At 34.4% G+C, this 72,089-nt stretch overlaps 1 protein-coding gene and 4 non-coding genes across 5 annotated transcripts; 1 reads left to right on the forward strand and 4 right to left on the reverse strand.

Annotated features, from left to right (window-relative positions):
* Window positions 1-2,527: 2,527 nt before the first annotated feature.
* Window positions 2,528-2,614, reverse strand: TRNASTOP-UCA (transfer RNA opal suppressor (anticodon UCA)). Its single transcript has one exon. It is a non-coding gene; the product is annotated as a tRNA-Sec (tRNA).
* A 14,207-nt stretch (window positions 2,615-16,821) lies between these two features.
* TRNASTOP-UCA (transfer RNA opal suppressor (anticodon UCA)) lies at window positions 16,822-16,908 on the reverse strand. Its single transcript has one exon. It is a non-coding gene; the product is annotated as a tRNA-Sec (tRNA).
* A 13,876-nt stretch (window positions 16,909-30,784) lies between these two features.
* TRNASTOP-UCA (transfer RNA opal suppressor (anticodon UCA)) lies at window positions 30,785-30,871 on the reverse strand. Its single transcript has one exon. It is a non-coding gene; the product is annotated as a tRNA-Sec (tRNA).
* Window positions 30,872-44,183: 13,312 nt separating this feature from the next.
* On the reverse strand, window positions 44,184-44,270 carry TRNASTOP-UCA (transfer RNA opal suppressor (anticodon UCA)). Its single transcript has one exon. It is a non-coding gene; the product is annotated as a tRNA-Sec (tRNA).
* A 523-nt stretch (window positions 44,271-44,793) lies between these two features.
* LOC143227535 (uncharacterized) lies at window positions 44,794-66,491 on the forward strand. Its single transcript, XM_076458973.1, has 6 exons — window positions 44,794-45,166; window positions 45,325-45,918; window positions 46,300-46,556; window positions 54,847-55,089; window positions 60,848-62,351; window positions 65,876-66,491. The coding sequence occupies exons 1-5, from the start codon at window positions 44,794-44,796 to the stop codon at window positions 61,982-61,984; spliced, it is 2,604 nt and encodes an 867-aa protein (XP_076315088.1). The 3' UTR covers window positions 61,985-62,351; window positions 65,876-66,491.
* The last annotated feature ends 5,598 nt before the right edge of the window (window positions 66,492-72,089 follow it).

Consider the following 72,089-nt stretch of genomic DNA (forward strand, 5'->3'; position numbering starts at 1 on the left):
TACACTTATCTGTAGACCAAAGTACGCATTAAATTTTACAAATTTCTGATTGTGGTTCTAATTCTTGCGAAAGTTATAATTATTAGGGATATGGCTATTACTGAAAGTTTATGGAGGTTGCGTCCATTTCATGGACATATAAAAACTGAACAAATAAACGAGTAAAATAAAAGAAAATTTTTAAATGAAAGCAGGGATCGTTTGTTATTCCTAGAATTGCTATAAGTATCAAAAACAAAATAAATACTAAAATAAAGATATACAAACAAGTGATACCAGTTGGATATGTTTTAAAACGATTCGTACATGTAAACGAAGCAGTTTAAATTTTCCAGTGAAACTAAGGATTGAATATTATTTAAAAATTTCTCCAACCAGCATCGCTTTGTTTGTGTACCTTTTATTGTTAAATTTATTTTGTTTTGGGCCTGACATGGCCAGGTGGTTAGGGCTCTGGACTCGTAATCTGAGTGTCGCGGGTTCCAATCCCCGTCACATTAAACATGTTCGCTGTTTCAGCCGTGGAATAGTTGTAATGTGGAGTCAATCCCACTATTCATTGATAAAAGGGTAGCTCAAAAGTTGAGCTTACATTGCTTAGTTAGGGACGGTTAGCACTGATAGCCTTCATGTAGCTTTGCGTGAAATTCAAACAAAAACAAATATTCTCTTTTAAATATTTCTATGTATAAACACCGATCTCTACTTTCCGTTAAACTTTTATTTCTCTTTCCTATTTTTATACCTGCTCATCAGGAAGTTTGGTCACATTCCTTGACTAACCAGGTCCGTGCGCAGAATGTTTTAAAGAGGAGTTCCAATTTGTGAGATCAAAAGCCAACACATACTGTACAAGTATGGTCTAGTACTTCCTTGCTTAAAATATTTTGTTCTAAATACGTGCTAAGATATTCAGTTTGAAAGCCATTTTACAAGAACAATTTCATGGCTCTTTACATAAATTCTTCAAGCATCCCGTGGAAACTCAATAAATCATTATCCTGTTTAAATACCACATGTGGAGCTAGAATTACCTTAAAATAAATATATACGTTTTATTATAGTAAAATACTGTATTATCTACATGCAGAGTAGTTATTAATTGTTAAATTACATTATTAATTGAAATACCTCTGTACAGCAATAGTATATTAGCTGTTTCAGTCATTGGTTACCGTGTACGTACATGTACACACTATTGAAATTACATATCAGCATGTTTCCTTCTCTTGGTACGGGGGCGTTGTAATGTTTCGATAAATTCCACTATTCGTCGGTAAAAGTGCAGCCCAAGAGTTTACGGTGGGTGATGATGACTAGCTGCCTTCCCTCTAGTCTTACTCTGCTAAATTAGGGACGGTAAGCGCAGATAGCTCTCGAGTAGCTTACGTGAAATTCAACAAACAAACAAATTATTCTCATAGGGTTCGTTTCCATGTTTATATGCAGTTTGAATGTTGATTGCAGTGTCGTAATGATTATGGATTAAAGTTAGAATATAAAATCTTTCTTGTCTTCTGTCCATCTAGAACCAGGTTTTGACATATGACTTTGTTTTCATTTGTTAAGTTTTACAACTTGCTTTAATGTGCCTTCCAAGGTAGAGACGTCAAGAATAGAAATGGCCCAGACATATCTCTGAACCTTTGAAAGAGTCTGTATACATCTTAAGCGAATATTCATAAGACAAATAGCAGATACTAAACATTCACATTCAAATGAACTTAGTGGCAGTGTTGGAAAGAGTTTCAGTAAGCGAAAAATATTTGGTACATTGAAGTACGTTTAAACAATCAACCAGAATGTGAAGCCTATCCTAGAAAGGTATAGAAAGTAATTTTGTCTTCCAACGATGAAGTGTTTCATCAAATATCTTCCCTTGATGACGAGAAAACCACTCGAAATAAAAATGTATCTTAGTACGACTCTCCTTATCAGTAAAAGTCTTCCCTGTAAAAATTTATAGCTTGTCTAATATCAGAGATAGAAAACTCTTTTGCGAGATTAGATGATGTAAGCTTCTGAATTCATGGTTTTCGTGTACATCAAATCTAAAGGAAAAATTACCCGTCAAGAAAAGGAATGGTTACTGTTTTCTTAAAGTAATGCTCCACGAAAGTATATTCTGCATTAACACATTGGGCTTTTCGGTAACTGTCTTGTAGCATGCTAACATTAATGTTAAATTTGTTTGCGACATTACTGTTGTACTTTAAGATACGATGTGAAGGTATTTAACCGCAATCAGTACCTTATAACACTCTTATCTTAAGGAAATCACCCTATTCTAAATATGTGCGTGGCACCGCTCTATTCACGAACTACATAAACGGTTATCTCGGTATTATTGATACTTTTACCATAATCCGTTCAACGCCCCATGTTTAGAGGTTGGATGATGAAACAGACATATTTAAGGCATAAATGTAATTCTATTGCAATTAATAATTGCTCTATGAGAAAAACAAAACAATAATATTCAGTAGACAACAACGTTCTATTTAAAGGGTCAGTACATAATAACACTCGCCCAGAAGGTAGAATTGAACTACTCTGACGTTAATCAGCTACGGGTTTGAAGCCCGCACTCCGGACCACCGAAGATCATCTGGGCGGTAATATGGTATTCCTTGGTTCTATATATAATGATAAATTGGAAGTTTTTATTTGTTTGGTGTGAAAGTCAAAACAGTTTAATTATTTCAACCTTTTAAAACTGAAATCAGTGAGTTAAGTAAATAAGTAAGTAAAGTAATTTTTCTTGAATTCTTATTAAAATAGTTTAGGTTAGTATTAACGAAATAAAATGTTATATGTCTTTTAAAGCAAACAATGAAATCTTTACTATAAACATTTTATTTTATTCGTAGTTAGAGATGTTCACGACGTCTAGTAGTAAGTTTCTCAACCATGACGCTTTCTTGTTCGAGAGTTTTCCTTGTTTGTCGTCGAATTTATACATGATGACGTGTAGTGAAGTATCTTATAAATGTTTGGAAGAATGACCACTGTAGTTTAACGGTATATTTTTTATTGTAATGTAGCACAAAAAATTTTATGGTAAAAGAGAAAGATATTTCGCACTTAATAAAAAAATATACTTGATTTGCCAATGACCAGTATTCGCTATTCAAGATTGCGGATGATGATACTCACAACCATGCCCATGACACGCTCGTGCTGACTAGAAGTGTTCCAGCGTCATGCGGAGGAAGTGCGAGGCGTATCATCTCTAATATTAATGCTACGCCAGAAAGTGATGGTTTGAGTAACCAAGTTCAACCTTCCGTTGAGGTTAGTACAGCTGACATTCTACAACAGGCTTTTCAAGAAGCGTCTGAAGAACTTGAACAAATTACTGTAACATATGAAAATGTGCAAAATGTTGTTGGTATTGCAGACGTTCATAGTCAATTCTCAAAAAATGATGAACTCGCTGTTACTGTTGGAGACTCTTCCAACATTCATATTAATCGTGTTAATTCACAAAATGTTGAAAATGGTCTTAGTATATCCAACGTGACTAATAATGTTGGGCCAGTCAACAGACAAGATGTTAACAGTAACAACAGTATTGTTAATGACAAAAAGGAAACGAGTCCTAATTTAGAAGTAACAGCACTGCCGCTTGGAAGTGAAATTCAAAATGTGAATTCTGTGTGTTCAGATCTTGTTAACCAAATAGCAGCAGTTGATGGGACAATGGAGTAAGACTGATCAACAGCGGTGATTTTCTAAGTAAAAGCAATCATAATGTTCAGCCTTATGTTCTACAGACTTTCATTGTAACAATTTCTGATGTGACCGATGGACTTACTGATAATATTTCTTTTGTAGCACCTGGCTTGTCAGGAAGTTCTTCCTTGGTCAGCCAGCTTTTTGACGGTGTGTCTGTTATTGCACAGGTGTTATCAGAAAATCCACCTACAGAATCCCTGTGTGATGTGTCATTTACAACAGTGCCTGCAAGTTCAATTTTTACTACTTGTAGTGCCAGCAGTAGACATATCAGTACAATATCAAGAACAACTAGTTTACCACTACCAGTCTCAACATCTGAGGTTTTCTCTGTTGTATCTCAGAGTTTGTCAGGAAATTCACAGACTATATCAGTAGTTCCACGTAGTTTGGCACAACCTTTAAGTCTTTCTGTGACACAAGCAACGTTGCCAGTTGAAGGTTTAAAGTACATTCAGAGATTTTCTGCTTCTGGAGGCTTGCAGAATGTGTTTCCAAGTGTCGAAAAACTAGTTATTTGTGGAAAATAAAATTAATTATTTTATATCGATTATTTCATAACTGTTTCTTATATTCTCTTCAAAACAAGAAACGCAAAAGGGATATTTTTTGTTATTTTAAAGAGAAATATATGTAATAAGGTTACAAGCTCAGAGTATGTGATGTTACACGTGTTAAGGCACTGATTGTCAGACCAAAATGACAATAAAAGTTGTGCACTTTGAAAACGGAGGAAAACATTGGATTTTCGCCAAAACGCATGCGTGTCCAATAAATTGGTTTGAGAGATCTGCATGTTCTGAAAGTGCAACATGTGCAAAATTTCTATAAAAGTGTTCTCGGTTTCCATAGCTCAGTGTTAAGCCACCGACACGCAATACAGTTACGCCAAGACTGACTGAAGCACAACGCAACAACGCCATTGGTCGCTTGGAAGCAGGCGAATCTCGATCAGATGTTGCCAGAGCTGTGAATGTCTACCCAAGCACCATGACAAGGCTATGGAATCGTCACCAACAAGATGGATCAACTTGTGACCGTCCACGATCTGGCAGACCTCGTGTGACCACGTCTGCAGAAAATCGCAACATCCGGTTACGTCACCTTTTGGATAGGACCACCACTGCGGCGTCTACTGCCTCAACCATACCAGGGCTGCGTAGGATTTTCGATCAGACCGTACGCAACCGTCTACGAGATTCTTAGGCCCCATGTGCAACCCATCATGGTGAACGTCTACGACGTTTTTCAACATGACTACGCCCGTCCTCACACAGCCCGACTCACCACTGTCTTCTTGAGACACCACAACATCAACGTTTTTCCCTGGCCCTCCAGATAACCAGATTTAAACCCCATCGAACATCTTTGGGACGAGTTGGACCGACGTCTGCGACGTCGACAACCTCAACCGCAGACTCTAACTCAGCTTGCAGCTGCTTTGCAGGCTGAGTGGACAGCCATTCCACAGGACGTGATTCGTCATCTCATTGCTTCCATGGGCAGGAGATGCCAAGCAGTAATTGATGCTCACGGGGGGCATACTCGTTATTGACGTTAAATGACGTTAAACTTCACCTAGTGAGCGTGGACTTCGCCTTTGCAGACTTTGGATGTTCAGCAGTGAATGTGCAAAGTTTCACACATGTCATACAGAACTACCCGGAATAAACTTGTTAACAATTTGTGTCACATTTTGCCTTTTCCGTTTCTTTTTTTGAAGAGTATATATTTCTACATTTCTTGATGAATCAGTACTAGACTTAATATAGTGAAGAAAACGTGATGAAGAAGGTAAGGTTTGGTTGAGGATTAGACCGCCTGTTTCTTTCTATACATGAGCGCCTTAATAATTGTTTCTTTAATCCTTATCGGTTACGACGTTTCTTGATCACTCAACACCAAACTAGACAGTGGGAATCATAATAACACGAAGAAGGTTATCAAGGACAATGGTATAATTTCGTTAATAACTACTGTACCTCATCTGTCAAGTTGACTTAAGGACATAAGAAAGACCATAAGGTGGGATAAACCCTATCGAATTTCATACTGAAAGAAGTAGTAAAAAACAATATGTCTTTCTTTCTGTTATTCTTACCTTTATGAATTTTTGTTGAACATTTAATCATTATTATGTTAAAAATGGAAGCAAAATTTCTCATGGTTTTTTGGAAACGAGATTTTTTATCTCCAGTCCAATGGACGGTACCCAGATAGTATTAAGTAAAGATATTTTATTAGAACAGGATTAAAACTTAATAGAAATATGTATTACTCTAAGTAAATAGAGAAAAATTATATAGTGTCAGATATCAAAATCTGTGTGTGTTTACTTCGGTTATATCAGTGTTTGAATACTTTTATCATAATCCAATTAACATCTCACGAGATACTTAACTCGTTGAATGTTTGCTTGGAAAAACAAAATAGTGGTACATCCTGTATAAACGTAATGGTAAAATAATTTATAAATATCCGAAGAAAAAGTTTTCAGTTATCATTTAAAGAGAAAGAATCAACTCTCAATGTTATGTACGTAAGTCGTCTCTAATGTAGAAATGAACTACTCTGATGTTAATTAGCTCCGTGTTTGTAGCCCGCACTCTAGACCACCAAAGATCATCTAGGGAAATGTAAAATTATATTTTTGGTTTATATGTCTAGGTGAATCTCTTGTATATTTATACGTTTGGTGTCATTACTGAGACGGCTTAAGAACGTTAATATTTTCAAATAAAATCAGGAAACTAAATATGCGGACGAAGTTTGCGGTGGGCGGTGATGACTAGCTGCTTTATTCTAGTCTTACACTGTCAAATAGTTACCTGTTAGCTGGTTTGTTATTTTTTACACAAGAACAATTGTCAAGTTTGACACAAAGCTGTACAAGTTTTGTATTAAGTTATCGTGATATTTGTAGACTGGTTTGTAACATTAAACCGTTGCTCTGATCTCTTTATAATGAGTGGAATTTTTAGCTCCCAACAGTGGTAAACGTTTCACTGTTGAGAGTTGGAAATTCCACTCATCAATAAGAGATCAGGGCACTGGGTTAATGTTACGAAACAGTCTACAAATTTCATGATAACTTATTACAAAATCTTGTACAGTTTAATGTCAAACTTGACAATTGTTCTTGTGTTAAAAAAAAACAGCTAACAGGAAATTATTAGAAAAGACACTCAGTGATAGTTATAATGTTCATGTTTAAACACTGTTAAGCATCCAGTTTTTGTTTATTTTACTTAAAATAACAAAGGTAATAAGTCTTTTACCTCTAAATGCTTTCAAGTATACAAGCACAGTTACGACAGAAAGTGTTCGTACCCCTGCGAGTAGTTTTTTCCTCCAAACTTAAAAAGTATGATGATTAGGCTAATAGACGTATAGTATATTATAAATATTATACTAACACACATCTACATAAACATAAATTTTTATCTAAATTGAACGAAAATAAACTGTTTATAAACAAATAACCAAACATAGGAGGGGCAGAAAGTGTTCGTGCATCTACTTTAATGGTCAGTTATGAAGCCTTTCAGGTGAATTACTTGGCGCAATCTCTCCTCATAGACCTCCATGATTGTTTAACAGTACTCGACTGGTATTTTCTTTCATTCTTCTTTACAGAAGGCCTCCAACTCTTGCAAGGTTTTCGGACGACGCTGATGAACCCTGGTCTTCAACTCATGCCAAACGTTTTCAATTGGGTTGAGATCGGATATCTGCGATGGCCACTCCAAAACGCTTATATGGTTCCTCTGCAACCAGGATTGCACATATTTCGATGTGTGCTTTGGGTCATTGTCGTGCTGGAAAATCCAACGACGCCCAAGCCGCATGTTCCGAGCATCATACTTGATATAAGTGCCTAATATATCAACGTACTCTTCTTTTTCATGATTCCGTTGACGCGGTGAAGGCTGCTTACATCAAAAGAGCTGAAGGAACCCCATAGCATGATCTAGCCACCTCCGTGTTTAACTGTAGGGACGGTGTTCTTTGGATGATTTCGTTCCCCCTTCTTACGGAAAATATAGCGAACATCATTGTGGCCGAAAAGCTCGATTTTAGTCTCGTCTGACCAAAGAATACTCTTCCAATAGGTAAAGAGTTTATCTACATGCTTTCTTGCATACCTCAATCGTGCTTCTAAATGAACAGGTTTTAAATATGGAGTTCTACAAGGATGGCATGCTTTGATAACAGAAGAGGGTAACATATTCGTAACTGTAGAGGTGCTTACTTCAACCCCAGTTTCCCTTACCAGTTTCTATATGTCATTACGTGTTAAACAAAGGTTCCTGCTAACTTCTCTGAGAACCTTCCTCTTGGCTCTCTCTGGAATTTTGGTGGGGCGTCTGGAACGAGAGAGGTTAGCAGTTGATCCTGTAAGCTTAAACTTGGCAATTATGCTTTGAACAGTAGATTTCGGCACATTAAGTTGTGTAGCAATACCGAAAAGAGACACACGAGACTTGTATTTTACAATAATTCGGTTTTTTTTAAATCACTGAACAGTTGTTTCCTATTCGTTATGATGACCAAGCAGATAATGACGGAGACGGCGCTAAATTGCCGAAAGTACATGTTTTGCTGGCTAAATTCCAATACTTATGAACCCAGTGTCTAGTTCTGGAGTGGTATAATGTAGTTTATTCGCCAAACTAAACAAAATTTTTACAGGAATATCAGTTTTTTCACACGTTCTGAAATGTACGAACACTTTCTACTGCTCCTATTTTTGGTTATTTGTTTATACACAGTTTATTTGTCGTTTAATTTACATAAAAAATTATGTAGATGTATAATATTTATTATACATGATACGTCTATCAGCCTAATCGTGATGCTTTTTAAGTTGTGAGCAAAAAACTACTCGGGACGCAAACACTTTCTGTCGTAACTATATGTATACACATACTGTTATTATTCCATTTATAGTAAGAAATATACTTTGTAAAAACAGCTACTTTCTGGTAAACTATAGGAAATAAATTATGGTTTTATGTTACAACTGTGCATATGTTCTTTTTTGTGTGTGATAAAACGGAATCAGTTTTTATCTTGATACACATTATAGTATACGTGTTCATAGTATGTGGATTATAAACTTTGTTTCTGTAATATAAGTGAAAAACAAATTAGACATACATTCCTAGTCTGTTTGGGGCGACAATAACAGAAAGTTATGAGGTATTCTTCCTTCTAACACTTTTTTACACACTCAAAACGTGAAGTATATTTATACATACATAAACATGTATGTTTTTATCAAATTACGAAAACAGATATTTCGTTACAGTACTTTGTTCGTAAGAATATCCCAGGATACAAATATTAATATTCTTGTTGTCAGCTAGATTTCTAATGCTGTAATTTGTTTCTTCGTTGCTAACTAGAGAAAGTTGTGAATCGTAATGATAACGTTACGATCAGAAGACTTAATAATAAAAGCTTGAAGCTATTAAAAGATGACGTCCATACATCCTACAAACAGACATATTTATAGGCTTAAGCACATCGTGGTACAAAGAAACTGAACTCAGAAATCAACTTATATAGAACAAAAACATCAAAATTCTCCTAAATACCAGAAACTTATTACAATCAATCTATATCACAAACCGAAGACCTTCAATATTTATTCAACCATTACATAATCCGCGATCGGACATCAACAATGAACCCTTTCTGATTAACGGCTTCAAAGCCTCAACGTGTTTTCGACATAATAAGAACTCTTAAACTTAATCATAAAGTGTTATATTTTAGACAACTTCATTTAAGCTACTTTGTTTTACTTATAATCTTTTTATTATTTTACTCAGTTGTATGCCGTCAAATAGGTCTTTAAATGTACAGATGTAACTAAAATAATACTTCATAGGTCCCTCACACAAATGTTCGACTTCCTTGTTTTTCTATTCGCAAACTGTCACGTACCAATTTTCATTGTATTAATTTGCACTCTGTTCTCACTTTGATTTCAAACGTCACACCTCATAACATGCCTTATAAATAATCTATGAGCGAGGTGAAAAGAAATATTTCATTCCTGAACATCCTTGGTATTATTATAATATCCAAGTACCCACCACGATTGAAACAGAAAGAGAAATTCTTAAGTAGATAGAGTTGTTTCTAGCCTAGAGAGCGAATCAGTCAACGTGTGTTTAATGAATTATTTGGATCGCTGTTAGCTATTGACGAAACTGAATTACTTCCTATATTATCTTATTTTTCCTTCTGACGTTAGTACTGTAGTTATCGTGGCTGTAAATGTGACCAACAACTTTTAAAGAAAGGAATAAACTAATTTCTTATCATTACGTGGACCAGACACTGAATTCGTGATAACGAGGAATTTACTTTAAAGACGGCTTGTACGGGTATTAAAATATTAATTAAAATAGAGCACAAAACTGTTTGCTCTTTTTCTTAACCCTAAGATAACCTAGAAAGGTCGAAACGTTATTCCGTACTCTATTTTAATTGAAATTTTAATACCCATACCAGCCGTTTTCAGATTACACAAAGTGAATTATTGTCACAAGATAATTTAAAATAATTAACCAAAAAGACTGATGCTACAACATTATTTTGAGTCTAATGTCTTTCATTTCACCTGTCTACACAGAGAGTATAATATTTATAAATATTGTTATGTTTCATTATCTGTGTAACAGATGAAAAACATGAGTCTCCACGTTTCGGCATGAACCCAGTCAGAAAAAAGAAACCTTTGAAATTGTCCTATTCTATAACAACATGAACAGTTGAAAATTATATCATTGTGAATTTGATATATATCATAAAATTCATTATCTTTGGTAATATAAAGTGGGGTCAGTTTATTTGTTTCTGAATTTCGCGCAAAGCTACACGAGGGTTATCTCCGCTAGCCGTCTTTAATTTAGCAGCGTAAGACTAGAGGGAAGGCAGCTAGTCATCACCACCCACCGCCAACTCTTTGGCCACTTTTTTACCAATGAATAGTGGGATTGACCGTCACATTGTAACGCCCCCACGGCTGAAAGGGCGAGCATGGTTGATGCGATGAGGATTCGAACCCGCGACCCTCAGATTATGAGTCAAACGCCTTAACCCACTTGGCCATGCCGGCTCGACAGGGTCAGCCATCTTGCAATGTAGGCTACTTTATTCAAATATTTTTTTCTGCATCGATCAATCTGTAAGGCTTTAGAAAGAAAACATTTAGACATAAAAAGTAAAAATATGCATAAGTTCAAATTATAACCAAGAACAGTTTACAAGAGATGACCAAATATACACAAAAATTTTCGTTTTCGTGAAATACTAGAAAAAGTATAAACATCATCCAAACATATATTGCTACTACAGAGTAATTAATGTTTAAAAAACGTGTTTATAAAATATTTATTTAGATTTTATTATGAGAAGAACAATCAATCAGCACTTACCGTCACATGGAGAACATTCAGCTGGTTCACAGTGAAAACGTTATTTGTGAACTTACTAATCCGTACAACGTTGAGAATGACGTTTAACTAGGGAAGAAATAAGTTAATTTGTTATCGTTTCGTGTACTGTATTTTGTCTTCTTTTCACTTAATAATTTAAAATAACCAAGTGAACCAAAGTACAATATTACAAAAATATATTACATGTTGTTACAAAGACTGGGACAAATACACTGCTGGCCAAAATCTTAAGGCCAATGAAGGCCAAATTGATCTCCTTCCATGGAACAATGGAGCTTCAGGTTATACAGGGCGTCAATCAGCAGCCGGCTACATGGAAATGTTGGAGAGAGCATCCTTATTAACTGAAGGCCCTCGCTTGTGTGGAAATGACTGGATCTTTCAGCTGAACAACGCTCCAATCCACAATGCTTGCAGGATAGAGGACTTTTGCATGGCGAATAACGTGATTCTTTTGGACCATCCAGCGTGTTTGCCCGAACTGAATCCCATTGAAAATATTTAGGGGTGGATGGTAAGGGAAGTGTATAGAAATGGACGTCAATTCCAAACAGTGCATGATCTTCGTGAAGCCATCTTCACAACTTGGAATAACATTCCAGCCAACCTTCTGCAAACGCTTATATCGACCATGCCAAAACGAATGTTTGAAGTTATTCACAATGATGGCCGTGCAACTCACTACTGAGACCTCTTGAGGGGGATTTCCTACTCGGTTCAGGACTTCCTTTTCATGTGGTCTTAAACTTTGACCAGCTAGTATTTAGGCTAATTTCATAGTGTTCACATTTTACCTATTAAATGCTAAAAAGTTTTTTATTTTATTTTCCCTTTTCTTATTTTCATCTTTCGAAGCTCTACTCAAATAAGTGGTTGAGTCTAACAACGCAAAATGCATATTTTTTCTTTATGTTCATTGGCCTTAAGATTTTGACCAGAAGTGTATGTAATGATATAACATAAACGTTACTTTTATATAAAGAAAGACTGTTTCATGTGGCAAAACGAAAACCTAAACAGAAAAATAATATAAAGTTAAGCAAGCTAAGAAAGTCGTGTTTAAGTAATAATTTCAAAGAAATTTAGTGAAATAAAAGAGAGAGGCTATCCATTTAGAGACTGCAGTACTTAATAGTAATGATAGACTAGGATTCCAAGTGTTTTACCCTGCCGAAATCAAAGAAAATGGTCACCCATTATATTTATTCCTTGGCCAACGTTCTTTTGACGAATTAAACTACACAAACAAGTAAGAGCAAAAAAAAAAATTAAAAAAGTAGGTGAAAACAAATGTGAAACGTTTATCTCACTAACTAAAGAAGAAAATATAAAGCAAAGTGTGTGTGTATCCGGTAAAATATACACAGTGTTGTAGACTGGCGTGGTAAACTATGGTTGTTCTATCACATTTCACTTTATAATACATTCTGCTTACCGCTTCCTATATTGTGAAAGGTCCTTTCCAAGTATTTCATGCACGAATAAAACAACACAAAAAACAACCTGTCGGACTCATGAGCGATAAAAAGACCATTCAAAGTATTTGTTACGATACGTTATGCGCATGTACGTTAATATTGTAAAGAGGTCGATAACAATTACAATTCAAAATTTTCTAAAACAACAGTTTTTCGACTACAACCTGATCACGTCAGCGGGGCTAGCGTCTCGCCGGCTCAGTCAATCGATAAAAGATTTCTCCAGCTTACTTGACTGGTCTGTGTGCATCTGCTTTTGACAATCCGATAAAAAAGTCAGTTATTATATATATATGCAGATTTAAAATAAATGGTAAACATATCATACACGTATTAAATATCTTTTGAACCCAACGGATAGCTCTACTTATCGATGAATAGATTTAGATTTGAATTTCTGGCAGAGCAACACAAGGGCTTTTTTCTGCACTACTTGTCCCTAATTTAGTAGTGAAAAACTAGAGATAAGGAGCTAGTCATCATCACCCACTACCAACAAATAGTGAGTAGGATTGACTGTCACATTATAATACCTCATGAATTAAAGGGTGAGTAAGTTTAGTGGGACGGGTATTCCAATTCCCGAACCTCAAATTGTGAGTGAAGCACCCTAATGTCCTCAGAGAACAGACACATGATAGATTCTAAAGTATATAGTTTATACATGTATAACATAAAATTAAGCAACCATGATTATTAATAAATTATGAATTTTAAAACAACGTAAATATCCTACTACAATAAGTAATCAAACAAGAATTAAAACCGCAATCACAAATCTATAAACTTTTGTCAGATATAAAAGACTGTTTGGTGTAGATAGTATTATTTTTTTGTTTTTGTAACTCATTTTTATTGAGGCTATCGAATGCTGTGTTAATAATCCGTTGATGTTGAGGATATGGAGATTTGTAGAAGATATAAGTAATAAACATGTATATAACAACGATCAAACGAGCCAAAATAGAGAGAAAAATTAAAGTCACGCGAAATAAAAGATCGGTCAGAGAAAAGTTAAATCTAAAGTTAACGATTTTGGGAATAAAAGGGTTAATATCTTAGAACAAGACTAATAATTTTGAATGATATAAGAAGAAGAAATTGTCTCGCAAAAGGGTGTTCTAAAGTAATTGAACAAAAGGGTGTTCTAAAGTAATTGAACAAAAGGGTGTTCTAAAGTAATTGAACAAAAGGGTGTTCTAAAGTAATTGAACAAAAGGGTGTTCTAAAGTAATTGAACTCACCTGAGTGGATGATTATTAGAAGTAAAAATTATGAAATATAGTTCGGCTTGTCAACTCAATTTTAAAGTAATTGAATTGTCATAACTGGACTTTTGACAAGACAAAGTGTTTAAGATACAACTATGATATCTATAGCGTAAAGAATCTTTGTATAATATACACGTTTACGTTGTTTCAAATACATATATTATTTTAATTGTCGATTTTATTGCCGTCAATTCAGAGACACCAACTGCAGAAGAATCCTCAGCCTAACACACCTATATATTTACATTACTATATATACTACAAAAAACAGTTAACGACAAATTTATTCCCAATTTGCCATGTCTATACACTTATCTGTAGACCAAAGTAAGCATTAAATTTTATAAATTTCTGATTGTGGTTCTAATTCTTGCGAAAGTTATAATTATTAGGGATATGGCTATTACTGAAAGTTTATGGAGGTTGCGTCCATTTCATGGACATATAAAAACTGAACAAATAAACGAGTAAAATAAAAGAAAATTTTTAAATGAAAGCAGGGATCGTTTGTTATTCCTAGAATTGCTATAAGTATCAAAAACAAAATAAATACTAAAATAAAAATATACAAACAAGTGATACCAGTTGGATATGTTTTAAAACGATTCGTACATGTAAACGAAGCAGTTTAAATTTTCCAACGAAATTAAGGATTGAATATTATTTAAAAATTTCTCCAACCAGCATCGCTTTGTTTGTGTACCTTTTATTGTTAAATTTATTTTGTTTTGGGCCTGACATGGCCAGGTGGTTAGGGCTCTGGACTCGTAATCTGAGTGTCGCGGGTTCCAATCCCCGTCACATTAAACATGTTCGCTGTTTCAGCCGTGGAATAGTTGTAATGTGGAGTCAATCCCACTATTCATTGATAAAAGGGTAGCTCAAAAGTTGAGCTTACATTGCTTAGTTAGGGACGGTTAGCACTGATAGCCTTCATGTAGCTTTGCGTGAAATTCAAACAAAACAAATATTCTCTCTTTAAATATTTCTATGTATAAACACCGATCTCTACTTTCCGTTAAACTTTTATTTCTCTTTCCTATTTTTATACCTGCTCATCAGGAAGTTTGGTCACATTCCTTGACTAACCAGGTCCGTGCGCAGAATGTTTTAAAGAGGAGTTCCAATTTGTGAGATCAAAAGCCAACACATACTGTACAAGTAAAGTCTAGAACTTGCTTGCTTAAAATATTTTGTTCTAAATACGTGCTAAGATATTCAGTTTGAAAGCCATTTTACAAGAACAATTTCATGGCTCTTTACATAAATTCTTCAAGCATCCCGTGGAAAGTCAATAAATCATTATCCTGTTTAAATACCACATGGGAGCTAGAATTACCTTAAAATAAATATATACGTTTTATTATAGTAAAATACTGTATTATCTACATGCAGAGTAGTTATTAATTGTTAAATTACATTATTAATTTAAATACCTCTGTACAGCAATAGTATATTAGCTGTTTCAGTCATTGGTTACCGTGTACGTATATGTACACACTATTGAAATTACATATCAGCATGCTTCCTTCTCTTGGTACGGCCCAGCATGCTCGCCCTTTCAGTCGGGGAAGAGGCGTTGTAATGTTTCGATAAATTCCACTATTCGTCGGTAAAAGTGTAGCCCAAGAGTTTACGGTGGGTGATGATGACTAGCTGCCTTCCCTCTAGTCTTACTCTGCTAAATTAGGGACGGTAAGCGCAGATAGCCCTCGAGTAGCTTACGTGAAATTCAACAAACAAACAAATCATTCTCTTAGGGTTCGTTTCCATGTTTATATGCAGTTTGAATGTTGATTGCAGTGTCGTAATGATTATGGATTAAAGTTAGAATATAAAATCTTTCTTGTCTTCTGTCCATCTAGAACCAGGTTTTGACATGTGACTTTGTTTTCATTTGTTAAGTTTTACAACTTGCTTTAATGTGCCTTCCAAGGCAGAGACGTCAACAATAGAAATGGCCCACATATATCTCTGAACCTTTGAAAGAGTCTGTATACATCTTAAGCGAATATTCATAAGACGAATAGCAGATACTAAACATTCACATTCAAATGAACTTAGTGGCACTGTTGGAAAGAGTTTCAGTAAGCGAAAAATATTTGGTACATTGAAGTACGTTTAAAAAATCAACCAGAATGTGAAGCCTATCCTAGAAAGGTATAGAAAGTAATTTTGTCTTCCAACGATGAAGTGTTTCATCAAAAATCTTCCCTTGATGACGAGAAACCCACTCGAAATAAAAATGTATCTTAGTACGAGTCTCCTTATCAGTAAAAAGCTTCCCTGTAAAAAATTATAGCTTGTCTAATATCAGAGATAGAAACCTCTTTTGCGAGATTAGATGATGTAAGCTTCTGAATTGATGGTTTTCGTGTACATCAAATCTGAAGGAAAGGTTACCCGTCAAGAAAAGGAATGGTTACTGTTTTCTTAAAGTAATGCTCCACGAAAGTATATTCTGCATTGACACATTGGGCTTTTCGGTAACTGTCTTGCAGCATGCTAACATTAATGTTAAAATTGTTTGCGGCATTACTGTTGTGCTTTAAGATACGATGTGAAGTTATTTGACCGCAATCAGTACCTTATAACACTCCTACCTTAAGGAAATCACCCTATTCTAAATATGTGCGTGGTACCGCTCTATTCACGAACTACATAAACGGTTATCTCGGTATTATTGATACTTTTACCATAATCCGTTCAACGTCCCATGTTTAGAGGTTGGATGATGAAATACACATATTTAAGGCATAAATGTAATTCTATTGCAATTAATAATTGCTCTATGAGAAAAAACAACAACAATATTCAGTAGACAACAACGTTCTATTTAAAGGGTCAGTACATAATAACACTCGCCCAGAAGGTAGAATTGAACTACTCTGACGTTAATCAGCTACGGGTTTGAAGCCCGCACTCCGGACCACCGAAGATCATCTGGGCGGTAATATGGTATTCCTTGGTTCTATATATAATGATAAATTGGAAGTTTTTTATGTGTTTGGTGTGAAAGTCAAAACAGTTTAATTATTTCCACCTTTTAAAACTAAAATCAGTGAATTAAGTAAATAAGTAAGTAAAGTAATTTTTCTTGAATTCTTATTAAAATAGTTTAGGTTAGTATTAACGAAATAAAATGTTATATGTCTTTTAAAGCAAACAATGAAATCTGTACTATAAACATTTTATTTTATTCGTAGTTAGAGATGTTCACGACGTCTAGTAGTAAGTTTCTCAACCATGACGCTTTCTTGTTCGAGAGTTTTCCTTGTTTGTCGTCGAATTTATACATGATGACGTGTAGTGAAGTATCTTATAAATGTTTGGAAGAATGACCACTGTAGTTTAACGGTATATTTTTTATTGTAATGTAGCACAAAAAATTTTATGGTAAAAGAGAAAGATATTTCGCACTTAATAAAAAAATATACTTGATTTGCCAATGACCAGTATTCGCTATTCAAGATGGCGGATGATGATACTCACAACCATGCCCATGACACGCTCGTGCTGACTAGAAGTGTTCCAGCGTCATGCGGAGGAAGTGCGAGGCGTATCATCTCTAATATTAATGCTACGCCAGAAAGTGATGGTTTGAGTAACCAAGTTCAACCTTCCGTTGAGGTTAGTACAGCTGACATTCTACAACAGGCTTTTCAAGAAGCGTCTGAAGAACTTGAACAAATTACTGTAACATATGAAAATGTGCAAAATGTTGTTGGTATTGCAGACGTTCATAGTCAATTCTCAAGAAATGATGAACTCGCTGTTACTGTTGGAGACTCTTCCAACATTCATATTAATCGTGTTAATTCACAAAATGTTGAAAATGGTCTTAGTATATCCAACGTGACTAATAATGTTGGGCCAGTCAACAGACAAGATGTTAACAGTAACAACAGTATTGTTAATGACAAAAAGGAAACGAGTCCTAATTTAGAAGTAACAGCACTGCCGCTTGGAAGTGAAATTCAAAATGTGAATTCTGTGTGTTCAGATCTTGTTAACCAAATAGTAGCAGTTGATGGGACCAATGGAGTAAGACTGATCAACAGTGGTGATTTTCTAAGTACAAGCAATCATAATGTTCAGCCTTATGATCTACAGAGTTTCATTGTAGCAATTCCTGATGTGACCGATGGACTTACTGATAATATTTCTTTTGTAGCACCTGGCTTGTCAGGAAGTTCTTCCTTGGTCAGCCAGCTTCCTGACGGTGTGTCTGTTATTGCACAGGGGTTATCAGAAAATCCATCTGTAGAATCCCTGTGTGATGTGTCATTTACAACAGTGCCTGCAAGTTCAATTTTTACTACGTGTAGTGCCAGCAGTAGACATATCAGTACAATATCAAGAACAACTAGCTTACCACTACCAGTCTCAACATCTGAGGTTTTCTCTGTTGTATCTCAGAGTTTGTCAGGAAATTCACAGACTATATCAGTGGTTCCACGTAGTTTGGCACAACCTTTAAGTCTTTCTGTGACACAAGCAACGTTGCCAGATGAAGGTTTAAAGCACATTCAGAGATTTCCTGTTTCTGGAGGCTTGCAGAATGTGTTTCCAAGTGTTTCACCCTGCCGAAAAACTAGTTATTTGTGGAAAATAAAATTAATTATTTTATATCGATTATTTCATAACTGTTTCTTATATACTCTTCAAAACAAGAAACGCAAAAGGGATATTTTTGTTATTTTAAAGAGAAATATATGTAATAAGGTTACAAGCTCAGAGTATGTGATGTTACACGTGTTAAGGCACTGATTGTCAGACCAAAATGACAATAAAAGTTGTGCACTTTGAAAACGGAGGAAAACATTGGATTTTCGCCAAAACGCATGCGTGTCCAATAAATTTGTTTGAGAGATCTGCATGTTCTGAAAGTGCAACATGTGCAAAATTTCTATAAAAGTGTTCTCGGTTTCCATAGCTCAGTGTTAAGCCACCGACACGCAATACAGTTACGCCAAGACTGACTGAAGCACAACGCAACAACACCATTTGTGGCTTGGAAGCAGGCGAATCTCGATCAGATGTTGCCAGAGCTGTGAATATCTACCCAAGCACCATGACAAGGCTATGGAATCGTCACCAACAACATGGATCAACTTGTGACCGTCCACGATCTGGCAGACCTCGTGTGACCACGTCCGCAGAAGATCGCAATATCCGGTTACGTCACCTTCTGGATAGGACCACCACTGCGACGTCTATTACTTCAACCATACAAGGGCTGCGTAAAATTTCCGATCAGACCGTACGCAACCGTTTACGAGATTCTTAGGCCCCATGTGCAACCCATCATGGTGAACGTCTACGACGTTTTTCAACATGACAACGCCCGTCCTCACACAGCCCGACTCACCACTGTCTTCTTGAGACACTACAACATCAACGTTTTTCCCTGGCCCTCCAGATAACCAGGTTTAAACCCCATCGAACATCTTTGGGACGAGTTGGACCGACGTCTGCGACGTCGACAACCTCAACCGCAGACTCTGCCTCAGCTTGCAGCTGCTTTGCAGGCTGAGTGGACAGCCATTCCACAGGATGTGATTCGTCATCTCATTGCTTCCATGAGCAGGAGATGCCAAGCAGTTATTGATGCTCACGGGGCATACTCGTTATTGACGTTAAATGACGTTAAACTTCACCTAGTGAGCGTGGACTTCGCCTTTGCAGACTTTGGATGTTCAGCAGTGAATGTGCAAAGTTTCACACATGTCATACAGAACTACCCGGAATAAACTTGTTAACAATTTGTGTCACATTTTGCCTTTTGCGTTTCTTTTTTTGAAGAGTATATATTTCTACATTTCTTGATGAATCAGTACTAGACTTAATATAGTGAAGAAAACGTGATGAAAAAGGTAAGGTTTGGTTGAGGATTAGACCGCCTGTTTCTTTCTATACATGAGCGCCTTAATAATTGTTTCTTTAATCCTTATCGGTTACCACGTTTCTTGATCACTCAACACCAAACTAGACAGTGGGAATCATAATAACACGAAAAGGTTATCAAGGACAATGGTATAATTTCGTTAATAACTACTGTACCTCATCTGTCAAGTTGACTTAAGGACATAAGAAAGACCATAAGGTGGGATAAACCCCTATCGAATTTCATACTGAAAGAAGTAGTAAAAAACAATATGTCTTTCTTTCTGTTATTCTTACCTTTATGAATTTTTGTTGAACATTTAATCATTATTATGTTAAAAATGGAAGCAAAATTTCTCATGGTTTTTTGGAAACGAGATTTTTTATCTCCAGTCCAATGGACGGTACTCCAGATAGTATTAAGTAAAGATATTTTTATTAGAACAGGATTAAAACTTAATAGAAATATGTATTACTCTAAGTAAATAGAGAAAAATTATATAGTGTCAGATATCAAAATCTGTGTGTGTTTACTTCGGTTATATCAGTGTTTGAATACTTTTATCATAATCCAATTAACATCTCACGAGATACTTAACTCGTTGAATGTTTGCTTGGAAAAACAAAATAGTGGTACATCTTGTATAAACGTAATGGTAAAATAATTTATAAATATCCGAAGAAAAAGTTTTCAGTTATCATTTGAAGAGAAAGAATCAACTCTCAATGTTATGTACGTAAGTCGTCTCTAATGTAGAATTGAACTACTCTGATGTTAATTAGCTCCGTGTTTGTAGCCCGCACTCTAGACCACCAAAGATCATCTGGGGAAATGTAAAATTATATTTTTGGTTTATATGTCTAGGTGAATCTCTTGTATATTTATACGTTTGGTGTCATTACTGAGACGGCTTAAGAACGTTAATATTTTCAAATAAAATCAGGAAACTAAATATGCGGACGAAGTTTGCGGTGGGCGGTGATGACTAGCTGCTATATTCTAGTCTTACACTGTCAAATAGTTACCTGTTAGCTGGTTTGTTATTTTTTACACAAGAACAATTGTCAAGTTTGACACAAAGCTGTACAAGTTTTGTATTAAGTTATCGTGATATTTGTAGACTGGTTTGTAACATTAAACCGTTGCTCTGATCTCTTTATGATGAGTGGAATTTTTAGCTCCCAACAGTGGTAAACGTTTCACTGTTTCACGTCAGAAACTGTTCGTACCCCTGCGAGTAGTTTTTTCCTCGAAACTTAAAAAGTATGATGATTAGGCTAATAGACGTATAGTATATTATAAATATTATACTAACACACATCTACATAAACATAAATTTTTATCTAAATTGAACGAAAATAAACTGTTTATAAACAAATAACCAAACATAGGAGGGGCAGAAAGTGTTCGTGCATCTACTTTAATGGTCAGTTATGAAGCCTTTCAGGTGAATTACTTGGCGCAATCTCTCCTCATAGACCTCCATGATTGTTTAACAGTACTCGACTGGTATTTTCTTTCATTCTTCTTTACAGAAGGCCTCCAACTCTTGCAAGTTTTTCGGACGACGCTTATGAACCCTGGTCTTCAACTCATGCCAAACGTTTTCAATTGGGTTGAGATCGGATATCTACGATGGCCACTCCAGAACGCTTATATGGTTCCTCTGCAACCAGGATTGCACATATTTCGATGTGTGCTTTGGGTCATTGTCGTGCTGGAAAATCCAACGACGCCCAAGCCGCATGTTCCGAGCATCATACTTGATATAAGTGCCTAATATATCAACGTACTCTTCTTTTCACATGATTCCGTTGACGCGGTGAAGGCTGCTTACATCAAAAGAGCTGAAGGAACCCCATAGCATGATCTAGCCACCTCCGTGTTTAACTGTAGGGACGGTGTTCTTTGGATGATTTCGTTCCCCCTTCTTACGGAAAATATAGCGAACATCATTGTGGCCGAAAAGCACGATTTTAGTCTCATCTGACCAAAGAATACTCTTCCAATAGGTAAAGAGTTTATCTACATGCTTTCTTGCATACCTCAATCGTGCTTCTAAATGAACAGGTTTTAAATATGGAGTTCTACAAGGATGGCATGCTTTGATAACAGAAGAGGGTAACATATTCGTAACTGTAGAGGTGCTTACTTCAACCCCAGTTTCCCTTACCAGTTTCTATATGTCATTACGTGTTAAACAAGGGTTCCTGCTAACTTCTCTGAGAACCTTCCTCTTGGCTCTCTCTGGAATTTTGGTGGGGCGTCTGGAACGAGAGAGGTTAGCAGTTGATCCTGTAAGCTTAAACTTGGCAATTATGCTTTGAACAGTATATTTCGGCACATTAAGTTGTGTAGCAATATCGGAAAGAGACACACGAGACTTGTATGTTACAATAATTCGTTTTTTTTAAATCACTGAACAGTTGTTTCCTATTCGTTATGATGACCAAGCAGATAATGACGGAGACGGCGCTAAATTGCCGAAAGTACATGTTTTGCTGGCTAAATTCCAATACTTATGAACCCAGTGTCTAGTTCTGGAGTGGTATAATGTAGTTTATTCGCCAAACTAAACAAAATTTTTACAGGAATATCAGTTTTTTCACACGTTCTGAAATGTACGAACACTTTCTACTGCTCCTATTTTTGGTTATTTGTTTATACACAGTTTATTTGTCGTTTAATTTACATAAAAATTATGTAGATTTATAATATTTATTATACATGATACGTCTATCAGCCTAATCGTGATGCTTTTTAAGTTGTGAGCAAAAAACTACTCGGTACGCAAACACTTTCTGTCGTAACTATATGTATACACATACTGTTATTATTCCATTTATAGTAAGAAATATACTTTGTAAAAACAGCTACTTTCTGGTAAACTATAGGAAATAAATTATGGTTTTATGTTACAACTGTGCATATGTTCTTTTTTGTGTGTGATAAAACGGAATCAGTTTTATCTTGATACACATTATAGTATACGTGTTCATAGTATGTGGATTATAAACTTTGTTTCTGTAATATAAGTGAAAAACAAATTAGACATACATTCCTAGTCTGTTTGGGGCGACAATAACAGAAAGTTATGAGGTATTCTTCCTTCTAACACTTTTTTACACACTCAAAACGTGAAGTATATTTATACATACATAAACATGTATGTTTTTATCAAATTACGAAAACAGATATTTCGTTACAGTACTTTGTTCGTAAGAATATCCCAGGATACAAATATTAATATTCTTGTTGTCAGCTAGATTTCTAATGCTGTAATTTGTTTCTTCGTTGCTAACTAGAGAAAGTTGTGAATCGTAATGATAACGTTACGATCAGAAGACTTAATAATAAAAGCTTGAAGCTATTAAAACATGACGTCCATACATCCTACAAACAGACATATTTATAGGCTTAAGCACATCGTGGTACAAAGAAACTGAACACAGAAATCAACTTATATAGAACAAAAACATCAAAATTCTCCTAAATACCAGAAACTTATTACAATCAATCTATATCACAAACCGAAGACCTTCAATATTTATTCAACCATTACATAATCCGCGATCGGACATCAACAATGAACCCTTTCTGATTAACGGCTTCAAAGCCTCAACGTGTTTTCGACATAATAAGAACTCTTAAACTTAATCATAAAGTGTTATATTTTAGACAACTTCATTTAAGCTACTTTGTTTTACTTATAATCTTTTTATTATTTTACTCAGTTGTATGCCGTCAAATAGGTCTTTAAATGTACAGATGTAACTAAAATAATACTTCATAGGTCCCTCACACAAATGTTCGACTTCCTTGTTTTTCTGTTCGCAAACTGTCACGTACCAATTTTCATTGTATTAATTTGCACTCTGTTCTCACTTTGATTTCAAACGTCACACCTCATAACATGCCTTATAAATAATCTAAGAGCGAGGTGAAAAGAAATATTTTATTCCTGAACATCCTTGGTATTATTATAATATCCAAGTACCCACCACGATTGAAACAGAAATTTTAAGAGAAATTTTTAAGTAGATAGAGTTGTTTCTAGCCTAGAGAGCGAATCAGTCAACGTGTTTTTAATGAATTATTTGGATCGCTGTTAGCTATTGACGAAACTGAATTACTTCCTATATTATCTTATTTTTCCTTCTGACGTTAGTACTGTAGTTATCGTGGCTGTAAATGTGACCAACAACTTTTAAAGAAAGGAATAAACTAATTTCTTATCATTACGTGGACCAGACACTGAATTCGTGATAACGAGGAATTTACTTTAAAGACGGCTTGTACGGGTATTAAAATATTAATTAAAATAGAGCACAAAACTGTTTGCTCTTTTTCTTAACCCTAAGATAACCTAGAAAGGTCGAAACGTTATTCCGTACTCTATTTTAATTGAAATTTTAATACCCATACCAGCCGTTTTCAGATTACACAAAGTGAATTATTGTCACAAGATAATTTAAAATAATTAACCAAAAAAGACTGATGCTACAACATTATTTTGAGTCTAATGTCTTTCATTTCACATGTCTACACAGAGAGTATAATATTTATAAATATTGTTATGTTTCATTATCTGTGTAACAGATGTAACACATGAGTCTCCACGTTTCGGCATGAACCCAGTCAGAAAAAAGAAACCTTTGAAATTGTCCTATTCTATAACAACATGAACAGTTGAAAATTATATCATTGTGAATTTGATATATATCATAAAATTCATTATCTTTGGTAATATAAAGTGGGGTCAGTTTATTTGTTTCTGAATTTCGCGCAAAGCTACACGAGGGTTATCTCCGTTAGCCGTCTTTAATTTAGCAGCTAGTCATCACCACCCACCGCCAACTCTTTGGCTACTTTTTTACCAATGAATAGTGGAATTGACCGTCACATTGTAACGCCCCCACGGCTAAAAGGGTGAGCATGGTTGATGCGATGAGGATTCGAACCCTCGACCCTCAGATTATGAATCAAACGCCTTAACCCACTTGGCCATGCCGGCTCGACAGGGTCAGCCATCTTGCAATGTAGGCTACTTTCCTCAAATATTTTTTTCTGCACCGATCAATCTGTAAGGCTTTAGAAAGAAAACATTTAGACATAAAAAGTATAAATATGCATAAGTTCAAATTATAACCAAGAACAGTTTACAAGAAATGACCAAATATACACAAAAATTCTCGTTTTCGTGAAATACCAGAAAAAGTATAAACATCATCCAAACATATATTGCTACTACAGAGTAATTAATGTTTAAAAAACGTGTTTATAAAATATTTATTTAGATTTTATTATGAGAAGAACAGTCAATCAGCACTTACCGTCACATGGAGAACATTCAGCTGGTTTACAGTGAAAACGTTATTTGTGAACTTACTAATCCGTACAACGTTGAGAATGACGTTTAACTAGGAAAGAAATAAGTTAATTTGTTATCGTTTCGTGAACTGTATTTTGTCTTCTTTTCACTTAATAATTTAAAATAACCAAGTGAACCAAAGTACAATATTACAAAAATATATTACATGTTGTTACAAAGACTGGGACAAATACACTGCTGGCCAAAATCTTAAGGCCAATGAAGGCCAAATTGATCTCCTTCCATGGAACAATGGAGCTTCAGGTTATACAGGGGCGTCAATCAGCAGCCGGCTACATTGAAATGTTGGAGAGAGCATCCTTATTAACTGAAGGCCCTCGCTTGTGTGGAAATGACTGGATCTTTCAGCATAACAACGCTCCAATCCACAATGCTTGCAGGAAAGAGGACTTTTGCATGGCGAATAACGTGATTCTTTTGGACCATCCAGCATGTTTCCCCGAACTGAATCCCATTGAAAATTTTTAGGGGTGGATGGTAAGGGAAGTGTATAGAAATGGACGTCAATTCCAAACAGTGCATGATCTTCGTGAAGCCATCTTCACAACTTTGAATAACATTCCAGCCAACCTTCTGCAAACGCTTATATCGACCATGCCAAAGCGAATGTTTGAAGTTATTCACAATGATGGCCGTGCAACTCACTACTGAGACCTCTTGAGGGGGATTTTCTACCCTGTTCAGGACTTCCTTTTGATGTGGTCTTAAAACTTTGACCAGCTAGTGTTTAGGCTAATTTCATAGTGTTCACACTTTACCTATTAAATGCTAAAAAGTTTTTTTTTTTCCCCTTTTCTTGTTTTCATCTTTCGAAGCTCTACTCAAATAAGTGGTTGAGTCTAACAACGCAAAATGCATATTTTTTCTTTATGTTCATTGGCCTTAAGATTTTGACCTGAAGTGTATGTAATGATATAACATAAACGTTACTTTTATATAAAGAAAGACTGTCTCATGTGGCAAAACGAAACCTAAACAGAAAAATAGTATAAAGTTAAGCAAGCTAAGAAAGTCGTGTTTAAGTAATAATTTCAAAGAAATTTAGTGAAATAAAAGAGAGAGGCTATCCATTTAGAGACTGTAGTACATAATAGTAATGATAGACTAGGATTCCAAGTGTTTTACCTTGCCGAAATCAAAGAAAATGGTCACCCATTATATTTATTCCTTGACCAACGTTCTTTTGACGAATTAAACTACACAAACAAGTAAGAGCAAAAAAAAAAAAATTAAAAGTAGGTGAAAACAAATGTGAAACGTTTACCTCACTAACTAAAGAAGAAAATATAAAGCAAAGTGTGGGTATCCGGTAAAAATATACACAGTCTTGTAGACTGGCGTGGTAAACTATGGTTGTTCTATTACATTTCACTTTATAATACATTCTGCTTACCGCTTCCTATATTGTGACAGGTCCTTTCCATGTATTTCATGCACGAATAAAACAACACAAAAAACAACCTGTCGGACTCATGAGCGATAAAAAGACCATTCAAAGTATTTGTTACGATACGTTATGCGCATGTACGTTAATATTGTAAAGAGGTCGATAACAATTACAATTCAAAATTTTCTAAAACAACAGTTTTTTCGACTACAACCTGATCACGTCAGCGGAGCTAGCGTCTCGCCGGCTCAGTCAATCGATAAAAGATTTCTCCAGCTTACTTGACTGGTCTGTGTGCATCTGCTTTTGACAATCCGATAAAAAAGTCAGTTTTTATATATATATGCAGATTTAAAATAAATGGTAAACATATCATACACGTATTAAATATCTTTTGAACCCAACGGATAGCTCTACTTATCGATGAATAGATTTAGATTTGAATTTCTGGCAGAGCAACACAAGGGCTTTTTCTGCACTACTTGTCCCTAATTTAGTAGTGAAAAACTAGAGATAAGGAGCTAGTCATCATCACCCACTACCAACAAATAGTGAGTAGGATTGACTGTCACATTATAATACCTCATGAATTAAAGGGTGAGTAAGTTTAGTGGGACGGGTATTCCAATTCCCGAACCTCAAATTGTGAGTGAAGCCCCCTAATGTCCTCAGAGAACAGACACATGATAAATTCTAAAGTATATAGTTTATACATGTATAACATAAAATTAAGCAACCATGATTATTAATAAATTATGAATTTTGAAACAACGTAAATATCCTACTACAATAAGTAATCAAACAAGAATTAAAACCGCAATCACAAATCTATAAACTTTTGTCAGATATAAAAGACTGTTTGGTGTAGATAGTATTATTTTTTTGTTTTTTTGTAACTCATTTTTATTGAGGCTATCGAATGCTGTGTTAATAATCCGTTGATGTTGAGGATATGGAGATTTGTAGAAGATATAAGTAATAAACATGTATATAACAACGATCAAACGAGCCAAAATAGAGAGAAAAATTAAAGTCACGCGAAATAAAAGATCGGTCAGAGAAAAGTTAAATCTAAAGTTAACGATTTTGGGAATAAAAGGGTTAATATCTTAGAACAAGACTAATAATTTTGAATGATATAAGAAGAAGAAATTGTCTCGCAAAAGGGTGTTCTAAAGTAATTGAACAAAAGGGTGTTTTAAAGTAATTGAACAAAAGGAGTGTTCTAAAGTAATTGAACAAAAGGGTGTTCTAAAGTAATTGAACTCACCTGAGTGGATGATTATTAGAAGTAAAAATTATGAAATATAGTTCGGCTTGTCAACTCAATTTTAAAGTAATTGAATTGTCATAACTGGACTTTTGACAAGACAAAGTGTTTAAGATACAACTATGATATCTATAGCGTAAAGAATCTTTGTATAATATACACGTTTACGTTGTTTCAAATACATATATTATTTTAATTGTCGATTTTATTGCCGTCAATTCAGAGACACCAACTGCAGAAGAATCCTCAGCCTAACACACCTATATATTTACATTACTATATATACTACAAAAAACAGTTAACGACAAATTTATTCCCAATTTGCCATGTCTATACACTTATCTGTAGACCAAAGTAAGCATTAAATTTTATAAATTTCTGATTGTGGTTCTAATTCTTGCGAAAGTTATAATTATCAGGGATATGGCTATTACTGAAAGTTTATGGAGGTTGCGTCCATTTCATGGACATATAAAAACTGAACAAATAAACGGGAAAAATAAAAGAAAATTTTTAAATGAAAGCAGGGATCGTTTGTTATTCCTAGAATTGCTATAAGTATCAAAAACAAAATAAATACTAAAATAAAAATATACAAACAAGTGATACCAGTTGGATATGTTTTAAAACGATTCGTACATGTAAACGAAGCAGTTTAAATTTTCCAGTGAAATTAAGGATTGAATATTATTTAAAAATTTCTCCAACCAGCATCGCTTTGTTTGTGTACCTTTTATTGTTGAATTTATTTTGTTTTGGGCCTGACATGGCCAGGTGGTTAGGGCTCTGGACTCGTAATCTGAGTGTCGCGGGTTCGAATCCCCGTCACATTAAACATGTTCGCTGTTTCAGCCGTGGAATAGTTATAATGTGGAGTCAATCCCACTATTCATTGATAAAAGGGTAGCTCAAAAGTTGAGCTTACATTGCTTAGTTAGGGACGGTTAGCACTGATAGCCTTCATGTAGCTTTGCGTGAAATTCAAACAAAAAACAAAGATTCTCTTTCAAATATTATTATGTATAAACACCGATCTCTACTTTCCGTTAAACTTTTATTTCTCTTTCCTAATTTTATACCTGCTCATCAGGAAGTTTGGTCACATTCCTTGACTAACCAGGTCCGTGCGCAGAATGTTTTAAAGAGGAGTTCCAATTTGTGAGATCAAAAGCCAACACATACTGTACAAGTAAAGTCTAGAACTTGCTTTCTTAAAATATTTTGTTCTAAATACGTGCTAAGATATTCAGTTTGAAGGCCATTTTACAAGAACAATTTCATGGCTCTTTACATAAATTCTTCAAGCATCCCATGGAAGGTCAATAAATCATTATCCTGTTTAAATACTGTATGGAGAGCTGGAATTACCTTAAAATAAATATATACGTTTTATTATAGTAAAATACTGTATTATCTACATGCAGAGTAGTTATTAATTGTTAAATTACATTATTAATTTAAATATCTCTGTACAGCAATAGTATATTAGCTGTTTCAGTCATTGGTTACCGTGTACGTACATGTACACACTATTAAAATTACATATCACCATGTTTCCTTCTCTTGGTACGGCGCAGCATGCTCGCCATTTCAGTCGGGGAAGGGGGGCGTTGTAATGTTCGTTCAATTCCACTATTCGTCGGTAAAAGTGTAGCCCAAGAGTTTACGGTGGGTGATGATGACTAGCTGCCTTCCCTCTAGTCTTACTCTGCTAAATTAGGGACGGTAAGCGCAGATAGCCCTCGAGTAGCTTACGTGAAATTCAACAAACAAACAAATCATTCTCTTAGGGTTCGTTTCCATGTTTATATGCAGTTTGAATGTTGATTGCAGTGTCGTAATGATTATGGATTAAAGTTAGAATATAAAATCTTTCTTGTCTTCTGTCCATCTAGAACCAGGTTTTGACATGTGACTTTGTTTTCATTTGTTAAGTTTTACAACTTGCTTTAACGTGCCTTCCAAGGCAGAGACGTCAACAATAGAAATGGCCCACATATATCTCTGAACCTTTGAAAGAGTCTGTATACATCTTAAGCGAATATTCATAAGACGAATAGCAGATACTAAACATTCACATGAACATGAACTTAGTGGCAGTGTTGGAAAGAGTTTCAGTAAGCGAAAAATATTTGGTACATTGAAGTACGTTTAAACAATCAACCAGAATGTGAAGCCTATCCTAGAAAGGTATAGAAAGTAATTTTGTCTTCCAACGATGAAGTGTTTCATCAAAAATCTTCCCTTGATGACGAGAAACCCACTCGAAATAAAATGTATCTTAGTACGAATCTCCTTATCAGTAAAATCTTCCCTGTAAAAAATTATAGCTTGTCTAATATCAGAGATAGAAACCTCTTTTGCGAGATTAGATGATGTAAGCTTCTGAATTGATGGTTTTCGTGTACATCAAATCTGAAGGAAAGGTTACCCGTCAAGAAAAGGAATGGTTACTGTTTTCTTAAAGTAATGCTCCACGGAAGTATATTCTGCATTGACACATTGGGCTTTTCGGTAACTGTCTTGTAGCATGCTAACATTAATGTTAAATTTGTTTGCGGCATTACTGTTGTGCTTTAAGATACGATGTGAAGTTATTTGACCGCAATCAGTACCTTATAACACTCTTATCTTAAGGAAATCACCCTATTCTAAATATGTGCGTGGCACCGCTCTATTCACGAACTACATAAACGGTTATCTCGGTATTATTGATACTTTTACCATAATCCGTTCAACGTCCCATGTTTAGAGGTTGGATGATGAAATAGACATATTTAAGGCATAAATGTAATTCTATTGCAATTAATAATTGCTCTATGAAAAAAAAAAAAACAATATTCAGAAGGCAACAACGTTGTATTTAAAGGATCAATACATAATAACACTCGCCCAGAAGGTAGAATTGAACTACTCTGACGTTAATCAGCTACGGGTTTGAAGCCCGCACTCCGGACCACCGAAGATCATCTGGGCGGTAATATGGTATTCCTTGGTTCTATATATAATGATAAATTGGAAGTTTTTTATGTGTTTGGTGTGAAAGTCAAAACAGTTTAATTATTTCCACCTTTTAAAACTAAAATCAGTGAATTAAGTAAATAAGTAAGTAAAGTAATTTTTCTTGAATTCTTATTAAAATAGTTTAGGTTAGTATTAACGAAATAAAATGTTATATGTCTTTTAAAGCAAACAATGAAATCTGTACTATAAACATTTTATTTTATTCGTAGTTAGAGAAGTTCACGACGTCTAGTAGTAAGTTTCTCAACCATGACGCTTTCTTGTTCGAGAGTTTTCCTTGTTTGTCGTCGAATTTATACATGATGACGTGTAGTGAAGTATCTTATAAATGTTTGGAAGAATGACCACTGTAGTTTAACGGTATATTTTTTATTGTAATGTAGCACAAAAAAAATTTATGGTAAAAGAGAAAGATATTTCGCACTTAATAAAAAAATATACTTGATTTGCCAATGACCAGTATTCGCTATTCAAGATGGCGGATGATGATACTCACAACCATGCCCATGACACGCTCGTGCTGACTAGAAGTGTTCCAGCGTCATGCGGAGGAAGTGCGAGGCGTATCATCTCTAATATTAATGCTACGCCAGAAAGTGATGGTTTGAGTAACCAAGTTCAACCTTCCGTTGAGGTTAGTACAGCTGACATTCTACAACAGGCTTTTCAAGAAGCGTCTGAAGAACTTGAACAAATTACTGTAACATATGAAAATGTGCAAAATGTTGTTGGTATTGCAGACGTTCATAGTCAATTCTCAAGAAATGATGAACTCGCTGTTACTGTTGGAGACTCTTCCAACATTCATATTAATCGTGTTAATTCACAAAATGTTGAAAATGGTCTTAGTATATCCAACGTGACTAATAATGTTGGGCTAGTCAACAGACAAGATGTTAACAGTAACAACAGTATTGTTAATGACAAAAAGGAAACAAGTCCTAATTTAGAAGTAACAGCACTGCCGCTTGGAAGTGAAATTCAAAATGTGAATTCTGTGTGTTCAGATCTTGTTAACCAAATAGTAGCAGTTGATGGGACCAATGGAGTAAGACTGATCAACAGTGGTGATTTTCTAAGTACAAGCAATCATAATGTTCAGCCTTATGATCTACAGAGTTTCATTGTAGCAATTCCTGATGTGACCGATGGAGTTACTGATAATATTTCTTTTGTAGCACCTGGCTAGTCAGGAAGTTCTTCCTTGGTCAGCCAGCTTCCTTACGGTGTGTCTGTTATTGCACAGGGGTTATCAGAAAATTCATCTGTAGAATCCCTGTGTGATGTGTCATTTACAACAGTGCCTGCAAGTTCAATTTTTACTACTTGTAGTGCCAGCAGTAGACATATCAGTACAATATCAAGAACAACTAGCTTACCACTACCAGTCTCAACATCTGAGGTTTTCTCTATTGTATCTCAGAGTTTGTCAGGAAATTCACAGACTATATCAGTGGTTCCACGTAGTTTGGCACAACCTTTCAGTCTTTCTGTGACACAAGCAACGTTGCCAGATGAAGGTTTAAAGCACATTCAGAGATTTGCTGTTTCTGGAGGCTTGCAGAATGTGTTTCCAAGTGTTTCACCCTGCCGAAAAACTAGTTATTTGTGGAAAATAAAATTAATTATTTTATATCGATTATTTCATAACTGTTTCTTATATACTCTTCAAAACAAGAAACGCAAAAGAGATATTTTGTTATTTTAAAGAGAAATATATGTAATAAGGTTACAAGCTCAGAGTATGTGATGTTACACGTGTTAAGGCACTGATTGTCAGACCAAAATGACAATAAAAGTTGTGCACTTTGAAAACGGAGGAAAACATTGGATTTTCGCCAAAACGCATGCGTGTCCAATAAATTTGTTTGAGAGATCTGCATGTTCTGAAAGTGCAACATGTGCAAAATCCCTATAAAAGAGACGGGTTCTCGGTTTCCATAGCTCACTGTTAAGCCACCGACACGCAATACAGTTTCGCCAAGACTGACTGAAGCACAACGCAACAACGCCATTGGTCGCTTGGAAGCAGGCGAATCTCGATCAGATGTTGCCAGAGCTGTGAATGTCTACCCAAGCACCATGCCAAGGCTATGGAATCGTCACCAACAACATGGATGAACTTGTGACCGTCCACGATCTGGCAGACCTCGTGTGACCACGTCCGCAGAAGATCGCAACATCCGGTTACGTCACCTTCTAGATAGGACCACCACTGCGACGTCTACTGCCTCAACCATACCAGGGCTGCGTAGGATTTCCGATCAGTCCGTACGCAACCGTCTACGAGATTCTTAGGCCCCATGTGCAAATCATCATGGTGAACGTCTACGACGTTTTTCAACATGACAACGCCCGTCCTCACACAGCCCGACTCACCACTGTCTTCTTGAGACACCACAACATCAACGTTTTTCCCTGGCCCTCCAGATAACCAGATTTAAACCCCATCGAACATCTTTGGGAAGAGTTGGACCGACGTCTGCGACGTCGACAACCTCAACCGCAGACTCTACCTCAGCTTGCAGCTGCTTTGCAGGCTGAGTGGACAGCTATTCCACAGGAAGTGATTCGTCATCTCATTGCTTCCATGGGCATAGTGGTACATCTTGTATAAACGTAATGGTAAAATAATTTATAAATATCCGAAGAAAAAGTTTTCAGTTATCATTTGAAGAGAAAGAATCAACTTTAAATGTTATGTACGTAAGTCGTCTCTAATGTAGAATTGAACTACTCTGATGTTAATTAGCTCCGTGTTTGTAGCCCGCACTCCTTTGGTGTAGACCACCAAAGATCATCTGGGGAAATGTAAAATTATATCTTTGGTTTATATGTCTCGGTGAATCTCTTGTATATTTATACGTTTGGTGTCACTACTGAGACGGCTTAAGAACGTTAATATTTTCAAATAAAATCAGGAAACTAAATATGCGGACGAAGTTTGCGGTGGGCGGTGATGACTAGCTGCTATATTCTAGTCTTACACTGTCAAATAGTTACCTGTTAGTTGGTTTGTTATTTTTTACACAAGAACAATTGTCAAGTTTGACACTTAGCTGTACAAGTTTTGTATTAAGTTATCGTGATATTTGTAGACTGGTTCGTAACATTAAACCGTTGCTCTGATCTCTTTATAATGAGTGGAATTTTTAGCTCCCAACAGTGGTAAACGTTTCACTGTTGAGAGTTGGAAATTCCACTCATCAATAAGAGATCAGGGCACTGGGTTAATGTTACGAAACAGTCTACAAATTTCATGATAACTTATTACAAAAATCTTGTACAGTTTAATGTCAAACTTGACAATTGTTCTTGTGTTAAAAAAACAGCTAACAGGAAATTATTAGAAAAGACACTCAGTGATAGTTATAATGTTCATGTTTAAACACTGTTAAGCATCCAGTTTTTGGTTATTTTTACTTAAAAATAACAAAGGTAAAAAGTCTTTTTACCTCTAAATGCTTTCAAGTATACAAGCACAGTTATGAGAGAAAGTGTTCGTACCCCTGCGAGTAGTTTTTTCCTCGAAACTTAAAAAGTACGATGATTAGGCTGATAGACGTATAGTATATTATAAATATTATACTAACACACATCTACATAAACATAAATTTTTATTTAAATTGAACAAAAATAAACTCTATATAAACAAATAACCAAACATAGGAGGGGCAGAAAGTGTTCGTGCATCTACTTTAATGGTCAGTTGTGTAGCCTTTCAGGTGAATTACTTGGCGCAATCTCTCCTCATAGACCTCCATGATTGTTTGACAGTACTCGACTGGTATTTTCTTTCATTCTTCTTTACAGAAGGCCTCCAACTCTTGCAAGTTTTTCGGATGACGCTTATGAACCCTAGTCTTCAACTCATGCCAAACGTTTTCAATTGGGTTGAGATCGGATATCTACGATGGCCACTCCAGAACGCTTATATGGTTCTTCTGCAACCAGGATTGCACATATTTCGATGTGTGCTTTGGGTCATTGTCGTGCTGGAAAATCCAACGACGCCCAAGCCGCATGTTCCGAGCATCATACTTGATATAAGTGCATAATATATCAACGTACTCTTCTTTTCACATGATTCCGTTGACGCGGTGAAGGCTGCTTACATCAAAAGAGCTGAAGGAACTCCATAGCATGATCTAGCCCCCTCCGTGTTTAACTGTAGGGACGGTGTTCTTTGGATGATTTCGTTCCCCCCTTATTACGGAAAATATAGCGAACATCATTGTGGCCGAAAAGCTCGATTTTAGTCTCGTCTGACCAAAGAATACTCTTCCAATAGGTAAAGAGTTTATCTACATGCTTTCTTGCATACCTCAATCGTACTTCTAAATGAACAGGTTTTAAATATGGAGTTCTACAAGGATGGCATGCTTTGATAACAGAAGAAGGTAACATATTCGTAACTGTAGAGGTGCTTATTTCAACCCCAGTTTCCCTTACCAGTTTCTATATGTCATTACGTGTTAAACAAGGGTTCCTGCTAACTTCTCTGAGAACCTTCCTCTTTGCTCTCTCTGGAATTTCGGTGAAGCATCTGGAACGAGGGAGGTTTGCAATTGATCCTGTAAGCTTGAACTTGGCAATTATGCTTTGAACAGTAGATTTCGGCACATTAAGTTGTGTATCAATACCGAAAAGAGACACACGAGACTTATATTTTACAATAATTCGGTTTTTTTAAATCACTGAACAGTTGTTTCCTATTCGTTATGATGACCAAGCAGATAATGACGTTGACGGCGCTAAATTGCCGAAAGTACATGTTTTGCTGGCTAAATTCCAATACTTATGAACCAAGTGTCTAGTTCTGGAGTGGTATAATGTAGTTTATTCGCCAAACTAAACAAAATTTTTACAGGAATGTCAGTTTTTTCACACGTTCTGAAATGTACGAACACTTTCTACTGCTCCTATTTTTGGTTATTTGTTTATACACAGTTTATTTGTCGTTTAATTTACATAAAAAATTATGTAGATGTATAATATTTATTATACATGATACGTCTATCAGCCTAATCGTGATGCTTTTTAAGTTGTGAGCAAAAAACTACTCGGGACGCAAACACTTTCTGTCGTAACTATATGTATACACATACTGTTATTATTCCATTTATAGTAAGAAATATACTTTGTAGAAACAGCTACTTTTTGGTAAACTATAGGAAATAAATTATGGTTTTATGTTACAACTGTGCATATGTTCTTTTTTGTGTGTGATAAAACGGAATCAGTTTTTATCTTGATACACATTATAGTATACGTGTTCATAGTATGTGGATTACAAACTTTGTTTCTGTAATATAAGTGAAAAACAAATTAGACATACATTCCTAGTCTGTTTGGGGCGACAATAACAGAAAGTTATGACGTATTCTTCCTTCTAACACTTTTTTACACACTCAAAACGTGAAGTATATTTATACATACATAAACATGTATGTTTTTATCAAATTACGAAAATATATTTCGTTACAGTACTTTGCTCGTAAAAATATCCCAGGATACAAATATTAATATTCTTGTTGTCAGCTAGATTTCTAATGCTGTAATTTGTTTCTTCGTTGCTAACTAGAGAAAGTTGTGAATCGTAATGATAACGTTACGATCAGAAGACTTAATAATAAAAGCTTGAAGCTATTAAAAGATGACGTCCATACATCCTACAAACAGACATATTTATAGGCTTAAGCACATCGTGGTACAAAGAAACTGAACTCAGAAATCAACTTATATAGAACAAAAACATCAAAATTCTCCTAAATACCAGAAACATATTACAATCAATCTATATCACAAACCGAAGACCTTCAATATTTATTCAACCATTACATAATCCGCGATAGGACATCAACAATGAACCCTTTCTGATTAACGGCTTCAAAGCCTCAACGTGTTTTCGACATAATAAGAACTCTTAAACTTAATCATAAAGTGTTATATTTAAGACTTCATTTAAGCTACTTTGTTTTACTTATATTCTTTTTATTATTTTACTCAGTTGTATGCCGTCAAATAGGTCTTTAAATGTACAGATGTAACTAAAATAATACTTCATAGGTCCCTCACACAAATGTTCGACTACCTTGTTTTTCTGTTCGCAAACTGTCACGTACCAATTTTCATTGTATTAATTTGCACTCTGTTCTCACTTTGATTTCAAACGTCACACCTCATAACATGCCTTATAAATAATCTAAGAGCGAGGTGAAAAGAAATATTTTATTCCTGAACATCCTTGGTATTATTATAATATCCAAGTACCCACCACGATTGAAACAGAAAGAGAAATTTTTAAGTAGATAGAGTTGTTTCTAGGCTAGAGAGCGAATCAGTCAACGTGTGTTTAATGAATTATTTGGATCGCTGTTAGCTATTGACGAAACTGAATTACTTCCTATATTATCTTATTTTTCCTTCTGACGTTAGTACTGTAGTTATCGTGGCTGTAAATGTGACCAACAACTTTTAAAGAAAGGTATAAACTAATTTCTTATCATTACGTGGACCAGACACTGAATTCGTGATAACGAGGAATTTACTTTAAAGACGGCTTGTACGGGTATTAAAATATTAATTAAAATAGAGCACAAAACTGTTTGCTCTATTTCATAACCTTAAGATAACCTAGAAAGGTCGAAACGTTATTCCGTACTCTATTTTAATTGAAATTTTAATACCCATACCAGCCGTTTTCAGATTACACAAAGTGAATTATTGTCACAAGATAATTTAAAATAATTAACAAAAAAGACTGATGCTACAACATTATTTTGAGTCTAATGTCTTTCATTTCACATGTCTACACAGAGAGTATAATATTTATAAATATTGTTATGTTTCATTATCTGTGTAACAGATGAAAAACATGAGTCTCCACGTTTCGGCATGAACCCAGTCAGAAAAAAGAAACCTTTGAAATTGTCCTATTCTATAACAACATGAACAGTTGACAATTATATCATTGTGAATTTGATATATATCATAAAATTCATTATCTTTGCTATTCCATTAATATTAAGTGGGGTCAGTTTATTTGTTTCTGAATTTCGCGCAAAGCTACACGAGGGTTATCTCCGCTAGCCGTCTTTAATTTAGCAGCGTAAGACTAGAGGGAAGGCAGCTAGTCATCACCACCCACCGCCAACTCTTTTGCCACTTTTTACCAATGAATAGTGGGATTGACCGTCACATTGTAACGCCCCACGGCTGAAAGAACGAGCATGGTTGATGCGATGAGGATTCGAACCCGCGACCCTCAGATTATGAGTCAAACGCCTTAACCCACTTGGACATGCCGGTTCGACAGGGTCAGCCATCTTGCAATGTAGGCTACTTTATTCAAATATTTTTTCTGCATCGATCAATCTGTAAGGCTTTAGAAAGAAAACATTTAGACATAAAAAGTAAAAATATGCATAAGTTCAAATTATAACCAAGAACAGTTTACAAGAGATGACCAAATATACACAAAAATTTTCGTTTTCGTGAAATACAAAAAAAAAGTATAAACATCATCCAAACATATATTGCTACTACAGAGTAATTAATGTTTAAAAAACGTGTTTATAAAATATTTATTTAGATTTTATTATGAGAAGAACAATCAATCAGCACTTACCGTCACATGGAGAACATTCAGCTGGTTCACAGTGAAAACGTTATTTGTGAACTTACTAATCCGTACAACGTTGAGAATGACGTTTAACTAGGGAAGAAATAAGTTAATTTGTTATCGTTTCGTGTACTGTATTTTGTCTTCTTTTCACTTAATAATTTAAAATAACCAAGTGAACCAAAGTACAATATTACAAAAATATATTACATGTTGTTACAAAGACTGGGACAAATACACTGCTGGCCAAAATCTTAAGGCCAATGAAGGCCAAATTGATCTCCTTCCATGGAACAATGGAGCTTCAGGTTATACAGGGGCGTCAATCAGCAGCCGGCTACATGGAAATGTTGGAGAGAGCATCCTTATTAACTGAAGGCCCTCGCTTGTGTGGAAATGACTGGATCTTTCAGCTGAACAACGCTCCAATCCACAATGCTTGCAGGATAGAGGACTTTTGCATGGCGAATAACGTGATTCTTTTGGACCATCCAGCGTGTTTGCCCGAACTGAATCCCATTGAAAATATTTAGGGGTGGATGGTAAGGGAAGTGTATAGAAATGGACGTCAATTCCAAACAGTGCATGATCTTCGTGAAGCCATCTTCACAACTTGGAATAACATTCCAGCCAACCTTCTGCAAACGCTTATATCGACCATGCCAAAGCGAATGTTTGAAGTTATTCACAATGATGGCCGTGCAACTCACTACTGAGACCTCTTGAGGGGGATTTCCTATCCTGTTCAGGACTTCCTTTTCATGTGGTCTTAAACTTTTGACCAGCTAGTATTTAGGCTAATTTCATAGTGTTCACATTTTACCTATTAAATGCTAAAAAGTTTTTTATTTTATTTTTCTTTTCTTATTTTCATCTTTCGAAGCTCTACTCAAATAAGTGGTTGAGTCTAACAACGCAAAATGCATATTTTTTCTTTATGTTCATTGGCCTTAAGATTTTGACCAGAAGTGTATGTAATGATATAACATAAACGTTACTTTTATATAAAGAAAGACTGTCTCATGTGGCAAAACGAAAACCTAAATAGAAAAATAGTATAAAGTTAAGCAAGCTAAGAAAGTCGTGTTTAAGTAATAATTTCAAAGAAATTTAGTGAAATAAAAGAGAGAGGCTATCCATTTAGAGACTGCAGTACTTAATAGTAATGATAAACTCGGATTCCAAGTGTTTTACCCTGCCGAAATCAAAGAAAATGGTCAAATATTATATTTATTTCTTGGCCAACGTTCTTTTGACGAATTAAACTACACAAACAAGTAAGAGCAAAAAAAAAAAATTAAAAGTAGGTGAAAACAAATGTGAAACGTTTATCTCACTAACTAAAGAAGAAAATATAAAGCAAAGTGTGTGTGTGTATCCGGTAAAAATATACACAGTGTTGTAGACTGGCGTGGTAAACTATGGTTGTTCTATCACATTTCACTTTATAATACATTCTGCTTACCGCTTCCTATATTGTGAAAGGTCCTTTCCAAGTATTTCATGCACGAAAAAAACAACACAAAAAACAACCTGTCGGACTCATGAGCGATAAAAAAGACCATTCAAAGTATTTGTTACGATACGTTATGCGCATGTACGTTAATATTGTAAAGAGGTCGATAACAATTACAATTCAAAATTTTCTAAAACAACAGTTTTTCGACTACAACCTGATCACGTCAGCGGGGCTAGCGTCTCGCCGGCTCAGTCAATCGATAAAAGATTTCTCCAGCTTACTTGACTGGTCTGTGTGCATCTGCTTTTGACAATCCGATAAAAAAAGTCAGTTTTATATATATATGCAGATTTAAAATAAATGGTAAACATATCATACACGTATTAAATATCTTTTGAACCCAACGGATAGCTCTACTTATCGATGAATAGATTTAGATTTGAATTTCTGGCAGAGCAACACAAGGGCTTTTTTCTGCACTACTTGTCCCTAATTTAGTAGTGAAAACTAGAGATAAGGAGCTAGTCATCATCACCCACTACCAACAAATAGTGAGTAGGATTGACTGTCACATTATAATACCTCATGAATTAAAGGGTGAGTAAGTTTAGTGGGACGGGTATTCCAATTCCCGAACCTCAAATTGTGAGTGAAGCACCCTAATGTCCTCAGAGAACAGACACATGATAGATTCTAAAGTATATAGTTTATACATGTATAACATAAAATTAAGCAACCATGATTATTAATAAATTATGAATTTTGAAACAACGTAAATATCCTACTACAATAAGTAATCAAACAAGAATTAAAACCGCAATCACAAATCTATAAACTTTTGTCAGATATAAAAGACTGTTTGGTGTAGATAGTATTATTTTTTTTGTTTTTGTAACTCATTTTATTGAGGCTATCGAATGCTGTGTTAATAATCCGTTGATGTTGAGGATATGGAGATTTGTAGAAGATATAAGTAATAAACATGTATATAACAACGATCAAACGAGCCAAAATAGAGAGAAAAATTAAAGTCACGCGAAATAAAAGATCGGTCAGAGAAAAGTTAAATCTAAAGTTAACGATTTTGGGAATAAAAGGGTTAATATCTTAGAACAAGACTAATAATTTTGAATGATATAAGAAGAAGAAATTGTCTCGCAAAAGGGTGTTCTAAAGTAATTGAACAAAAGGGTGTTCTAAAGTAATTGAACAAAAAAGTGTTCTAAAGTAATTGAACAAAAGGGTGTTCTAAAGTAATTGAACAAAAGGGTGTTCTAAAGTAATTGAACTCACCTGAGTGGATGATTATTAGAAGTAAAAATTATGAAATATAGTTCGGCTTGTCAACTCAATTTTAAAGTAATTGAATTGTCATAACTGGACTTTTGACAAGACAAAGTGTTTAAGATACAACTATGATATCTATAGCGTAAAGAATCTTTGTATAATATACACGTTTACGTTGTTTCAAATACATATATTATTTTAATTGTCGATTTTATTGCCGTCAATTCAGAGACACCAACTGCAGAAGAATCCTCAGCCTAACACACCTATATATTTACATTACTATATATACTACAAAAAACAGTTAACGACAAATTTATTCCCAATTTGCCAGGTCTATACACTTATCTGTAGACCAAAGTAAGCATTAAATTTTATAAATTTCTGATTGTGGTTCTAATTCTTGCGAAAGTTATAATTATTAGGGATATGGCTATTACTGAAAGTTTATGGACGTTGCGTCCATTTCATGGACATATAAAAACTGAACAAATAAACGGGAAAAATAAAAGAAAATTTTAAATGAAAGCAGGGATCGTTTGTTATTCCTAGAATTGCTATAAGTATCAAAAACAAAATAAATACTAAAATAAAAATATACAAACAAGTGATACCAGTTGGATATGTTTTAAAACGATTCGTACATGTAAACGAAGCAGTTTAAATTTTCCAACGAAATTAAGGATTGAATATTATTTAAAAATTTCTCCAACCAGCATCGCTTTTTTTGTGTACCTTTTATTGTTAAATTTATTTTGTTTTGGGCCTGACATGGCCAGGTGGTTAGGGCTCTGGACTCGTAATCTGAGTGTCGCGGGTTCGAATCCCCGTCACATTAAACATGTTCGCTGTTTCAGCCGTGGAATAGTTGTAATGTGGAGTCAATCCCACTATTCATTGATAAAAGGGTAGCTCAAAAGTTGAGCTTACATTGCTTAGTTAGGGACGGTTAGCACTGATAGCCTTCATGTAGCTTTGCGTGAAATTCAAACAAAAACAAATATTCTCTTTTAAATATTTCTATGTATAAACACCGATCTCTACTTTCCGTTAAACTTTTATTTCTCTTTCCTATTTTTATACCTGCTCATCAGGAAGTTTGGTCACATTCCTTGACTAACCAGGTCCGTGCGCAGAATGTTTTAAAGAGGAGTTCCAATTTGTGAGATCAAAAGCCAACACATACTGTACAAGTAAAGTCTAGAACTTGCTTCCTTAAAATATTTTGTTCTAAATACGTGCTAAGATATTCAGTTTGAAGGCCATTTTACAAGAACAATTTCATGGCTCTTTACATAAATTCTTCAAGCATCCCGTGGAAAGTCAATAAATCATTATCCTGTTTAAATACTGTATGGAGAGCTGGAATTACCTTAAAATAAATATATACGTTTTATTATAGTAAAATACTGTATTATCTACATGCAGAGTAGTTATTAATTGTTAAATTACATTATTAATTTAAATATCTCTGTACAGCAATAGTATATTAGCTGTTTCAGTCATTGGTTACCGTGTACGTACATGTACACACTATTGAAATTACATATCAGCATGCTTCCTTCTCTTGGTACGGCCCGGCATGCTCGCCCTTTCAGTCGGGAAGGGGGGCGTTGTAATGTTTCGATAAATTCCACTATTCGTCGGTAAAAGTGTAGCCCAAGAGTTTACGGTGGGTGATGATGACTAGCTGCCTTCCCTCTAGTCTTACTCTGCTAAATTAGGGACGGTAAGCGCAGATAGCCCTCGAGTAGCTTACGTGAAATTCAACAAACAAACAAATCATTCTCTTAGGGTTCGTTTCCATGTTTATATGCAGTTTGAATGTTGATTGCAGTGTCGTAATGATTATGGATTAAAGTTAGAATATAAAATCTTTCTTGTCTTCTGTCCATCTAGAACCAGGTTTTGACATGTGACTTTGTTTTCATTTGTTAAGTTTTACAATTTGCTTTAATGTGCCTTCCAAGGCAGAGACGTCAACAATAGAAATGGCCCAGACATATCTCTGAACCTTTGAAAGAGTCTGTATACATCTTAAGCGAATATTCATAAGACGAAGAGCAGATACTAAACATTCACATGAACATGAACTTAGTGGCACTGTTGGAAAGAGTTTCAGTAAGCGAAAAATATTTGGTACATTGAAGTACGTTTAAACAATCAACCAGAATGTGAAGCCTATCCTAGAAATGTATAGAAAGTAATTTTGTCTTCCAACGATGAAGTGTTTCATCAAAAATCTTCCCTTGATGACGAGAAACCCACTCGAAATAAAATGTATCTTAGTACGAATCTCCTTATCAGTAAAATCTTCCCTGTAAAAAATTATAGCTTGTCTAATATCAGAGATAGAAAACTCTTTTGCGAGATTAGATGATGTAAGCTTCTGAATTGATGGTTTTCGTGTACATCAAATCTTAAGGAAAGATTACCCGTCAAGAAAAGGAATGGTTACTGTTTTCTTAAAGTAATGCTCCACGGAAGTATATTCTGCATTGACACATTGGGCTTTTCGGTAACTGTCTTGTAGCATGCTAACATTAATGTTAAATTTGTTTGCGGCATTACTGTTGTGTTTTAAGATACGATGTGAAGTTATTTGACCGCAATCAGTACCTTATAACACTCTTATCTTAAGGAAATCACCCTATTCTAAATATGTGCGTGGCACCGCTCTATTCACGAACTACATAAACGGTTATCTCGGTATTATTGATACTTTTACCATAATCCGTTCAACGTCCCATGTTTAGAGGTTGGATGATGAAATAGACATATTTAAGGCATAAATGTAATTCTATTGCAATTAATAATTGCTCTATGAGAAAAAAAAACAATAATATTCAGTAGACAACAACGTTGTATTTAAAGGGTCAGTACATAATAACACTCGCCCAGAAGGTAGAATTGAACTACTCTGACGTTAATCAGCTACGGGTTTGAAGCCCGCACTCCGGACCACCGAAGATCATCTGGGCGGTAATATGGTATTCCTTGGTTCTATATATAATGATAAATTGGAAGTTTTTTATGTGTTTGGTGTGAAAGTCAAAACAGTTTAATTATTTCAACCTTTTAAAACTAAAATCAGTGAATTAAGTAAACAAGTAAGTAAAGTAATTTTTCTTGAATTCTTATTAAAATAGTTTAGGTTAGTATTAACGAAATAAAATGTTATATGTCTTTTAAAGCAAACAATGAAATCTGTACTATAAACATTTTATTTTATTCTTAGTTAGAGATGTTCACGACGTCTAGTAGTAAGTTTCTCAACCATGACGCTTTCTTGTTCGAGAGTTTTCCTTGTTTGTCGTCGAATTTATACATGATGACGTGTAGTGAAGTATCTTATAAATGTTTGGAAGAATGACCACTGTAGTTTAACGGTATATTTTTTATTGTAATGTAGCACAAAAAAATTTTATGGTAAAAGAGAAAGATATTTCGCACTTAATAAAAAAATATACTTGATTTGCCAATGACCAGTATTCGCTATTCAAGATGGCGGATGATGATACTCACAACCATGCCCATGACACGCTCGTGCTGACTAGAAGTGTTCCAGCGTCATGCGGAGGAAGTGCGAGGCGTATCATCTCTAATATTAATGCTACGCCAGAAAGTGATGGTTTGAGTAACCAAGTTCAACCTTCCGTTGAGGTTAGTACAGCTGACATTCTACAACAGGCTTTTCAAGAAGCGTCTGAAGAACTTGAACAAATTACTGTAACATATGAAAATGTGCAAAATGTTGTTGGTATTGCAGACGTTCATAGTCAATTCTCAAGAAATGATGAACTCGCTGTTACTGTTGGAGACTCTTCCAACATTCATATTAATCGTGTTAATTCACAAAATGTTGAAAATGGTCTTAGTATATCCAACGTGACTAATAATGTTGGGCTAGTCAACAGACAAGATGTTAACAGTAACAACAGTATTGTTAATGACAAAAGGAAACGAGTCCTAATTTAGAAGTAACAGCACTGCCGCTTGGAAGTGAAATTCAAAATGTGAATTCTGTGTGTTCAGATCTTGTTAACCAAATAGTAGCAGTTGATGGGACCAATGGAGTAAGACTGATCAACAGTGGTGATTTTCTAAGTACAAGCAATCATAATGTTCAGCCTTATGATCTACAGAGTTTCATTGTAGCAATTCCTGATGTGACCGATGGACTTACTGATAATATTTCTTTTGTAGCACCTGGCTTGTCAGGAAGTTCTTCCTTGGTCAGCCAGCTTCCTGACGGTGTGTCTGTTATTGCACAGGGGTTATCAGAAAATTCATCTGTAGAATCCCTGTGTGATGTGTCATTTACAACAGTGCCTGCAAGTTCAATTTTTACTACGTGTAGTGCCAGCAGTAGACATATCAGTACAATATCAAGAACAACTAGCTTACCACTACCAGTATCAACATCGGAGGTTTTCTCTGTTGTATCTCAGAGTTTGTCAGGAAATTCACAGACTATATCAGTGGTTCCACGTAGTTTGGCACAACCTTTCAGTCTTTCTGTGACACAAGCAACGTTGCCAGATGAAGGTTTAAAGCACATTCAGAGATTTCCTGTTTCTGGAGGCTTGCAGAATGTGTTTCCAAGTGTTTCACCCTGCCGAAAAACTAGTTATTTGTGGAAAATAAAATTAATTATTTTATATCGATTATTTCATAACTGTTTCTTATATACTCTTCAAAAGAAGAAACGCAAAAGGACATTTTTGTTATTTTAAAGAGAAATGTATGTAATAAGGTTACAAGCTCAGAGTATGTGATGTTACACGTGTTAAGGCACTGATTGTCAGACCAAAATGACAATAAAAGTTGTGCACTTTGAAAACGGAGGAAAACATTGGATTTTCGCCAAAACGCATGCGTGTCCAATAAATTTGTTTGAGAGATCTGCATGTTCTGAAAGTGCAACATGTGCAAAATCCTATAAAAGTGACGGGTTCTCGGTTTCCATAGCTCAGTGTTAAGCCATACAGTTAAAGTTTTTCTTTGCAGATGAAAATTCAAACACATCAGCCATCTCTAACAGTACAACATCCACTGGACAAATTGCCTCAGTCATTGATTCTACAAAAGAAGCCACAGTTAATGGGAAGATTGATGGAACATCCAAAACAGATCCTGATGTACCGAGCAAAGGCCTTTACGGTTCTGCCTGTACAGAAAGCCCAACTGTAAACCTGGAACCTGTTGAAAAACCAAGAAAACGTGTTAATGTAGCAAAAATTAGAAGACAAAATAAACTCAAAGATGTAAGTTTTATTTAAGGTTATTTTTTAGTTTTTAATATAAAATAAAAACTACAAAAACCAACGTCACCATCATTAGAGCATTTAGCTTTTGTGTGTCTTGTTAGTTTTATAATAGATATCAAAAGATATTCAAACATGTAACAACAGAAAGAAAAGGCTGCACTACTTTCTGAGGTATAATTTTTTCTTTCATATTATTTGACAATTTTTTACAGACTTGAGAGTTGGGTTTTTGTGTTTTTTACTAATGGTTGAGTGATTTTTATAGCAATGTCTTTTTCTTTTTTAGTGAAATTTTATTAAAGTTCAAAATTAACTGGGCAGGGCTTCTGGGCAAGTTGTACTGGAAATCAATTGGCCCAGCCCAAACATTCCTGGCCTTACTTACCTAAGGAGGTTCTGAATTGAAATGTTGAGAAGTATATCTTAAACTACCAGGGATATTTTATGTATATTTTTTTTATTCATGTTAATGTTCTAACACATTATTTATACATAGATGTTATAAGTTTTGTCGATTGATTTTGAATTGATTAAAAATACTTCTCTGTTTTTTAGGTTTATTTTTTGTTGTCCAAACTTATGAAGCAAAGTCTTTGTTTCAATAGAACTTCAAATTTTTCATGTTATTTGTTGTAATAATATAATACATAATTTTCTCATTAGGTCAGAAAAATTGTATGTTTCTGGCAATGTACAAAATATTAGGGTAGGTAGGGTTGTTGTTTTTGTGTAATGAATCAACTAACAATTGGTTAATATGCATGTTTACATCTATTTTAAAGCTAGACAATCTCCAAGAATGAACAAAATTGACTTATGACTATGGTGAAAAAATTTAATAAGATACAGGAACTGAGAAGTTGGTTAAAAGATGTAATGAAATGTTCTTCACAAAAATGTGAGCCCACTTTCACTATCTTGGTAATGTTTAACTTTTGCCATATAGTCACATACATTGGAGCACAGCACAGTTCTGATAAAGTGCACAGACAGACTTGCAGCATTCTTTCATCTCTACATCTGTCAGTGCACCAGTCAAACCACTATAAAATATAAAATGTGCATCTCCACATGCCATGCTACTATTGTAGTAAAGAGTTATACTGGGGTATTTTCAGGCAATAATAAGTCTTTCAAAAGCTTTAGCATGAAGAGTATGACCCTGTGGTGTTGGTGGAGACTTACGGTAGTAATCATTTTCTGAGGTCAGTACTGTTAATTATGATATAATACACTTAACACATTCAGCTAGCAGTTTAGCATTCTAAACAGTGGACATCTTTGAGTCTGGGGATGTTAGGTTCTCAACATTTGTGCATTGGGTGGTGAGTTTGGTTTTTGATTGTGCAAGCCTTGCTCTGTTATTTTGGGTTTTGGATCTGATTTTTTTAGCTTTAGAACCTCTTTCCTGTTGGCCATCTTCTGCTACAAACTAGGTCTGGCTTCTTCATTTTCCTGGCCATAAACTATTTCAAATGTCTTGAAATGGACCTTGTCATCAGACATGAATAGAGCTGGGAGCCAGTTGAGGTTCAAAAGGTTGTCTGCTACTTGCAAGCAGCATTCAGAATCATCTCTCACTGGGATCTGAAAGTTGTACTGCCACTCCTAACAGTTTCTCCTTCCACTGATGATAGTCCTTAATATCTTTCAAATTGACTTTCTCCATGTTTTTGTGGAAAGAGCTCTTGGAGATGTGTCTGTAATTGGGTGATCTTCTCTGTTATGTGATCCATAATCTTAACTGGCTTATCTTTGGAGTATGAATCTGGAAAACTGGTTGTCAGTAGTTCTCTGTAGTGGTTGAACTGATTCTTTCCAGGCTTTTTAAGTCTGAGTTTGTCTTCAGCTGGTAGTTGGATATCTAAGTACAGTGACATTTCTTTAGCTGTTTCTCAAATTCTTCAGAGAACATTTCACAAATTCAAGAGCGACATCATTTTCTTTGTGGGTAACGCCAGCTGCAGCCTGGGACACATTTGACAGCAGTTAACAGGAAAAGGTCTAACTCTTTAAAAATGGTGCTAAGAAAATACTGTACTGATTGTAATATGTTGCATTGTTGTGTACCCTGTCCAAAAATTTGAGAGGAATACAAGGTTTCTTGTCAAGTTGCTATATTCTTTTTGCTAGTGCTGCTGCCTGTCATGTTAGTGTTGGTGAGTATACAGTCATTCACAATTGTTGTCACAGTGTCATGGTGTATGAATTTATGTTTTCTGGTATGACACACTAAAGGTACACTTGTGTTAAACTACCAGTGGTGTGCAAGAAGTGATGTGCTGCAATAAATAGTGAAGCTAATCTTGGCGTTATTGTTATGGCAAAATAAAAAAATGGTCAAGTCTGAGCTTAGGTGCCACTCTTGTTAGGCACATGGATGGGCACTGTAGTAATTATTATCTGGGTGTTGCTATCACAACCATCAGTTTTGAATTTTGTATTATATGTTAAACCTGGATGTCAAGGTTAGTGCTGAATGCACATTGGGATTCCTAGATAAGAACTACAGCTGAACAAGTGCAGTTGATGGAATTAGGGTGTTATTGCGACACCTGTTTTGGGGGCTTGTTATACCATGTTCATTGACCATTCTGAAGTACAGTACTGCTTCATGTTGGTATTCATCTACAGCAGTGACTTTATCCTTAGTTTCTCCTGGTTTTTTAAAGAACACAGCAAAAGTGTTGTTTTGTCTTCCAGTATTCAAGCTGCGCATGTCTGTTATGACACCATCTTCTACAAGAAAAGTGGGCATGATTTTTTTCATGTTTCTGGATGTCTTGAATCAGAAACACCCCTGGCCAGTTCCTTGAATAGAAAATCACACACTGCTAGTTACAAACTTCCAACATTGGCTTACTTATCTCTGGACTGTTGACACACAAACTGTGAGATATTCAGAAAGATGTGGTTTTATCTTTGTTAAAATAAAAGCTGCTATTTTTTTCAAAATCAGATCTGTTTGCAGCAATTAGCACAACAACAGCTACAATTGACAGCACTTCCACCAGATTAGTATTTGAATAAATCAACCAAGACAGATATGTGGAGCTCTTCAAGGAAATGATTCTTCACATGGTGTACTCAAACAGTTTCCAGATGTTGCTGTTTATCAGATACCACTAGCTCTAAGAGACTGTAATCCACACATGTTCATCTATATTTTTTTTTTTTTTCATATTTTTCCTTTACAGAAAAGGTGCATGTTGGTATGTGACACATTTATAAATTGAGTATTTGGAATATTTTAATAATAATAATAATAATACATGCTTGTATTAAATAATGAACATCAATTACATTTGGAAACAAAAGATCATTTTATTTCAATTGGAATTTTATGTTATTGAAGCTCTTCGTTCCTTCTGGAGCTTTGAGGGAAAAAAAAAGACATTTTAAACATGTACAGGGTCACTCAGTGTGATGTTAGACCAACAACATATAAAAATATAGCATAGCATGTGGGACCTTATGCCCTGTTCCTTATTATTTCCTGCTGTAATCAGATTTTATAAGAATTATTCATATATTATAACAACAAACTATTCATGGTTATTGTGGATTACACAAAGTATTTGATATTCAGCCCATAGTGGATCCATTGTTTATTTTGTTTGGGATCATCACCACTGATCATATAATTAACAGAAATCTAAATATGGAGGGAGGCTGCATTATGTAGGGGGGTTAGTCTGTATAAAAACAATACCATCTTGGGAAATCAAAGTTTAGATTTTCAATTTTATATATGTGAGGTTGATAATTATATATATATATATCTGGCCGTAAACTGCCAAATGTTAGTCAAGCTAACAATTGAGGACCTGATAGTTTTCATATCAGAAATCACTGGACTTTGCTTTGCTGTCAACACATTTTATGACTCTTATAGCTATAAAAGTTGGCATCAGAATTGATGATTCATGTAACCATCACAAAGTTCATGTTGAATGTAGATAGTACCAACTGGGTGGCCATACATTGTGTGCTTGCTAGTCAAGTCTGTGGGTCAGACAGTGTTGCAGCAAACCAAAGGTCTGGTCAGTCCATGCCAATCCATTTGTTCTCAAGATCAGCAAGAGAAATGATTTCTTTAACTGGACAGAATTCCCAGAACCCCTCTGTGCTGACAAGTCACTTTGTGCAATATGTAACTCGTGTTTCATTTAGATTACTGATATTATCGTGATCCATGTAACTGTTAATAGCTGCCATGATTGGTGTTACCAGTGATTACATTCTACAAACAGCACTTTGTCTGACAGTCCCAGAACCAATAAAATGTTCACTGCAAACTTCTATTGCAATATTTATACAACAAATATTCATACAACTTCATGTTGGAGAAATTGCATTCATTCTGTACTGGAAAATGTCTGTGATGTTGTTTGAGAGAGATTATTAAGTCCGAACTGTTTTAATTGCAAAAAAAAAAATTAAAAAGATTAAGGGAATTTTTTAAATATTAAAACAAAGTTTGAAAAATTAAGAGTATACTGAAAATTTGGTGGCATTCAGACCAAGGGCTTGGAGTAAACACCAGACAGATGAACATATTTCTGGTTTTATCTCTAGTGAGAAACTGTGCATGTGGAAGTGCTGTTTTTTGCCATTCAGTGAACAACATTGTTAATTTTGTTGCTAGGCAATGTGATTCTTTTGTTATTTCATTCAAAAATTGTAATTAATTTTCACAAAATGTCATGGATGTCAACTTGTTTTTTAAAGGAATTTTTTACCAATCGAAGTGATCAGTTTTTTATATTGGTACATATAATATTATAAGCAACTTCTGTGTTTGACACATTCCTGTTTTGGTAATACCCAACGGTGTACATCATTCCATAGCAACACAACTATCACATTCTTGTTAGGCCAACAGTAAAAATTATGTTGAAAGGTTAATGTACATTAATTTGTGATTTTTTTTTTCTTTGATTTTAATAGATGTTTTATATGAATGCAGCTGACTTGTATGGCAACACTGTGATGTTGATGACAAATAAGTCTTGTTGTAGGGTTAGAAAATGTTCTTGTTCAACAGAGGTACTTTGGAGTTACATCGCCAGAATCACACGTTTTTTGCTAGGCCTTAGTACGTATGTACATGTGGCATATACTGTTCAAAATCTAAAGAAAATACATAAAATTGAAATTTGTTTTTTGTTTCATTGACCAGCAAATAACATTTCATACAGTCACAAATGTTTTTCATAGTTAACCCTATAACTTACATTTTAGTTACTTCTAAAACAAAAAATATAAACATTAAAAATTGTTTACATCTGAAAATCTCATTTTCATCAAGAATTTTTACTTGTAAAATCCAAATCAACATCAGAACTTAGCCCTAATCAGTGTAAAGACCATGTGATCTTGAATAAAAAAAAATCATATTCGAATATCCAATTTAGAATATGAAATACTTCCATGCATTTAAAATAGTGTCCTAGGACTACTATAATTTATCTGGCTTTCTAACTAAAATAGGAATAGTTTATAATAATTTCAGTTTGTGGTAAAGTAGAGCTCCACCAGTTCTGTTTCATCCAAGACCATTTGACCCTGTAATTCTTAGTTAAGTGAAATTATTACATTCTACTGCTTATAACTAATACAACAGGAAATATTAAAATACAAGAAACATGATGCAGATAGCCTTACTGTTCAACAAGGTGGCAAAATTACATCTAAAACTATCAGTTTCCACCATTAGGCTAAACCTTTTTAATTTACATAATATTTTTGTAGCAATCAGTAAATTTTAATAGTCACATATGAGGTTCTTGTATTTGTTAATGCTTATAGAAGGGCATAGAATTCTGTATGCAATAAAAAACTTTTGTCTTTCTTCAGTATTGTACTTAGAAACCACTTTGTTGCCATACTCACTCACGAACCCTAAATACCCTTATCCGATGTTTAGTTATTGAACTTATTTCTGGTTTTGGGTGGACATAGGAAAAGCTTAAACACATTGAAAACTAAGTACAACTCTGGGCCTCTAATTACTTGGAAATTGTGTTTAAACACGTAACATGTTTGAAGTACAAGCCCAGAAGACACTAGGGGATCATTAATATAATTATTAATAGATGTTTAAACATACTTATAACTCAGCACGTTCTCTTTATAACTAGTCATAGCTAAAACATACATCAATTTTCAAAGCTAAAGTGCATTCTGTTTATTGGGATCCCATAATGAGGAGAATGTTAATTTAAGTGTATTTAATAAATTCAACTTTGTGTATTATGTTTAGGTTGTTGCAATGTTTTACTGTTGGGCATAATGGACTGACAACTAAGCATGTATTGGTCAATTAAAACTGTTTGTATGATTCTTGTTGTACTTTAAAATAATTTAATCTGTATTGATTTAATGTTGGGTTTTCCCTGTGGTTGTTTAATGGTTATATCTGGCTCATGAGGTAGTTCCTACTGACCTGCCTGTTGATTCATAGTGTTATACTTGGTATATTTTGTGTACTTTCAAAATAGAACAGAAAAAACCCCAAATGCAGTTGAGAGTTCAATCAATTATATGTGTTAGTTCTTCATTGCTGTGAAGAAACGTTTGTTCTTTGTCACTGCTGTGGCAAACAGTATATGTTTGTTCTTCACTGCTTTGCTCAATAGTATATGTTGGTTCTTCATCACTGCTATACAAGACAATATTATCATCATAATATAATGCACACAATCTTTATTATGAAGACTTGTGTTGGGCTTCAAGCCTTAAAGTATCTTTGATAAATTACCACACTTTGCTTGAAATTCAGTCTTTAAGTTGATGCAATTTATTTTTTACTATTCTACTAGAGAGATAGAAGATTTAGATTAGTTCAGTTTAGACATCCTCTTTCTTACAATATTAACTATTGCATCTAGTCTTACATCTTTTGATTAAAAGTTATTGATGCCTTTTTTTTAGAAAGGTTGTAAATCAATTCCTTCTGATCTTCATCAGGTCCATCAGAAACATCTCACAGTAATAACAATCCTGAATTGGAATTATCATTTTTTCTTAAACAATTTATTTTCCATAACGCTTGTATCAGTGCTGCCATCTGTTAGCAAGGAGAAAATCAGTTATTTGTAATAGAGTAATTTCTTCATGAGATGATGGCCTATACAGTTTAAATTCTCTTCCTTACCACGAAGTAAGTAATATCATTGTGCTTGCCAATCTTATCACATAATTTATTATTAACAGTTTTTCACTGAAGAACAATCAAATATTTTTCACACAAAAATTTTATCCACTATGATTTAGATCCAATTACCAATTTATTTTAATTTTCAGTATTTGTGTTCAATCCAACACTTGTACAGTGAAAGCAAATTTATTTTAATGATCGTTACTTCACTATATCTAGTTTTAAGAGTTACTAAGTATTTGTGATGTCAGAATACCACTTGATGTTCTTTCAATCTGGTGCTGGCATTTTACCCAGTTGTAACCTGACCACAATTCTTCAGTTTTGTGTAAAAGAACAATGACATCATGAAAGTGGAATTGTGTACATCATGTGAAAGTTTCCATTTTCTGAGAAGGAGATGGAGTGATCTAGTCCATGATAGCTTGGACAGCATGACTCTTCATTAAAGTGTGATGACAGATATGGTCCTCATGTGTAATTGCTTTTGTTTCAGGTCAAGCTATGTGAATAATAGCTGGTAATGTAATGTTTTATTATTATGGCTCTTTTATTGATTGGTATTAAATGTGACACGAAATCAAAATTCATAGCACAAAGCCTGTTTTGCTTTGCATTTTGTGAAGTGATACCAGTTATTTTAACTCTTGGGGTTTCAGCTAGCTTTAATAGAATAAGGTTTTTTTATGTGTGTGTGAAAAATAGTGTGTAAAAATGAAATTAAACATTTTCTAGATTGTCTTGCAGTATTTTACTCATATTTTAATCAAGAAATTTTTCTGGTTAAAATATTAAAAATATATTTTCATGTGAAATATTTATAACTTTTATCCAGAGACCGTGATGTTGATTTTTATGCATGAAATCCTGATGTAGTTTTCTTTTATATTTTTATGAAGATTTGGTGTTTCTGCCCTTTGTCATCCTTAAGTATGTGTAGGTTCTTTGTCACTGCACTGTTTCAAGTCTATATGAATTATCATCTCTATATATGTTCTTTGTTACCACAGTGAAAATTAGTTTTATTTTCTGTGTGATTTATTGTCAGTATCTATGTGTTAAGTCTTCATCACTACGTGGTTAAAGATTGTTTTCTCATGTTTTATCGTCACTATCTACGGATAGGTTCTTCGGCATTGTACTGATGAAGATTTATTAGAAGTAGTTTTTCCACGACTAGCTGGAGTTGTTTCTTTGTGGGAGTTCCTTCTAAAGAAGTTTCAACTGGAAGATGCTAATGAGCTTGAAATTACCGACATGTTTGACCAGCTGACCACTTTGATGACACGTGTTCGAGCACTTGCGCAAGACTGCCTCACACAGGCTTCAGAGGACAATAGTGAAGAAAACAATAAGTCAACTGTTAAAGTAAGTGAACTAGAAAGGTGCAATTTGGAAGGTACTTTGTTTAGTTTCATGAAAATATTTTGTCTTTTTTTTTCTTTTTAAGTGTTTGAACAGATGGACAAAATGAAGTCTTATTTTTTCATTGTCTTGGAAAACATTATTCCCAATTTTTTTTAAAACTTGTAACAACTGATAAAGTTTCCTTTTAATTCATGTTTAACTGCAAAACACACAACTAATTAATCTCCTTTGTAGCTTAACAGCAGTACAAACATAGATGAATTTTTCTTCCTTTGTACATCATATTAAAGGTAACAGTATATATTTGAATAAAATATTCATAAAGTTTTTTTTTCCAATTTTCACAGTGGATACATGCAGGAGAAAAAGTCTGTTAATGTGTGTGTTTTCAAAGTGTTTAAATATTTTGTTGTCTGTGGTAAAACAAAACCACTACCATGTATTTATTTTATATGGAGACTGTAATAAAGTGGTAGAGATAGGTACTCTCCAGTCTCTTAATATTTTAATTATCAAAGTGTCTCTACAACACTAACTTTTCTAAGTGTTTATGTTGTAGCAAACTGAATGTTCTGTTCTGGTCATAACCTATTCATATTGGGCTGTGATACATAATGGATTTAAATATTTTTTTCGTCATATTCAAAACTGTTTAGGTATAATTGATTGATTTATTACATGAGTGAACATTTTATTATTGTTCTTGTTATAACAACAGTTAAAAGCAGATGATTGTATGAAGTTGTGTTTATAATTCGTTGTTATTGAGACTCAAAAGTCACCTTCAACACATTCATACTGAGAATATAGAGATTTATAGATGGCAAGGAGTTGATTAAGTGTTAAAGATATAAACATTATGGGATGAGCAAAAACAGTAGACAGGCAGTGGTAGAAGAGAGTAACATTACAGACAACGAAAAGTCTGACGTGAAGTTAACTACTATAGAAATAATAGGCCTAACAACTGACATAGGCTTAATGTTTAATATGTTAGAGTAAAACTAACAATAGAAAAGGAGTTTAGAAGAATAAATTATTCTGTCAAAGCATTATTATAAAGTAATTGAATCAGCATGAGTGCACTTTATCAAAAGGAACAGAGGATAATTTGAAGAAAGAAACCCAAGTGATTACAGCAACTTGCAACAGTTGTAAATGAATCACACAGAATACTAGTGCAATAGTAATACAGAAGGTTTTTCAGCTTGTCAACTGAAATTCTGAAGTAATTAAATTGGCTTAAAAGGTCATTTGACAAGAAGAAGAGAGTTACAATTATAATATTTATAATATGTTTATAATTTCTGTAGTTTGAAGAATCTGTTGTAGTCATATTTATCATTTTCCAAAATAAGAACAAACGTATATAATTTGGAAAACAAGTGAAATGCACAATGTTCATTTACTGTTGAATTTATTGTCAAGGAGTTACCGACACATACTGCAGAAGAATTCTAAGCCCAATAACAACACAGTTTATAGTATTAAGAAACACAAGTAAAGCCTTTTTGATTGACAAATTGGTGAGCCCTAATCTTTAACAGCCACGACTGTACAGGGGTAAATGGTGATAGAAGAAAACGAATAACAGCTGGAATAAGTAGGTCTGTATACACCACAAAAGTGTAGTAGTAACGAAAATAGTGTAGAGATTACAATCACAATGTTAACCATGTCAAAGTTTGATGAATTGATAGAAATTGGAGAATATTTTGTGTTAAAAAACTGTGAAGTGTGAGAATTTCTTAAAAAACAAGAACTAGAGACAAAGAAATACTAAAACAAGGAAAGAAAATAGAAAAACATTGGTTAAAGAAAAGACTAAGTAGAGAGAGAAAGAATAATAAGAGTACAAATTGAAAGAGAGAAGAGATACTTGAAGTAGAGAGAATTAGAGCAGGAATTGAAATTGCAAAACCCACTGAGCTGAAGAAGAAGGACCCAGGAATAACAATGTTTTGGGGCTGTCTGAACTTGGTGAACATAAAGTTGACATGGATGCTTTACTGGAGAGAGATGAAACATTCATCCAAAGTTGGAATTGAGCCAAAGGCGATTGGGCAGTGTGTCAACTCACTTCTCACAGGAAAAGGCCTACAACTATATGCAGGCATGATGCCATTGACTATGACAAGGTAAAAGTGGCTTTACTGAAATGATATGAACTTACTGAATATAAAGTTTGCATCAGTTAAGGAGAGTCAAACTTGACACTGGAGAAACTACAGCAATGCTTCACTAGATGGACTAACATAACCAAATGTGAAATATAGTACTAGCAGACCTAAAAGTATGTGAACAGATCATTATCATGTGTTCAACTGACATGTCAAAGGAGAGAGCACCAAAAGATGTAGAAGAGGTGATCAAGCTGGCAGAACAGTATGTGGAAGCCTAAGAAGGTAGTATAACTAGCAGGTCCACGAATGTTCGATTAAATTCAAAACCAGTAATGGCTGACCAGAAGCATAAATGCACCAAAGGTTACAGGAGTTTAATAAACAGAAGGGAGAAGAGATGCTGTGTTTGTTATAAAATGGGAAACGTTGAAAATGAATGGAAGTCCATTACCAGCAGAAATAAAGCTCAAATTATGTACAAGACAGTGCTGTAAGAAAAGAGTGACTGTGGATGCTGCTGCCAGAGAAAAGAGAATCATCAAGACTATTCATCAAATTAGATACAAGAGATCATGACTAATGACTGGTTCAAGTTAGCAAACTGATCAACAGTGCTAATAGTGATGGGAATCTGCCAATATGTGAAGGCTATGTTGAACACAAGAAAGTAATGGTTATAAGTGCAGCAGTGAGAACCAGTCTAGTATCTTATGACCAAATGACAGGCAAGCTACATCTACTATGTGTTCTAATTGATGGGACAGTAAGAAAATTTCACACAGCTAAAATAAAAGGGGATACTTCATGATGCATAGAAGATCTTGAGGCCATGTTTATCAAGGAACCAATAAACGGCTTGGTGATAGGAAACATGCCAAGTATTAGAAATTTAGAGGAACTAGATGGGAAGAAGATTGATGAAGCACCTGCTTTCACCACCAGAGCTCAAGAAAAAAGAGCAAACAAGACAACAAAACTCTGCAAGGTGACATCTCAAATTTAAGTTTGCAGGAACTGAAAGAAGCACAGAAGAAAGACCCTTCAGTGCAAAAAACTTTGAGATAATGCCTGGCAGAAAGCTAAGTACGAAAAGGGAGGGGTCATTTACAGAACAGAGGACCAGTAGGGAAGTTCTATATCAATGCAGTTATATTGTGGAAGTTAAACAGATTATAGTATCAACAGAATACTGGACTCAAGTGATGAAATTGGCTCATGAATCAACTGTAGAACACCTAGTAACAAAGGAAGTAGCAGTTATAATTAATAGCAACTTTCACTGACTGGAAGTTGTTGGAGATGTGAGTAAATTCTGCGGGTCATGTAACATCTGCCAAAGGGCAATATTTAGAAGGAAGGTAGCCAAAGTGCAGTTGGGGGAGATGCCTCTTATAGAAAAGCATTCAGCAGAGTAACTGTGGACTTGATCAGGCCACTAGTGTCTGTGTGTGACAAGGGCAACTGGTATGTGCTAACATTAGACACTTATGTGACACATTATCTGGAAGCAATAGCACTGGCAAAGATAGAGAGTAGCAGAAGCCCTTCTGCAGATATTTTGCAGAGTAGGCTTTCAGAGAGAAATCCTGAGTAACAGAGGGAACCAGTTTACTTAAGAATGATGCAGGCAACTCTTTACCACTGCCTACAATGCTAAATGTAATGAACTTCAAGAGAGGGACCATGTGACTGGGACATAGGTACTTGCAATCGAGAAGTATCACAAGTAAGTACAGTATTTTCACCCTTTGAACAACTCTGTAGAAGTACATTGCAATGTCCAATGCAAGTATTAAAAGATGTATCTATGGGAGAGGAAAGTCAGAAGTAAGGAACACACACACTAGTATGTAGATCTCAGAAACCAACTGGAGGAGATCTGTCGACCTACTCAACAGAGCTTACATGCAGCTCCAAGCAGTCAAAAGCATTCCTGTGACAAGACGTCCATGAATCAACATTTCAAGGTTGGACAGAAGGTCTTAGTTCTGTTGATTATAGACCACAACAAATGCACCATACAATGGAAAGGACCTTTTGAAGTACAGGAAGTACTTGACAGAATGGACTAGAAGGTGAATGTGTTCAGGAAGACAAAGCTCTACCAATCTGTTGAAGTGTTTCGGGAGAAAAGACTTAATGTGCACACTATCGAAAAAAAGATGGATGCTGCAGATGTGGCTGAAGACAGTGACTTCATTACTAAACCTAAGAGCACTGAGTAGAGATTAGGTCTACAAGGACTTCAACGTGTGTCAGACTAACTAATAAGAAGGGGGAAGAAAAATGAAATCTACTATGTTAGCATACACATAAATTAAGAAACATGGACCTCAGGCAACACAAGGTCAAGATGGGGGGGTCTTGTTATGGAAAGCCATATTGGAAATCCTATGGTAGAAGAGACAGACAAAGGAGCTGTGACTGTATGAGCAGACATTGTGGATAAACTATGGACAGTCTTTGTGTGTTGTAAAAAATTATATATTGGAAATATTTATCTTGAAGAGAGGTTTATGTCATTACATAAAAAACTGTTTAGGTATAATTAATTAATTAATCTATTTTGTGAGTGAACATTTTATTATTACTTTTTGTTATAATAAGAACTAAAAGCAGACTTGTAAAAAGTTATATTTATAATTCGTTGATGTTGAGACTATCAAACATCACATATGCAATACACTGACATTGAGAATGCAGAGATTTCTACAAGGTGGGCAGACGATAAGTGATAAAGATATAAATAGTGCAAGTTGAAAGACAATAGCATAAGAGAGTGAAGTTATAAGAAAGGAAATGTTTCACATGAAGTTAACTACTATAGAAGTGATAAGCCTAGTGTTTAATATGTGAGAGTAAGACCAACAATAGAAAATGACGTGAGAAGAAAAATCTGTTAAAGTGTAGTTCTAAAGTAACTTAATCAGCCTGAGTGTATTTTGACAAAAGGATATTTTGAAGAAGAAAATACAAAATAATTATAGTAACTCACAACACAATTGTAAGTTAATCACCCACAGAATACTAGTGCTTTTGTAATAGGAAACATTGATCTGTCAACTTAAGTTCTAGAACTTTTGAATAGAATAAGAGAACCATATAGTATTTATAATATGCCTATAATCTCTATGGTGTGAATAATTTGTACATATGTTTACCTTGTTTCGAGTATATGTATATGTACATATTATTCTGAAAACGAGTGAAGTGCGTGCTATTCATTTATCTTTGAATCTGTCACCAACAAGTTAGACACCTACTGTAGAATGTAGAAGAATCCCAAGCCCAGCAACAACAACACAGTAAACATTTATACTGTTGAGAAGTACAACTAAAAGACTTTTATTTTGATAATAGTGAAAATTTTTAATTTTAAATTCTAACAAAAATACTTAATTCAGTTTTCTCTTCCATAAATAAAAATTAAGTTTTACATTTTCTTAGTGACAATTATGTGATTTTAAAAGACAAAGAAAAGGTTCTCTTTATTATATATTTTTTTCTGAAAGCAGTAACCCATAACTGAATTTTAATTAGCTTTTATTTTCTAATAAAATAGCTGGAAACTAGGAAGTAATGTCTGCTAGAATGTACTTTTTATTTCAGTAGATGTTTGTATTTGGTATTTTCAGATCCACAGTAAAGAGCTAGCTGAGTTACTTGGAATCTCAACAGGTGTGTACCAAACCAAACCATGGAAAAACCCTTATCAGGCAGAGGTTCTATCAGAAACCCAGAGCTTTATTGAACCTTCTAGTTCACAGTGCTCAAGAGAGACTGGTGCTGAAGCAACTGAGTTCATGCTTGATGTCTGTAAGTTGGCTGGTGATGACAATACCCTTTTGGATTCAGTTTGTGTTGTGGACTCAAAGGATAAGAACGTCATGGTTACGTCATCATTGCTAGCTCCTGTTAATATAAACAATGCATCAGAGAAGCATATTACAGCATATCCTTCGGACTTGCCAAGCACTTCTGTCTCTTACTCAGATTCCAACTGTGATGTTTCACTTTTTGAGAAGTCCAGTGAAAACACTGCACAGTTCTGTGGGTCTAGGTCTTCCCCTCCTCCCAAAAAGAGATGCTTAGAAGACTCCTTTCAGATTGTAATATCTCCAGATTTAGCTAAAAGTATTAGTTCTGCTTGTAGTCTACCGTCTGGGGTTTTAAACAATGAAAGTATAAACAGTGACAAGTCTGACAGTAGTAAGAAAGACATCATGAATACTACATCCAAGACAGATGTCTCAATTATAGAAACACTAACAGATTCTGAAGGAAAAAGTAAAACAGAATCTAATGAAATTCATAGTCGTTTAACAGGCTCAAACATTGGACATCAAAACAGTAAAATAATTAGCACTCTTCCTCCAGCACAGTTTCTAACCAGTGTTACAGTGAATGGACAACAGAGTGATAAACTTACCACATTTGCAAACGTTGCAGAGCAGTTGAGCACTATTTCTGTAAAAAATGTTCAACTTCCATCAGAGGTTAACAGAATATTATCTTCAGAAGCATCTGTATCTAAGGGCAGTAATTATTCAAAGCAAGGTCCTGAGCCACAAGAAGATAATATACATGAACCTAAAACACACAATTATCTTAGGATATCAAATAATAACATAGTTGTCATTTCTAGTACTGCTACTAATTCTCAGAATTCAAGTTCATTCGAACAACACTTGACAGGACGTTATAGTGAGAATCAAGAAATTGTAAAAAACAGTGGTTATGAAAAGAAATTACACATCACAGATCCAGTATAAGTGATAACAATGACAAAATGATAGAAGATGTAAGCACCAGAGATCAGCAATACAATGAAATACCAAGAAATTCAAGTAGCAGTGACTGTCATCAACATAAAACAGAATGTAATGGTGTACAACACCTGGAAACATCAACAGGAGAAAGTTCTAGGGATATAAAGTATGGTGAACCAACTGAGAAAGGTGATTCTCTGCAGAATAGTTGTAGTTATTTGCACCAGGCAGTGAATACGCATTTGATCATCAACATCGAGAACTATCAGTAATAAATAATGAAACACCAATAGTGAAAACAGAGAGTTCTTCCAAGGTAACTTCTACCAGATCAAGTGTAGAAACCAGTCAAACTATCCAGTTTGAACAAGTAAGTATTATTGTGATAAAATTAATGATTTTTCAATTTTTAAAATCAAATTAGGGATCTATCATTAGTAACATCCTGTAAGGATACAATTGGTAGCATGGAGATTATAATTATTTGTACAGGAAGTAAGATCAAGTCTGTTGATTGGTAAAGTAAATAGGTTCTGTGTTGATACATTTTGAAGGGATTTTTTTTTAACTTTGTAACTAAAGTTTTCATAACATTTGTTTATATTTTAACATTATAAAAGTGATTCTTAAATCTTAGTTAAAATACAATAACTGTGTCTTAACCCTTTCACAACAGATCATGTGCCATGTCATTGCATTTGTTGATATGCATTCAAAATTTTTTTGAACTACTTACTGTTTTTGAATTCATGTCTATAAGTGTGGAATCAAAGTGCAGGTTATAAATCACTTTAATGTTACATATGAATTAATTTCTTAATTTGAGAAAGTAAACATTAAAAGAAAACATCTAAATATAGATTTTTTAGTGATTCACATGGTATATTGAATGTAACACTTTAAAATTAGATGTTTGTAATGTCTAATACTAAGTTTGTAGTTTGGTACAAATTAGGAACTCAATAATATTAACAAACTAGAGTATATAAAATAAGAACCTTGTGTCTTTTTACTTTCCTGAGATATGGCTTGTGTACTGAATCAAACACAGCCCCATTCACCTCTTTCCATTTTAGAAAATGGTCTTTTATATGCACTTACTTCAATATATGATATGAATAACCAATTGGTAGCTTACAATGTTCCCAGAGTGGTTTTCTCAGTTATTTTAAATTATGAAAGGACTACCACATTCTTTTGAACCAAGACTTTGAGGAGGTAGGTTGTATCTTTAGTCTGCTCAAAGTTTCATAGTTTTAAAAATCTAAATAAATCTTAGTTAGTAAGCTTAACAAATTATAGTAGAATTCTTTAGTATCAGTGTAATTATTCATGATATATTTTGTTTGATATCCTCTATGTGTGAAATTTTAAAAGGTTTAGCAACCTATGCCCAGCAACAACCTTGAGTACAAAGGGCATAGTGAGAAGTAATAATTGTTTGCTTTACTTCAAGATTTATTGTTCTATATTTTAAGGGAAACGAGTTTAATAATTTATTTCTAAATAGTAATAATCTATGTACATATATAATGTATAATAATTGAAATATGACTGTATATTACAAAATAATTGGTCAGTTTTATTTGGTCAGTGCATGCATGTGCACCTCGTCAATGCAAGTTATGCAATGTTAGCTAGGCATAACTGTAAGGACAGTATAATATAATAAATATATGTATATATATAGTTTATAAGGCTTAAGCTACTCAGACTAAACATCTGTATTTTGTTATAACATGTAGTTATTCTAGTGTGAAAAAAACATAATTTGTTTCCTATTTTTTCTATGATGGTTACGAGGTTGGTCAAATGACAGGCCCCACATAGTTATAGAAAATAACAAAATATAAAGTCTTACTGAAAACATATGTTTGAAATGTATTTAGGAGGTTTTAAAGATTACATAAATAATTTGTGATTTTTAAGATAAAGAATAGTTTTTTTTAATCATAACAAGAAATCACTTTGCACTAAGACTTGTTAATAAAACGGACTGTTTTCACAAACAAATCATAAATAAAAATATTCATTAAAAATCTGATTTTTTGTATACAAAAGACTTGTAATCTTTACAACAAGTCTGCTGAATTTTGTTAAGATACACATGCTATATTAAAAGTTGTATTGTAAATAATAAGCATGTGCGAATGTGTAGACAAACTTGTGTATATTATACCAAGCCTATAGCAGAAGGGTTAAACTTTCTCCCAAGCAAAAAAGAAATATTCTTACAAACTTCATAACGACAGTCTATACTTGTGTTACAAACTTCACATTGACAATCTGTACTCGTGTTACAAACTTCTCATTGACAGTCTGTACTCGTGCTACAAACTTTGCATTGACAGTCTGTACTTCTGTTACAAACTTTGCATTGACAGTCTGTACTTCTGTTACAAACTTTGCATTGACAGTCTGTACTTCTGTTACAAACTTTGCATTGACAGTCTGTACTTCTGTTACAAACTTTGCATTGACAGTCTGTACTTCTGTTACAAACTTTGCATTGACAGTCTGTACTTCTGTTACAAACTTTGCATTGACAGTCTGTACTCGTGTTACAAACTTTGCATTGACAGTCTGTACTTCTGTTACAAACTTCGCATTGACAGTCTGTACTCGTGTTACAAACTTCTTAATGACAGTGTTCTGTTACAAACTTCATAACAGTCTGTTCTATTACAAACATCATGATGACAGTCTGTTCTATTACAAACATCATAATGACAGTCTGTTCTACTGTTACAAACATCATAGCGACAGTCTGTTCTACTGTTACAAACATCATAACGACAGTCTGTTCTCCTGTTACAAACATCATAATGACAGTCTGTACTCGTGTTACAAACTTCTTAATGACAGTGTTCTGTTACAAACTTCATAACAGTCTGTTCTATTACAAACATCATAACGACAGTCTGTTCTCCTGTTACAAACATCATAACGACAGTCTGTTCTCCTGTTACAAACATCATAACAGCAGTCTGTTCTCCTGTTACAAACATCATAACAGCAGTCTGTTCTCCTGTTACAAACATCATAACGACAGTCTGTTCTCCTGTTACAAACATCATAACGACAGTCTGTCCTGTTACAAACATCATAACGAGTCTGTTCTCCTGTTACAAACATCATAACAGCAGTCTGTCCTCCTGTTACAAACTTCATATTGAGAGTCTGTACTCATGTTACTTAAGATTGGCAGTTTGTATACTTGTCACTAAGCTTGTGTAATCAGCTGTAAATTTTGTATTGAGCCACTTAACTGTTGTACTAATCATACATCGTCTAGTCATAGTTAAATAGTAAAAAGGAGACAGTACTGAGCCTAGCTACGATGAAAATAATTTTGTTTTAACCTCTTGAAGCAGCCTTTGTGAATACGTGTTCTGCTAGTATGCACATTATATATTAGAGGTTCAGTATTTTAAAGTTGGAGATTATGGATATATTAGATATGTTTATTGTGTTTTATATATATACACAAAACAAATATTAAGTGGTTCAGTTGTTGCTTAAGAATATATTCTGGAATATAAATTTCAAAAATTATTTCTTGGCCTACAAGTGGCCATTAACGTATTTGTGCTCAGGTAGGAATGGTGCAGGGTTCACAAGTCATGGGTGTATGATTTTGTACATCACAGCTGATAGTTTGTTTTACTACTGAGAATACTACAAATAAACTATAGATTCTTGCAAAATCAGATAGAAGAAACTTAAAAATCATTTTTAACTTTCTAAGTCCAAAACACCAAAAGTGACTGCATTGGCAGTTTTAACATTTTCTTCTATCAGCCTAGTTCAAGTTTTTCACTAATTTTATATACTGTTTGAAAATACCTTTAATAAAACAAACTTGGACATGTAGTTTGATAACTCATATTTCAGATAGACACTTTGGGAAAGTCATTATCAACTTCTAATGAACAAGCTTCTATAGTCAGACATGTGATGCTCCCAGATGGACAGTTAATTGAAGCATTGGATATTAATGAATCTGGGGTTGGAGAACAGCAGATGCTGCCAAGTAATGTGGTAATTGTTCAGAATTCTGATGGAACAACTACACTGCAGATCCCAAGTGACCAAACAGTTCCGTTAGAGACACTGCAGGCTTTGCTAGCAATGGACCAAAACCTATCAAATTTTTTTGGTGGAAATCTAGAACAACAACTGCAAAGTTCATGAGTTATTTATAATGTAAAGAATTACTTGATTTTTTTTTTTGTAAGACAAGAATTTGTACAGTACTGACTTACTGGAGTTTTCAAATATTTACAAATGTTGAATGTTCTGTCATGATTTTTGTACATATATGGTTTATATGTATATGGTTTATGTTCATTTTGCAGGCAAAATTGTATTATATTTCAACAACACTTCAGTATTCTTGTATTGCTTTAAAATACTCAATTAAACTTATGCTAAAAACATTGATTACTTACTGAAGTCTTGTTAACAGATTGTTAAATAAAACAAGCATTGTTTGTACTGATAGACACTATATGGGTACTACTTTTTATTGTGTGAGTAAACAGTAAACTTCTCAAATCCTGTAAAGGCTGGAAAGTACACATATATGATTAATTAGTAAACTACACACCTCACAAGGCTGGTAGGTGTGTACAATTATAATGATTAATTAATAAACTACGCACCTCACAAGGCTGTTAGGTGTACAATTATAATGATTAATTAGTAAACTACGCTCCTCACAAGGCTGTTAGGTGTACAATTATAATGATTAATTAGTAAACTATGCACCTCATAAGGCTGGTAGGTGTACAATTATAACAATAAACTACGCACCTCACGAGGTTGGTAGGTGCGTACAATTATAATGATTAATTAATAATTGTGAAAAGTTCACTTAGCCTATAGAAATGTTAAATAACTTATTATCACTAAGTTCTGATATATGTTTTAAACCAAATTTTACAAAAACATATCAGTAGTAATTCCTTATTAATTGTCCTGCATAAAGTACAAATAAACTTGCTTGCGCAATTTCGCAACTAATCAATCGAATAAATGAATCTATGTGATACATAACATTGATCTAACTTTTCAGTAAATACTTTACTAAATTTTAAATCACTAAATGAATTTAACTAAACTACGTACTTCACTTATTCTTGTATTTGTAATATATCCTTGCTTCTAGATAATCTACGATTATTTTGATAAACTGTAAATTAGGCTTCATCATCATGTTCATAGCTCCCTCTAGTAAACAACTAAATTATAGGAAATACAATGTTTAGGGACAACAAGAGACTTATTGGCCCATCTCAGCTATCCCATCCTTTAAAATAAAGCTATTAAATATATTTTTTAAATCTTATAGTTCATATGGTTATCAAATTTTCTTTTAAACTCACTTAAGTTTATTACATCCAAAACATCGTACATGACTCATTCCAGAGCCAATCGCCCTTTTAAAAAAATAAAATTGTATTAGATGAAGATTGCTTACTTTGCCATTTGTGTTTGTCCTAGTCCTACTATTCTCGCCATTAAGCTTGGAAAAATGTGGTTATCTTAAAGTGCAGGTCCACTCTTCTATTATTCAGAACTCATAAGAATATTAGCGCGTATTTTTACTAATAATTCTTAACATAAAATAATATTTAATATTAGCGCTTCTAGCACATATTTAATTGTAGAATAAACCTTGAGTTATATTTTCAATGTTTTAATATAGATGTTGATTGAAAGGTGTATGATGTTAAGTTCATAAAAGCAGTTTGACAAGAGTCTAGTTACTTCGACTAATATTTAAAACATGGCTCAATCATCACTATATATAGTGAGAGAATAAGAAGCTGATAAAGGTTTCAGTGTATTTATGCTGAGTAATTCACCAAGAAAAGAATGTTTGTTTTTTAATTTCGCCCAAAGCTATCTGTGCTAGTCGTCCCTAATTTAGCCGTGTTAGACTAGAAGGAAGGCAGCTAGTCATCACCACCCACCTCCAACTCTTGGGTTACTCTTTTACCAACGAATAGTGGGATTGACCGTCACATTATAACGCCCCCAAGGCTGAAAGGGCGAGCATATTTGGTGCGACTGGGATTCGAACCCGCGACCTTCGAATGATGACTCAAACACCTTAATCCACCTGGCCATGCCGGGCCTAGAAAAGACTGCTCCAAGTAAAATATATATGTATATATTCAATAAGAATACGTACTTCTATGAGCCAGTCATCGTTTATTATCAGCCAGGGAAATTTCTCTTAAGCGTTTCAGAGATTACGTCGAAAATGTTTGTGACTTTAGCTTAAAATGTGTGATAAAATTAAAAGTACAGCAAACGTTTCGAAATAAAGTAATTCAAAAGCACACGCTGAACAATAGACTGTTAGAACATTTGTGTTAGTAGTGAGATTATTTTTGTGAAAATGGAATTTAAAACGTAACTTTGACTAATTTTTAAACAAGAAAACCCGATTATGAAGCTAACTAAAAAGGTGAAGTAACTAAAAGAAACTCAAGAAGAAAAACTGAAAATTAAAACAGAATAAATTTAAATAAAGGTAAAAAAGGCTTCAATTAGACTGAAAATTAAAAGGATATCAAGAAGGAAGAGGCAAAAATTAAAGAAGACACGAATAAAGAAATGGAAAATTAAAAAACGATTTTAATAGAGGAATTAAAGAAAGACAACATATTTAAAGAGTGATACAGAACCAATATAACTGATGAATCAATTGTAGATGTACAGGGAGATTACAATAGGACTGATGAAATATGGAAAGTCAATAAAATATGGAAAAGGTTGTAATGAAAAAATCAAACAAGTACAAAAAGGTTATTCAGGTAAAAAATGTTACCAGTGACAGAATGAGATATCTGAAAAATAAAACGGTGAATGCAAATATTAAAATACACACATCTTTTTTAGAAATTCCCCAAGAATTTCAAAACTACTTAATACAATATATGGAATAAAAGTATATTTCATCTACACATGTTACCACTATGTGTTATCTGCTATTGCACGATCTTCTTGGAATGACCAGGTGGTTATGGCACTCGACTTGTAATCCAAGGGTCGCGGGTTCGAATCCCTGTCACACCAAACATACTCGCCCTTTCAGCCGTGGGGGCGTTATAATGTTACGGTCAATCCCACTTCGTTGGTAAAAGAGCAGTCTAAGAGTTGGCAGTGGGTGGTGATGACTAGCTGCCTTCCCTCTAGTCTTGTACTGCTAAATTAGGGATGGCTAGCATAGATAGCCCTCGAATACCTTTGCGCGAGATTCAAAACAAAACAAATCTTCTTGGAATATATCAGTCATGTCCGTATCAAATGTATTCCAGAACTTATCTGACTACTTCCAAAACATTACCCAACAGATCATAATGAAAAAGTATCGTGGAAAGCATATCAGGCCCAATTATATGAATGATAACGCGTTCATATTTCAACCCGTTTAAGAGGACCAACCTTAAAAATATATAATCTACCAGCTAAGAGCCAAAACAATTATTAGGTGTTGATATATATGTTACCCAAGATATTCAGTGTGACACACCAGAGAAAAGTGTTAAAGCAAAGTTCTGGAACATTTTCAGAGGAAAGAAGATACTCTAGTTGTATTAGTGGAAGATTTTGAAAGGCTTAACCCACTATTTTACCCAGATGGTCCATGTGAAATGATACATTCTTTGGCATGGGAACAATTTATTGATGCCATAACAGTCAAGTATATGGAACTGAGTTGAAGTAGAGTAAGTATATGTCTTTAAAGGAATCATTGGAGTTAAAACTAGAATCCATTAAACTCGCAGATAAACAACTACAGACACCGCTTCAAAGCCATAGGACTGTCAGGTAAAGTAGTATTGAAACATCAACTCTTGCTGGTTTAGCCTAGAAGAACAAAAGATATTACTTAGACTTCTAGTCATATAGAATGGAGAAAATGAAAAAAAAACAACACGACAGTGGGTGTTTTGAGTGGGAATAAGAACTCCTCTCAGAGGATAAAAAAAGAGGGGACATTTACATATATGGAAAAGTTTGCCATTACACTGAGACTGCAAGGATCCAACAGCTATTAAGATATCAAGGATGAGTCTTTGAGACCAATCAGATCAAAGAAGTAATAAAAACCTTTTAGACATCGGGAAATAGTAATTAGCTGACCTTGAAGGGTCAAAGTTAAGCTCATTTGCCCAAACTGAGGTAAGCGGAATTTTTATAACAAAAACAAAATAGAATTGGAATGAGAAAAAGTAGCATTTTTCGTATCTCAGCAAAGATAAATTTTTAAAAAGTATAATTAGAAATTTGATTTATAATGGGAGTAATCTCAATAAATTTATAAAACTATATATGATATATAGACTAATCTCAAAATTTGTTGTTAAAAAAAGAAGTGGAGCTGAACGTAACCACAAAAGAATGATTAACGTTGTTTCTTCTTCTGTTACCGCTGCCACGAAATTTTATAAGTTACGTATACGTGTCACAAATATATATATTGAAAAGTTGTATTTGAAGTTAGGCCTACAATCAGATTCGGAGTTTATGATGAAAAGTTGATTTATGAAATTAGCTCTACAAATGAACATGATTATAATAAACTTTTATTGATCGGTTAATTTGGACTGGGTATGGCATTATTTTTACCAAATAATCCAAGAGAACCCACCTAATGATAGAATACGTTGGAACAATATAGCGTATTATCTAATAATTCGAATCTTCACATCGTACTAGCATTTACTACATGAAAACGTTTGCGGTAACCTATATAATACCTTTATACAAATAGTTCCACATTATTTTTATAAAATAACCCTGAAGTGTACAAAAAGTGTTTACGATCAAACAATATTTGTGAAATAGCTCTAACATATGTGAGAGAAATGAAAAAAGTTTTAAAAGAGAAATGAGTCCATTAGAATGATCAATAATTCATAATTAAGAATATTTATATCTAAATTATAGAGATTTCCGATGTAGCCGTTTAGTACGGGTAAGATGTAGTTCAGATTGAAAATCTACAGATTCAATTGTTTAATTAATTGAGCCCTATCCTTGTGTAACTTTGCGCAAAATTCAAAACAAACCTAACTTAACATTTTCTCTTGAATAAAAGTAACTTCACCTACAATCATTGATACGAGTTCTGGTCGTCACACAGCTACACGAGGACTATTTGCGTTAGTCGTTCCTCGTTTAGTAGTGTAAGACGAGGGAAAGGCAGTTAGTCACCATCTCCCACCGCCACCTCTTGGGCTATTCTTTTATCAGCGAAGAGTGGAATTAGTTGTTACATTATAACGCTTCCACGGTTAAAAGGGGCGAGCATATTTGATGCGACGGGGATCCAATCCCTTAACCACTTTGCTATGCTGGACCATTAATCTCACCATTTTAGGCACTAAAACACTCTACTCTGCTCTCTTGAAAAAATGCTAGAAGGATATGTTTCACTCATATCTTCTCGAATCAAATAAACGTATACACAAAATCATTAAAATTTAAATAAGCTAAAAATAAAACGGAAAAAGTGTTAATTGCTAGGGTACGGTAACCATAATTGTAAAAAATCGTTAATTTTTTGTTGAAGATTCACTTTTACCAAACTTATTAATGTGTTTTAAACAATAAATTACAGATATTTTTATGTTGATTCAACCAGTTTTCAACTGTGGTAATCTAAGCCTAAACTTCCTTTTTTTATACTTTTTGCAATAGAGTTTCAGTATTCAAAAACAATATTATTTTTCTTTTTGTGAGGCTTCCCAGTTTCTTCTCAGTAAATCTGAAGGCTTATAATATAAAAATCTGGTTTGGAAACTCGTGGTGGGCACAGCACATATAGCCCATAGTGTAGTGTCACGGTTAATAACCAGCAATTTTTTTTTTCTTTTTTATTCTCAAAATACCGATTTGTTTTTATATCATTCACAGACTGTGTGATTTATATTTCACATTTCTGTCCATTACAACACTCATTCTAAGAACATACCAAATATACATGAGTATCATTGTTTTGTATTTAAAATATGAAGGGGACTCCAACAGTTATTTATGGGAGTAATTGCCATATTTTGGTGTTTTCTGTGAACTCAATTTACGTATG

This window comes from Tachypleus tridentatus, chromosome 9 (genome assembly GCF_004210375.1).
Source record: "Tachypleus tridentatus isolate NWPU-2018 chromosome 9, ASM421037v1, whole genome shotgun sequence".
Lineage (NCBI taxonomy): Eukaryota > Metazoa > Arthropoda > Merostomata > Xiphosura > Limulidae > Tachypleus > Tachypleus tridentatus.

What these genes read in the sequence shown, in the direction of transcription:
- LOC143227535 (XM_076458973.1), top strand. Translation starts at nt 44,794, where the DNA reads ATGGCGGATGATGATACTCACAACCATGCCCATGACACGCTCGTGCTG. An exon ending in AAATGTTGAAAATGGTCTTA is followed by an intron (nt 45,167 to 45,324) that starts GTATATCCAACG and finishes CTGTGTGTTCAG; the next exon opens with ATCTTGTTAACCAAATAGTA. An exon ending in GACAAAATAAACTCAAAGAT is followed by an intron (nt 46,557 to 54,846) that starts GTAAGTTTTATT and finishes ATCTACGGATAG; the next exon opens with GTTCTTCGGCATTGTACTGA.